The following is a 72089-nucleotide window of genomic DNA, read 5'->3' as shown; positions in this document are numbered from 1 at the left end:
ATATATATTGTTTTATTTTATCCAAATGTAATATGACTACCAAGAAAATGTGAATATATAGCTCTTAAGACTGATCAAACCCTCCTACTCCTAAAGAAACCCACACATGAGACTAATGATTTTGTCAACTACTGATGCATCACTCTTTCACTCTTCATTGGCGAGATCAGTGACAAAAAAACTCTATTCTCAGATGCCTGATTAAATCATTGCCTACCACATCCTACACAACCATAAATCAATTACAGGCCATGCAACACTCAAAGAGCTACCTTGGAAATCATAGGCAATGCCTTCCTGTCCATAAATAAAGGGGGCATTTGTGCTGGACTCTGCACCTGCTTGCGGGTCCTGTCATCTTTAACTTCTAAATGGTGTCCCTTTGGAATATATTCACTACTAACAGCATCACAATAAACTGACGAGAAGATGTGTATGTGTAAACGCACATTCAACCATTGGGGCATCTATGTACGGAATATTAAATGTCAACTTAACCAGCACACTGATGAAACAAGACTTCCTTGCTCTAGACATCAAACACTACCTGCACCTCATCCATACCTTGATGTCCAGCAGCCACAGAATCCCAGTGCCAACAGAACATCATCCTTATGTTTGCTAAGGTATGAGGTTTCACTGGAATCTGATAATTCTGCTTTGAATTCAGGTGTGAAAGTTCTAAATTAAAGAAGCAAAAACCCTCACTCACTCATGTAGCATGCATGATCATTGGCTGTTGTTTCTCATTGGGTGGTTAATGGAATCCATTACACAAATAGACTTTAGGAACAGGAGCTCTTAAACAAGATCTTTTCAAAGACTGTTCAATATTTTGTTAAAAGACATGATACAAAAGCAGGGACATCTCTGCATTACCAAGCTTCCATGCCTATTGGAATTCATATCACTCGTTTTCCAGCAAAATAATCTTTAAATTATCTTCTAAGGATGAACCTATGCAAGTTGACTTCCTTCTCCATCACCAATCTCTAATGTGTTCCCCAGCATCTCTCTCTACGGGAAGCAAAATAATGTGGTTTCTTTTACCTATTTCAGTCAAAACAAAAGGGCATTCTACTGTATGGGCAACAGTGGACAATGGAAGATATAGATAGGGCATCAATCACTGCATCAATCCCATTTGACACCTTCCTATCCACCCTATATAGAAAAGTGCACTTTATCAAACACACATTTTATTTTCAACTCAGCAATATTTTCGTGTTGTGAATAACTGAGATTGTTCCCATGGTATGAAACATTTTTGTTTTTAGATGTGTTTGAATATTTTCAGCAAGAATTGAAGTAATAAATGTAATACATTTTTAGCAGGAGAAAGGTGATCTGCAGAAGATACTAAAAACTATTATACCCTTCCAGTACAAAATAATATGCCTAGACAAACTTTAAAACCTTGCCCACTTTGGATGTGTGCTGTACAGTGCAACCCACATTCAAATTGAGAAAGGTTAGGCAAAATAGAAGGATTCCTCCTTTGCTGTGCCTCATTTCATGTGGCACAATACCCTGTCCACTCTTGTTAGTGGAAAGATTTTTAAATCAAAAACCAATTGTGGTTACATGAGAATGTCCATTTACCACCCATGGAACGTCCCTTTGAAGAAGAGTAGCACAAAGCAGCACTTCGTTACTTTTGCGTTACTTTTGGTAACAAACCAATGCAAATCTAAATTTACTTTGCTTTGTAAATCCAGAAAAGGATTTTTTCATCTGGTCTCATTATAAAAGTAACGCAAACCGTGATGTAAATACTTTCATAAATGTTGCCCCTAGTCAATGCGAAATGATCCTCAAATCAGAAGTTTTTTTAAAATACATGTTTTTTTTATCATCCTCAGAATCCGTGGCGGCTCCCCCATTGGCGCATGGGGGCATCGCCCCACTGCTTTCTCGCAGTGCAAGAAGGCTGAAACATAAATGGCAAAACTACCATTTATGTTTCTGCCTCTCGCACTGAGAGAAAGCAGAAGTGCCTGGAGTGCCTGGTTGGGGGCAGGCGGATGGGTGGTCCTGCTCTAGGGCAGGGGGGAGTGGCTTATCCACTGTTGTGGGTACTGACTGCCCTGGGGTCGAACAAAGCAGTCATGCGCACTCCCCCATTTTCTCTATGTAGGGTGCTGCATGTAGCCTACATAGAGAAAATGGCTCGGCTGGGGTACTCTCCGTCGTGCCTCACCAATCACAACGCTGCCATTGCAGCATTGTTATTGTCTTAGGGGAGCAGGAGGAGGGAGGCTGCCTATAACGCACCAGGAGGAGCAGCATGAGCTCAGGGGGTGACGCGGGATGCGGTCGCGGAGGAAGGTAGGTTTTTTATTTTACATATATTACCGTGACCATCCCACTTCCCTCCCCCCATCCCCCGGATGAACCCACCCGCCTATTTTGCCGGCCACGACTGAAAACAACCTTGAAAAGAAAAAAGGAAACACTTTAGCAATGTTGGGATACACAAAACAGTGTTTATATTCTATTCTTCATTAGATTCCATGGGAAAAAATTCTATATAGCAATCTGCTCTGTGTGCATAAGGGTGTGGGGTGGCACTTCTGCAATTGACCGTTTGCCCAGGTCGCGTTATATTTTCCCGTTGTCTGCACTGTGAGCTGATCAGTTCTTCGTACTCCGCCAGATGTGTCAATACACCCCAGTGAGAAGAGTAATCAATCCTAGGGGCTGATAAATTGTGCCTTATTAATATACTTGAAACTTAAGGGCTGATTTCTTCTGCGCTGGCAGTGAATGGCACGTCACGGAAGGTACCTAGGGAAAGGGCTGGCAGCAGGCCTTGGGGGGGCTGCATTCCCCTCCCCTGCCCACAGCGGTCATCAACAAAGCGGATGTTGTCATGCATGAAGCGAATCTGACAGCTTCAGGCAAATCGATTAGCATTGAGTAGTGAACTCCCGGTGTTTCCACAGGTGAAAAGCGCTGAATTCCCTGAGCCACGTGCGCTTCAGAGGTCTCCTTCACGGCTTGTGCAGCATTAACAACCAGGGGCCGATCAAAGAGTGAAAGCGATCAAGCTGACATTTTACATGGCATGTTTGGAGGGTAGGGTGACTTGTTTGTGATCAGCTGGGAACTGTTACAATAGTGCTGCTGTCGGAACTTTGGACCAGATATAGGTAACTTCAATTTAGTGAGTCCTTAATAGCAATTTTTACCGAATCGCTATTAAGGACTCCCTAAATTGAATGTAAGTAGGAATCACTAAAATATTAGCGATTCCTTAACATTCCTTAATAACGAATCGGTAATTGAGATTTGTTATTAAGCCTTAAGGAATTAGCGATTCCTTAAGGCTGAAGTGCACTATTTTTAGTGCTACGTACATTGCATTTAAGGAATCGGTATTTCCGATTCCTTAAATGCAAGAGCAAAATAAGGAATCGCTATATTTTGCAAGCACGTTTGAACTCACCTACATTGCACATGGCTAAATACCAATCGGTAACGCAGTAATTTAACGAATTTCGGCGTTACCGACCGGTATTTAGCAACCTACATCTGGCTACATCTGGCCCAAAGTGGTGTATTCACGTTGGGGCAGGAGTATGACGGTGAAAAAGGTCTGCTCAGGTCCCCTTCGGGTGCTAAGCAACGGTGCAGCCCAGCAGATACTCCAGCACTACCACATCAGCATTCTCTGTGCTGCTTTTTTGGGGTTCTTAGCATCCAGGAGTCAGAAGCATTAATGTGGAGGAGGGCACATATGGAACCAGAACATCAGTAGGTAGCACTTTTTATGAATGCTTCTGCCCCAAAAGTGTAAATTCTCATTACGTGCTGCTAAGTAAGCCACCTGGACAGTTTTCTACTAGCACCGCTGGTATTTTAATGTCTTGGCTGGTACACACTTTCGCAAAATCATTTGAAGCTATATTTTTAGGTCTTGCCTTTACGTACTGCAAACAGCAAATATAAATAAAAAACTCTTTTAAATATGTTCTGAGAGGCGCTAATGAAACATGATTAATAATTAAAGTAAACAAACACAGAAAAGTAATGTTTAAAATTAATGGATTCGATTTTTTTAAAAGTCTTATCTAGTATCATGCTTGAGCCTTTACAGAATCTTAGCAACAAATGCCAGTATTATTCTCTTAGAAAGGTGGTGACCATAATTGCTCCTGAAGAGTGTGGCTTTGCAGAGGGAGAGAGAACTTCTGTCCTACTTCACCAAAGTAAGTAAGCAGTGGTAGCTCCACCTCAGACCCAGTCGTTTTATTTAGCTGTTGATCACAGCCAACCATTTTGGTTTCTTGAGAAAGCAGCCAGAGATCATTAAGACTTAGAGCCTCAAATGGTTATGGCCTTCTTAGGCTTAGCCTTTCTTGACTACCCAGAAGTTATATTTACAAGTAAACAAGTTTTTCAAGTTGGAAACATTTAACTTGCAATAAAACACTACAATTCCCTTTTGGAACACCCCCAATTTTCTGCGATGTATTAATTGTTCTGTGGTACCTGCAGGTCAAATTCCAAAAACAAAATGGTAGGACAGTTAGGGCTTGATTTAGATCTTGGCGGGACTCCTGTCATCTCTGTGTGGCAGAGTATACAATTACTCCACCAAGCTGATGGTATCCGACCCACTGTATTAATATGTGGGCTGGCTGAATTACCGTCCGCATCAACAGACTGTTTTCCGGAGTGTAAGTGGTGCAGCTCCATCAAATCAATGGACTCCTCTTCTGGCGAATAGTACTTTGTCGCCATCAGGTCAGTGATTTTCCACAGAGCCTTTTTAGATTACCCCATTGTGCTGACATTGGCCTGGCGGCGGTTTGCTGCTGAAGTGATTCCCTGGTGGGATGGGGATAGGTAAGTTTGCTCCGAAAATATATTTAGTAAATGTGTTTTGTCCATTTTTTTAAATATTGCATCGCACACAATCAACACACACACACACACACACACACATACCCACAGGCACCACAACAACCTAACTATTTTGTAGGTGTCAATACAGGTGTGTTCTAATTACCTTGATGAGTTGCAAAATGAACACGAAAGCATTACACATTAGAAAAAAATTGCATGTAAGAGCAATGTAAAAATTTACGAGGCTAAAGCAACAGTCAACACACAATTAGTAATACAAGTAAAAAAGAAGCTTAACTTGGATCCCAGCGACAAAGGAGGGGATTTGTGTCATGGTCAAGTAGTAGCAGCACAGGAGGGACCTGGACAATTTGTTTAAGAACGAAACGGAAGTGGGAAGGTTCCATCTAATCTGCCTACTCAAAGTAAGAGTGACCCCTGCCACAGTTTCCTCATCAGAAAAGCCCATTGTGATTGGGTCAGTTGTAATCTTGGCTTGACTCCCACTGACAGCCGCTTATGCCTATGATGCCGCCAACACAGGCAGACTCAGTGGCACTTGAAAGGTCTTTCATCCATGGATCTGCTGGCATCTAAGTAGAGCAGGTGGACCGCTAAGTAGATGGACGGGGAATCCAACGGAAAAGCGACTATGGAACAACTACAGTTAAGATCTAAATCAGACCCATAGCATTCTGTGAATATATTCTAAAAAATGCCTACCCAGACAATATCTCTAAATAGTTTGGCTTTTGCAACTAGCCGACTTTATGAATTTAGACCCATATTTATCATAGCGTTGTGTCACCCTTGACCCAAGCAAGGGGGTGCAAGGGTGAAGCAATACTAAAGTCAGATTTAGAAAGTCAAGTGAGGCCATCTTTCATGGCCCTGCATGGCGGATAAATCTAAGGAAGGCAATGCATCACAAATTGATTCCTTGTGTTACTCTACCCCAGAGAGGCTTTCCATGGGTGGAGCGTGGGTGTTCCCAAGCTTCCACCTATGGATTTTGGTGCATTCCCAGATGTTCCATTAATGGTACACCTGGGAATGCGTCTAAATGCTATGCTTCACCAGTGAAGTCATAACAAGGAGAAATATCTTTATTTCTCCTTGTTGTTACCTGTTTCTATGTGTACTGCATTCTGCAGCATAGATAGAAAGAGGAAAATGCCCAGCGTTGTTGTTTTTGCGTTGGAAGATGTCCTTACCTGCACAAAAACAATCCTGCTTGCTGTAGTGCAAGTTGGAACCAGGGAGCCAAAAATGCGCCAGCACAAGGAAAGGACAAGAATGTGCCATATGGTGTTAAATACAGCACATTCCTGCCCTTACACGCAGCACAGCAAGGTGACTTGTTGCATTGCACTGTGTGAAAGTATGATAGATATGCCCCTTAGTTTACATTCTTCCTTTATCTTAGGGCTGTACATTAAAATACAAAAGTGAATGCATTCTATTTAGCTATGTATTTATAAGCACCTGTGACATAATTATATTTGGGAGAGAAGGATCTCATATAAAAAAAGGTTTTGTGCTGCATTGCATGACATGGAAAGAGCAGGAAAGTAACATACCTATGATACTATTCTGCTCTCTTCCTATTGCTAGTGCACAATCAGTCTGCAGAGCATCACGCACCCACCTTTGCAGCATAGTGCTAGGATGTGTGATGACATCTAGTATAGGATTTGCACTGGAATGGTACTATTCCACTAAAAAAACGATGTCTATACAAACCTACAAACATTTCCCACTTTTGCAGCACACATTGAAATTGCGAAAGGTTAGAAATAATAGAAGTGTTTCTCCTTTTTAATGCCTGCTTTCAAGTGGCGTTAATTTTGGTGCAAAACCCTTTCTACCCCTGTTAGAAGAAAGAGTTTTGCATTAAACACCATGGGTAGTTACATGGGAACGACCATGTACCACCCGTGGAATGACCCTTGATTCAGAGTAACGTTAAGCAGTGCTTTGCGCTAGTGTTGGTTGGCTAAGGCATGCACCTAAGCCAGGCAAAGCCCACCACTCTAGTCAGGACAAGGGAGTAACACAGTGAAGATAACCCCTGCTCACCCCCTTGGTAGCTTGGCAGAGCAGTAAGTCTTATCCCGGAGGCAATGTGTAAAGCATTTGCGCAACACACTTACACAACAGTGACAAACTAGGCCAACCACAAAAGAGACTGTTAGCGATGTAGCCAGATTCCACGGGAACAAAGAAAAATCCTACTACCTCCAGGACACAGGAGCAAGAATGTGAGAGAAAACACACTCCTGTCTACTGTCCCCTAAAAGTATGAGGGAAAAACCCAAGGAGTGTCCACCACTCTCCTCATGCGAGGGGGTCAGGAAGAAGTACGTTGAGTGGAGGTCCAGGCTAGGAAAAAGAACAGGAGACACTACATATATCATATACTCTAGGTACACAGTAATACTCTAGGTACACAGTAATACTCAAAACATTGACATGCGTGATTGTTACCAGGAAATCTTACCCCAAGTGAAGGTCGTAAATGCTGCAAAGATGAGTTCTGTAGCTCAAGGGGAATTCCTGGGGGCGTAATGAATAGGCCAGGAAGGGAAGAACTCATAAAAGACTCACTCACTCAATCATACAAAACAAACAGGAAGGAATGAGGTGTACCGACCGGCTGTGCAGGAGCAAGAATAGCGGAGCAGTCACACACTCAGGAGGTGAGACACCCGGCACCAGCAGGAGAAAGGGCGGAGCGCTCACTCTCAGAAGGAGTACACCAAAGGAAAGAAAACAGGGTACCTTCCGTGTTGCCACAGAGATTGGAAATAAAGACACGGGCTAGCAAGACGCCCGCAAAATGCGGGGGATATGGCAGGGAGAATAGCAATGCCTGCACGGGAGCTGCGAAGGAGAAATGCCGTCACCGGACAAGAACCTCGCCAGCAAGGAACACAACGAGGACAGAGATGCGAGGTTACCGGCAACAGAAGGCAGGCAGTAAGGAACACCAAACACCAAGAGGGAGCTGCAAGACGCCACGGCCGGCGTGTTCAGGAAATCAGGAATCAGGAAGTAGGAAGGGGGCGTGGTACTGGAACAGTAAGCCAAGCAACGGCTACGTTCCGACGCGCCTCTTTACGAGCGCTAGGGATCGTCTAAAAACTCCTATTTTCTGGTGGTTAGGGATTCAGGACAAATAATAGAATGGGGAATCTGGCACAAAACACACATGTTAACGTTCTCTCGTTACCCTCACCTATTCGTAACAGAGACTCCACACAGGGTTATGTAAAAATAGCCTTTGTTCTATCTAGGCCTGGGCATTGAAGTCCGCTCCATTTGCGGAGTTTTCTGCACTCCGCGGAGCTCGCAAAGTGCAAAAAACTCTGCTTTGCATACTACAGCTGAGTGTTTTCCCTGCTCAGGATTGAGAATGGTAAGTTTGCACGAGCTGCTGCTCCGGTAGAATTTCTACCAGAGCAGCAGCAAAACCAGCACGAACAACAGTTCTCACTACACTCCGCCTATTGTGGAACTTCATGGAGGTTTTTTTGTAACTTCACAGAGTTCCGCATAGCAAAACTCTGCGAACTGCGCCCAGGCTTAGTACTATTCATAAAAACACATTAGATCACAATCACGTATATTACTGTGCCACAAGGCACTTGTCATGACTTCACAGGGATTATATAAATCACTAGGCCAACCAGGCCACTGTCATAAACATTACATTTAGGGAGAACAGTAACTACTGATAGGATACCTTTAGCATAACACATTATGCATACACATCTTCAGTAGTGCACTGTAGTAGATACTAGCAGCGTGCACACATTATGGTAAGAGAACATCCCTTTTACTGTACAGATGGTGCCAAACTGTGGTAATGTAACCTCACCTGTATTGTCTCATCAGGGCACACACTGCCACATGTGAACCACAGTCAGTGCAGTACCTGCTCTTTTGTGAGGGTTCCTGGTGTCCTTTCGAAGGCTTCTGGGCCACGTGCCTGCCTAAATCAGGGAATATGGTAATTATCCCTCCCAACTGGAAAGTCCAAACCTCCTCCTAGTTCCAAGTTGAAGAGTGGGGACCTCAGTCGAGGTTTACCTTGAGATGCCCAAAACAACAATGCCCAATGGTAAGTGAACATAAAGATGGGGGGAGGCACCCGATCTTCTGACGTTGACCAGGGACCTCCCTTCACCCCAAGGGCTGTCCCCACATGTGCACAGATCAACAGCTTAACTCAGAGAAGCTCAATCCACTCATCACTCTCTCTGGGGGCTGAGCGAGTTAGGTTGCAGCTGTCCGCTGCAACTGACGAACAATGCCCTGGTACTCCTGGTGGGAGGTGGCCAATGGCGGTGCTCTGATCTGGCCCAGGTAGATCAGGGCACCATCTTCATCCTCCTCTCCTCTGCTCTCTGTTGGGAATGCAGTCCTGCTTGGTTCCGACTTTGGATCTGCGGCATCTCCTGCTGCACATTTTGAGAGTAAGCCCACATCTATGGCTCTGTCAACACACTAAACCCCCACCACCCGCCTCTGTTGGGTCCTCACTTCACGGGGACACTTCAGCAGAGCCTGCTGCTGTATTTTAATAGGTACGCAACACAGTGCTGGAAAGGCAACCAGCACTGCACCTCTTTAAAACCCACAACAACAGTGCTCCTAACACGCGCTGATCAGGGAGCAGAGCCAAAAGCGCTCATCCCAGGTTTTAGAAGTGAATCGTTCACCATGCGCTTGTTGTAAAAATAAAGCACTAACCTGGCACTAATTTCAGAATACTGGGTCACCCAGCAAAGTGGCAGTCCCTTAAACCACCCAGCAGGCAGCAGGTCAGTCTCACAAGCAGATAGTCCCAAATTGCGGTTCCTCCTGGCACACAGCAGTCCTCTGGGTACAGTCCACACAGTGTATTTTTCTCTCTGATGGGGTCACAGCCCTTGTAGTTCTCGCGTTTTTGCTCTGGGGGGGCACTTCAACCACCAGTGAAGTGAACACCCCCATTCACATTTTCAGCCCAGGCCACAGACACACCCCATGGGGGTGGAGCCAGCATAGTGGAAGGCAGGCACATCCCTATTCTGGTGCAGGTACTACTCCTCCCACCACTCCAAATGCAGCCCAGGTCTATTCAGGTGCAAGAGAAAACTCCTTCAGCTACTCTAAATTCAGCCAAGGTCTATTCAACCTAGCACTGAGTCACCCAGGCAGGCAGGACACACCTCAACCCCCGCCCCCCTCTTCACCAGGGACTGGCTAGAGTGAATGCACATCCCTTCTCCCCTGTCTGTCAGAACCAGATGCTCAATACATATCCAGCCAGGTACAAGGATACATAGCACACAGAAACGTCCACTTCTAAAAGTGGCATTTCTAAACTAGAAATAATACATTTGCTTTCACCAATAAGCAGTATGTGTGTGTAAATGATATACCAACAATGGAGGTGGACTCAAAGAGTGAACGAAAATCACACATGCCTTCATTCATCACAAATCAACCATTTCACAATCATACCTCACACATACATTCTACAGAGTACATTTGTGATGAATGAAGGCATGTGTGATTTTCGTTCACTCTTTGTGTCCACCTCCATTGTTGGTATATAATTTTGTTGGAATTTTTGTCTGATTCTCAAATGATTTTCTAAATAAGGATCTTCTAAATAAACAGCTAATAAATAGCACTTGGCTGCATTGCACAGTGGTCCTTGCATTCCTGATAAACATTAGTCTAAACGAAGGTATCAGTATTGGCATTTCTTCTTGTTGTTTAACTTCTAAACACATGTTGGCATCTCCAGGGATATTTGACTATGAATCGATGCATGACTTAATAACAATTGAGAAAGATTTTTTTGAATGAAAAAACTAACCTCCAGATTCATCATTGTCCCGATTTGCGAGTCCTTAATAGCGATTATTAAGGAATCGCTATTAAGGACTCGCAAATCGGGATTCATGTAGAAATTGCAAAATAAATTGCGATTCCTACAGCCTCCTTGTTTGCGATTAGCAAATTGCTAATCGCAAATAAGGAATAACTCCCCATTCATTCCTATGGGCCTAAAAGCCTATAGGAATGAATGGGGAGTCAATCCTTATTTGCGATTCGCAATTTGCTAATCGCAAATAAGACTGCGATTTCAAGGGTGCCAGGGGTGTCCAAAAGGACACCCTGTAGCACCCCTGAAATGTAAATATAGCCTGATGTTGCGCACACACATGTCCAAAGGACATGTGTGTGTGTAACATACCACTTAGAAAAATGCACTAAAGTGCATTTTTCTAAGTTTTCGCTATTTACCACGAAGTCAGACTTCGCGGTAAATAGCGGCCGGAAATTGCGAATTCGCAAATTTTAAAAAGTTCATGAATAGCATTTAAGGAATATCAAATTGAGATTCCTTAAATGCGATCGCAATTTGAGAAATCGCAATTATTTGCGATTTTTCAAAGTTCGAGTTCATGACCCATTGATGAATTCCAAATGCCATTTTTGCGGGCTCAAACGGCCGAATTTTGCAATTCGCACCATTTGCGCTTGCAAAAATGTTTGATGAATCTACCTGTAAGTGAATTGTTCTTTATAATACGCAACTGAACACATACTGATAGAATGCATTTAATTGATGGAAAAACTTTAAGTTAAATACTGTTCTGAAGTGCCACTTTTGAATTCCACTGTTTACTGAGCATAGGTGCCAGGATTTCGATTCTATTGTTCAAGAAAAGTACACTTTATTCCAGGGTCGTCTTTAGGAAGGTGCAAACGATGCAGCCACACTGGGCGAAGACCTGGTGGTGGAGGGAAGAGGGGGTATGACCTCAGAGGGGCGCTATGTTTAGCAATAACTTTCAATTTAAAAGCACCTGCTGAAGAGTTGTTTGTGAGTCCAACTTTCAGGCAGCAATACAAATGTCGAGATAATTCTTGTGATTAATGTTCCTGCTAGAGAGCTTGGAGTTTTGACAAGTGGCAGTTCTGACTCGCAATCAAGTAGGGCTGAAGGTTAATATGCCTGCTGCAAAAACCAGATCTGTATTTTATGTGATATCTGAGTGGATTAGTAAAGCCAGCCTTTACCAGCATTTTAAAACAAATTAAATGTATGTGAGAGAGGGCATATGGAGAGAGGAGGGGCACTATTGCCGGGTGGTAGTGAGGGAATCCAAGGAGGCGGGCATACGGCCGGGCGGGGGTGGCAAAACAGATTGTCGCACTGGAGGACACCAGCGCTAAAGCCGGCCCTACTTTACACTTTCAAGAGTGCCATAGCTAGACGACTTCCGACAGCACTCATTGATTTCCCCATTAAACAGAACCTTGGGCCATATTATCAAGCAAGGGCGATACATTATCGCCGCTTTTATCGGCAGGAAACTGCAGCTAAAGCGGCGATAATGGGCTTGATAATATGCCCTTGTGAATTCCCATAGAAGCCCAGGTTAACACCAGAACCTGGGCTTCTATGGGGATTCACAAGGGCCTATTATCAAGCCCATTATCGCCGCTTAAGCGGCAGTTTCCTGCCGATAAAAGCGTCGATAATGTATCGCCCTTGCTTGATAATATGGCCCCTTGTGTCTATGGAATGTAAGTAACTAGTGAATGGATAAGTTTAACAAAATTATCAAAGAGTTTATATTCCCAAGAAGAATACTGTGATACATTTTAATTTGTAATTTTAATATGCCAGAAGTAAAATGGTGTTACCTTTGAGAAATTATAAAATTTCAACTATAAGTATGTTCTTTTCCAATTATTCTGTGTGGTTCTAAACAAGGACAGGTGCTTGGAAAAAATGTGCTGCAAACGAAATCCACGTATTTGTAGTGTATAGAACAAATCACCAATCACGTTTACTATGGGGCACAAGGGTGTAGTGCGGCGTGGCCTGATGACTAGAAGGCCACAGCAGCGCTGAAAAAAAGGTACACAGAGGCAGTTTACTAGTTATTGTCCGGAAGACCCAGAGCGGTCTCCTGACGTTTATTTATCCCCTCGGGTCGTGCCCGCTCCAAGGGGTGTATGCATACATATGTGTGTGTTACAATGTAGAGGAGAGATCGAGTGGCTCTCTACATCCCTCCTTTCCTTTAGTGATCAAGTCCCAGGTTCTTCAGGTTCAGGGATAGGTGCACACTAAGACTCTCAGTTTTTTACTTGGCCCAGGGTTCGGCCGGACACCATATTTCTGGTTCCGGGAGCAGGAACTAACAACTGCATCCGATGGTGCATTCGGGGGTAAACCAGTCACCGCGTCCTGGCAGAGCCGACCTGACTCAGGGACAATCTCTTTCCTTGCAACTAGCGAGCTCCTCAGTGGAGAAGTCATCTGCCCTGGCTAACCAGATGGAGTAAGACTCGGGGTATCATCTGGACATTCGGACTTTTCGCGGTCAAAGTTCTGATCGTAAATCTTCTTGAAACTGGACACATTCCTTGTGACGACCTGCGGCCCTCTCTACTGCCCTCTTGAACGTCCACCACAGTCCACTATTCTAGCTCATAGGGTGTCCTAAACTTCCAGCCAGGGTGTCTGTCCTTGAGCACAATACGATCTTCTACTTTCAGCTGTGGCTCTTGTGCCCGACAGGCTTTACTCGCCTTCTGGTTGGTCATTGTTCGTCTCGCTTGTACAGCTTTGTTGTCCCATTCTGGGGGTTCCCATGTTGGATCTGTCGGGATGCTGTACCGTGCAGGCCTCTTGAAGAGCAAATGGGAGGGAGCACACTTGTTGGTACTGTGTGGCGTCTGCTGGTAGGCACAAGGTTCTGATCAAGTGCCTCTTCTGCATCTTCCTCTCGGTCCACAGTAATGCGCAGGGCCTGGTTGAGTGTCTGCATGAGACGGTCCACTTCCATATTTGCTCTAGGCCACAGAGGGGTGATCTTCCGATGCTGAATTGCTGTTCCTTCCAGGTACTCTTGGAATTCTCAGCCTTAGAATGGGGGTCCGTTATCACTTCTAATTTCCTCCGGCAGACCCATGAGTGCAAATGTCTTGTTTAGGACTCTTAGGACATGCGTAAACGCCGTTGATGCCACCACCTCCACAACTGGGAACTATGAGAACGAGTCAACCATCACCAACATGGTGCTCCCATCCGGAAAACTCCCGAAATCAAGGCTGATCTTGGCCCATGGGGTTTTGTTGGGCTCTTCAGTGATCACCGGCGCTGGCACCGGATCTCCCCCCTGTGAATGTGCAGGGATGAAATTGCCTCACCATTTCCTCTACCATGGAGTCCATAGCTGGGAACCTGACCTCGTTTCGTAGCCTGGCTATTGTCTTCGCCATCCCTTGGTGTCTGACTAGCGCCAGCTTGAATGATCCTCCGTCATATCCTCTTTGGGACAATGATCACGTGTCCTCTGAGGATGACTCCCTGCTCTCCCTCGCTTTGCTCATGGCATACTTGACAGATTTGATGCCCGGCGTGACTGTCCTCTGCTCTGAGTGCCAAAGCCCCATCCATGAAGTGGGCCCACAACCGTAGACTTCACCCTGGATTGTGTCTCGTCTTCATCCGTTGCATGGCAAATTTCCTCACAAACGCCTCAGAGTATGCGACATCCCCGAGTGATCCTCGAGGTGGCATGGCTTCCAGGTGTCGCAATAGGTAGTCTGCCGGGTTGTGTGTCCGAGGGCGGAAGACAACTTTGAAGTTGTATGCCTGCAGCTGAACGGCCCATCTCTCTATTCTTGGGGGTGCCAGTCTGGACAATCCTGCAAAGAGCGGGAGTGACCACCTGGAATTCCTGGCCATATAAAAAACCAGTGAAAACGTTGACACGCCCATTTTATCAAAAGGGCCTCCCTCTCAATTTGGGCATAGCTTGCTTCCGTGTTCGTGAGTGCCCTGCTAGCGTACGCCACAGGTCTCCAAGTTTCTTCACCATGTTCTTGATGGAGGACGGCTCCAAGGCCTACCAGACCGGGGTCAACAATCAGTTCTGTGCACAGCCCCGAGCGAAAGTAGGCCATAACCATCTTGTCCAGGAGTGCTGCATTGATGCTGGTGAATGCTGTGTTGGCAGCCACAGTCCATTCACATTTGTGATCATTGCTTGTGAGAGTGCGGTACGGACAGGGCGGCCATATGTGGAATGAATCTTCCACAGTCATGACCATGCCAAGAACACTTTGTACCTCTGTTGGGTTCTTAGGGGTGCTGGCCACTGGATTCAAGATAGCCTGGCTATGAGGGTTATGAACCCCAAACCAATCCCAGGATGATTGTTTCCAGTCCAGCAAAGACATGGCTTGGCAGTTCAGCGCTGGACTGTTCCCATGAGGCACAGGGTCAGACTGATTTGCATATGGCCATGTTGAACTGGGGTGGTGTAGTGAGCTAAAGAATGATGATGGCTTAAACCCAGATCAGTTGACTGGGTGTGAGTGTTTAATTGGTTCAGATGTTCCGTCCATCACCACCCCGTTTTGTACCACTTTGTTCGCAATAAGTTGGCAGGGTATGCTCAGACGTGAGTCCCTTGCTCACTTTGCCACTGGATTCAAGCAAGCCGGGCTGAAGACGGCGGAAATGCCAGAAACCGGTCCTCGGAAGCTTGTTTCTGGCCCAGGGAAGGCATGGCTTAGCAGTTCGGGCTGGACTGTTCCCATGAGGCACAGGGTCAGACGGATTTGCATATGACCATGTCTGAACTGGGGTGGCAGAGTGGGCTAAAGAACGGTGATGGATTAAACCCAGATCTATTGACTGGGTGTGAGTGTTTGATTTGCTCAAATGATTCGTCGATCATCCCCTTTGGTAGCACTTTGTTCGCCGTAAGTTGGCAGGGTATGCCCAGACGTGGGTCCCTTGCTCACTATGCCACTGGATTCAAGATAGCCTGACTGATGAGGGTTATGAACCAGAAACCGGTCCCAGGATGCTTGTTTCTGGTCCAGGGAAGACATGGCTTGGCAGTTCAGCTCTGGACTGTTCCCATGAGGCACAGGGTCAGACTGATTTGCATATGGCCATGTCTGAAATGGGGTGGTGGAGTGAGCTAAAGAATGATGATGGATTAAACCCAGATCAGTTGAATGGGGTGAGTGTTTGATTTGCTCAACCGCTTCCTCCATCATACCCTTTGGTATCGCTATGTTCACCCTAAGTTTGCAGGGTATACCCAGACGTGGGTCCCTTGCTCACTTTGCCACTGAATTCAAGACAGCCTGGCTGATGAGGGTTATGAACCCGAAACCGGTCCCAGGATGCTTGTTTCTAGTATAGGTAAAGACCTGGCTTGGCATTTCGGCGCTGGACTGTTCCCATGAGGTACAGGGCAGACTGATTTACATATGGCCATGTCTGAACTGGGGTGGTGGAGTGAGCTAAAGAATGATGATGGATTAAACCCCGATCAGTTGACTGAGGGTGAGTGTTTGATTTGCTCAAACGTTTTGTCCATCATCCCCTTTGGTATTGCTTTGTTCGCACTAAGTTGGCAGTGTATGCCCAGACCTGGGTCCCTTGCTCACTTTGTCACAGGATTCAAGAAAGCCTGGCTGATGAGGGTTATGAACCTGAAACCGGTCCCAGGATGCTTGTTTCTGGTCCAGGGAAGATATGGCTTGGCAGTACGGCGCTGGATAGTTTCCATAAGGCACAGGGTCAGACTGATTTGTATATGGCCATGTCTGAACTGGGGTGGTGGAGTGAGCTAAAGAATGATGATGGATTAAACCCAGATCAGTTGAGTGGGTGTGAGTGTTTCATTTGCTCAAACGCTTCGTCCATCATCCCCTCTAGTATCGCTTTGTTCACCCTAAATTGGCAGGGTATACCCAGACGTGGGTCCCTTGCTCACTTTGCCACTGAATTCAAGACAGCCTGGCTGATGAGGGTTATGAACCTGAAACCGGTACCAGGACGCTTGTTTTTGGTCCAGGTAAAGACATGGCTTGACATTTCGGCGCTGGACTGTTCCCATGAGGTACAGGGCAGACTGATTTGCATATGGCCATGTCTGAACTGGGGTGGTGGAGTGAGGTAATGAATGATGATGGATTAAACCCACATCAGTTGACTGGGGTGAGTGTTTGATTTGCTCAAACGTTTTGTCCATCATCCCCTTTGGTGTCGCTTTGTTTGCCCTAAGTTGGCAGTGTATGCCCAGATGTGGGTCCCTTGCTCACTTTGTCACAGGATTCAAGATAGCCTGGCTAATGAGGGTTATGAATCCGAAACTGGTCCCAGGATGCTTGTTTCCGGTCCAGGGAAGATATGGCTTGGCAGTTCGTGTTGGATAGTTTCCATAAGGCACAGGGTCAGACTGATTTGCATATGGCCATGTCTGAACTGGGGTGGTGGAGTGAGCAAAAGAATGATGATGGATTTAACCCAGATCAGTTGAGTGGGGGTGAGTGTTTCATTTGCTCAAACGCTTCGTCCATCATCCCCTCTAGTATCGCTTTGCTCACCCTAAATTGGCAGGGTATACCCAGACGTGGGTCCCTTGCTCACTTTGCCACTGGATTCAAGACAGCCTGGCTGATGAGGGTTATGAACCCGAAACCGGTCCCAGGATGCTTGTTTCTGGTCCAGGTAAAGACATGGCTTGGCATTTCGGCGCTGGACTGTTCCCATGAGGTACAGGGCAGCCTGATTTGCATATGGCCATGTCTGAACTGGGGTGCTGGAGTGAGCTAAAGAATGATGATGGATTAAACACAGATCAGTTGACTGGGGGTGAGTGTTTGATTTGCTCAAACATTTTGTCCATCATCCCCTTTGGTGTCGCTTTGTTCACCCTAAGTTGGCAGTGTATGCCCAGATGTGGGTCCCTTGCTCACTTTGTCACAGGATTCAAGATAGCCTGGCTAATGAGGGTTTTGAACCCGAAACCGGTCCCAGGATGCTTGTTTCCGGTCCAGGGAAGTAATGGCTTGGCAGTTCGGCGTTGGATAGTTTCCATAAGGCACAGGGTCAGACTGATTTGCATATGGCCATGTCTTAACTGGGGTGGTGGAGTGAGCTAAAGAATGATGATGGATTAAACCCAGATCAGTTGAGTGGGGATGAGTGTTTCATTTGCTCAAACGCTTCGTCCATCATCCCCTCTAGTATCGCTTTGTTTGCCCTAAGTTGGCAGGGTATGCCCAGACGTGGGTCTATTGCTCACTTTGCCACTGGATTCAAAATAGCCTGGCTGATGAGGGTTATGAACCCGAAACCAGTCCCATGATGCTAGTTTCCGGTCCAGGGAAGACATGGCTTGGCACTTTGGCGCTGGACTGTTCCTATGAGGTACAGGGCAGACTGATTTGCATATGGCCATGTCTGAGCTGGGGTGGTGGAGTGAGCTAAAGAATGATGATGGATTAAACCCAGTTCAGTTGACTGGGGGTGAGTGTTTGATTTGCTCAAACGTTTTGTCCATCATCCCCTTTGGTGTCGCTTTGTTCGCCCTAAGTTGGCAGTGTATGCCCAGATGTGGGTCCCTTGCTCACTTTGTCTCAGGATTCAAGATAGCCTGGCTAATGAGGGTTATGAACCAGAAACCGGTCCCAGGATGCTTGTTTCCGGTCCAGGGAAGATATGGCTTGGCAGTTCGGCGTTGGATAGTTTCCTTAAGGCACAGGGTCAGACTCATTTGCATATGGCAATATCTGAACTGGGGTGGTGGAGTGAGCTAAAGAATGATGATGGATTAAACCCAGATCAGTTGAGTGGGGGTGAGTGTTTCATTTGCTCAAACGCTTCTTCCATCATCCCCTCTAGTATTGCTTTGTTTGCCCTAAGTTGGCAGGGTATGCCCAGACGTGGGTCCATTGCTCACTTTGCTACTGGATTCAAAATAGCCTGGCTGATGAGGGTTATGAACCCGAAACGGGTCCCAGGATGATAGTTTCCGGTCCAGGGAAGATATGGCTTATCAGTTTGGCGCTGAACTGTTCCTATGAGGTACAGGGCAGACTGATTTGCATATGGCCATGTCTGAACTGGGGTGGTGGAGTGAGCTAAAGAATGATGATGGATTATACCCATATCAGTTGACTGGGGGTGAGTGTTTGATTTGCTCAACCGCTTCCTCCATCATACCCTTTGGTATCGCTTTGTTCACTCTAAATTGGCAGGGAATACCCAGACGAGGGTCCCTTGCTCACTTTGAATCTGGATTCAAGACAGCCTGGCTGATGAGGGTTATGAACCCGAAACCGGTACCAGGATGCCTGTTTCCAGTCCCGGGAAAACATTGCTTGGCAGTTCGGCGCTGTATTGTTTCCATAGGGCACAGGGTCAGACTGATTTGCATATGGCCATGTCTGAACTGGGGTGGTGGAGTGAGCTAAAGAATGATGATGGATTATACCCAGATCAGTTGACTGGGGATGAGTGTTTGATTTGCTCAAACTCTTCGTCCAGCGTCCCCTTTGGTATCGCTTTATTCACCCTAAGTTGGTAGGGTATGCCCAGGCGTGGGTCCCTTGCTCACCTTGCCACTGGATTCAAGATAGCCTGGCTGACGAGGGTTATTAACCCGAAACCCATCCCAGGATGCTTGTTTCTGGTCCAGCTAAAGACATGGCTTGGCAGTTCGGCGCTGGACTGTTCCCATGAGGTACAGGGCAGACTGATTTGCATATGGCCATGTCTGAACTGGGGTGGTGGAGTGAGCTAAAGAATGATGATGGATTAAACCCAGATCAGTTGACTGGGGGTGAGTGTTTGATTTGCTCAAACGCTTTGTCCATCATCCCCTTTGGTATCGCTTTGTTTGCCCTAAGTTGGCAGGGTATGCCCAGACGTGGGTCCATTGCTCACTTTGCCACTGGATTCAAGATAGCCTGGCTGATGAGGGTTATGAACCCGAAACCGGTCCCAGGATGCTTGTTTCCGGTCCAGGCAAGACATGGCTTGGCAGTTTGGCGCTGGACTGTTCCCATGAGGTACAGGGCAGACTGATTTGCATATGGCCATGTCTGAACTGGGGTGGTGGAGTGAGCTAAAGAATGATGATGGATTAAACCCAGATCAGTTGACTGGGGGTGAGTGTTTGATTTGCTCAAACGTTTTGTCCATCATCCCCTTTGGTGTCACTTTGTTCGCCCTAAGTTGGCAGTGTATGCCCAGATGTGGGTCCCTTGCTCACTTTGTCAAAGGATTCAAGATAGCCTGGCTAATGAGGGTTATGAACCAGAAACCGGTCCCCGGATGCTTTTTTCCGGTCCAGGGAAGATATGGCTTGGCAGTTCGGCGTTGGATAGTTTCCATAAGGCACAGGGTCAGACTGATTTGCATATGGCCATGTCTGAACTGGGGTGGTGGAGTGAGCTAAAGAATGATGATGGATTAAACCCAGATCAGTTGAGTGGGGGTGAGTGTTTCATTTGCTCAAACGCTTCGTCCATCATCCCCTCTAGTATCGCTTTGTTTGCCCTAAGTTGGCAGGGTATGACCAGACGTGGGTCCATTGCTCACTTTGCCACTGGATTCAAAATAGCCTGGCTGATGAGGGTTATGAACCCGAAACCAGTCCCAGGATGCTAGTTTCCGGTCCAGGGAAGACATGGCTTGGCAGTTTGGCGCTGAACTGTTCCTATGAGGTACAGGGCAGCCTGATTTGCATATGGCCATGTCTGAACTGGGGTGGTGGAGTGAGCTAAAGAATGATGATGGATTATACCCAGATCAGTTGACTGGGGGTGAGTGTTTGATTTGCTCAACCGCTTCCTCCATCATACACTTTGGTATCGCTTTGTTCACCCTAAATTCGCAGGGAATACCCAGACGAGGGTCCCTTGCTCACTTTGCCTCTGGATTCAAGACAGCCTGGCTGATGAGGGTTATGAACCCGAAACCGGTACCAGGATGCCTGTTTCCAGTCCCGGGAAAACATTGCTTGGCAGTTCGGCGCTGGATTGTTTCCATAAGGCACAGGGTCAGACTGATTTGCATATAGCCATGTCTGAACTGGGGTGGTGGAGTGAGCTAAAGAATGATGATGGATTATACCTAGATCAGGTGACTGGGGATGAGTGTTTGATTTGCTCAAACTCTTCGTCCATCGTCCCCTTTGGTATCGCTTTGTTCACCCTAAGTTGGCAGGGTATGCCCAGGCGTGGGTCCCTTGCTCACTTTGCCACTGGATTCAAGATAGACTAGCTGATATGGCATATTAACCCGAAACCAGTCCCAGGATGCTTGTTTCCGGTCCAGGAAAGACATGGCTTGGCAGTTCAGCACTGGACTGCTCTCATGAGGCACAGGGTAAGACTGATTTGCATATGGCCATGTTGAACTGGGGTGGTGGAGTGAGCTAAAGAATGATGAAGGATTAAACCCAGATCAGTTGACTGGGGGTGAGTGTTTGATTTGCTCAAACGCTTTGTCTATCATCCCCTTTGATAGCGCTTTGTTCGCCCTAAGTTGGCAGGGTATGCCCAGAAGTGGGTCCCTTGCTCACTTTGCCACTGGATTCAAGATAGCCTGACTGATGAGGGTTATGAACAAGAAATCGGTCCCAGGATGCTTTTTTCTGGTCCAGGGAAGTCATGGCTTAGCAGTTGGGTGCTGGACTGTTCCCATGAGGCACAGGGTCAGACTGATTTGCATAGGGCCATGTCTGAACTGAGGTGGTGGAGTGAGCTAAAGGATGATGATGGATTAAACCCAGATCAGTTGACTGGGGGTGAGTGTTTTATTTGCTCAACCGCTTTGTCCATCATTCCCTTTGGTATCGCTTTGTGTGCCCTAAGTTGGCCGGGTATGCACAGACATGGGTCCATCGCTCACTTTGCCACTGGATTCAAGATAGCCTGGCTGATGAGGGTTATTAACCCGAAACCCATCCCAGGATGCTTGTTTCTGGTCCAGGTAAAGGCATGCCTTGGCAGTTCGGCGCTGGACTGGTCCCATGAGGTACAGGGCAGACTGATTTGCATATGGCCATGTCTGAACTGGGGTGGTGGAGTGAGCTAAAGAATGATGATGGATTAAACCCAGATCAGTTGACTGGGGGTGAGTGTTTGATTTGCTCAAACGCTTTGTCCAGCATCCCCTTTGGTATCGCTTTGTTTGCCCTAAGTTGGCAGGGTATGCCCAGACCTGGGTCCATTGCTCACTTTGCCACTGGATTCAAGATAGCCTGGCTGATGAGGGTTATGAACCCGAAACCGGTCCCAGGATGCTTGTTTCCGGTCCAGGCAAGACATGGCTTGGCAGTTTGGCGCTGGACTGTTCCAATGAGGTACAGGGCAGACTGATTTGCATATGGCCATGTCTGAACTGGGGTGGTGGAGTGAGCTGAAGAATGATGATGGATTAAACCCAGATCAGTTGACTGGGGGTGAGTGTTTGATTTGCTCAAACATTTTGTCCATCATCCCCTTTGGGGTCGCTTTGTTCGCCCAAAGTGGCAGTGTATGCCCAGATGTGGGTCCCTTGCTCACTTTGTCACAGGATTCAAGATAGCCTGGCTAATGAGGGTTATGAACCAGAAACCGGTCCCAGGATGCTTGTTTCCGGTCCAGGGAAGATATGGCTTGGCAGTTCGGCGTTGGATAGTTTCCATAAGGCACAGGGTCAGACTGATTTGCATATGGCCATGTCTGAACTGGGGTGGTGGAGTGAGCTAAAGAATGATGATGGATTAAACCCAGATCAGTTGAGTGGGGGTGAGTGTTTCATTTGCTGAAACGCTTCGTCCATCATCCCCTCTAGTATCGCTTTGTTTGCCCTAAGTTGGCAGGGTATGCCCAGACGTGGGTCCATTGCTCACTTTACCACTGGATTCAAAATAGCCTGGCTGTTGAGGGTTATGAACCCGAAACCGGTCCCAGGATGCTAGTTTCCGGTCCAGGGAAGACATGGCTTGGCAGTTTGGCACTGGACTGTTCCTATGAGGTACAGGGCAGACTGATTTGCATATGGCCATGTCTGAACTGGGGTGGTGGAGTGAGCTAAAGAATGATGATGGATTATACCCAGATCAGTTGACTGGGGGTGAGTGTTTGATTTGCTCAACCGCTTCCTCCATCACACCCTTTGGTATCGCTTTGTTCACCCTAAATTGGCAGGAATACCCAGACGAGGGTCCCTTGCTCACTTTGCCTCTGGATTCAAGACAGCCTGGCTGATGAGGGTTATGAACCTGAAACCGGTCCCAGGATACCTGTTTCCAGTCCCGGGAAAACATTGCTTGGCAGTTCGGCGCTGGATTGTTTCCATAAGGCACCGGGTCAGACTGATTTGCATATGGCCATGTTTGAACTGGGGTGGTGGAGTGAGCTAAAAAATGATGATGAATTATACCCAGATCAGTTGACTGGGGGTGTGTGTTTGATTTGCTCAAACTCTTTGTCCATCGTCCCCTTTGGTATCTCTTTGTTCACCCTAAGTTGGCAGGGTATGCCCAGGCGTGGGTCCCTTGCTCACTTTGCCACTGGATTCAAGATAGCCTGGCTGATAAGGCTTATGAACCCAAAACTAGTCCCAGGATGCTTGTTTCCTGTCCAGGAAAGACATGGCTTGGCAGTTCAGCGCTAGCCTGCACTCATGAGGCACAGGGTCAGACTGATTTGCATATGGCCGTGTTGAACTGGGGTGATGGAGTGAGCTAAAGAATGATGAAGGATTAAACCCAGATCAGTTGACTGGGGGTGAGTGTTTGATTTGCTCAAACGCTTCGTCTATCATCCCCTTTGATATTGCTTTGTTCGCCGTAAGTTGGCAGGGTATGCCCAGAAGTGGGTCCCTTGCTCACTTTGCCACTGGATTCAAGATAGCCTGACTGATGAGGGTTATGAACCAGAAACCGGTCCCAGGATGCTTTTTTCCGGTCCAGGTAACTCATAGCTTAGCAGTTGGGCGCTGGACTGTTCCCATGAGGCACAGGGTCAGACTGATTTGCATAGGGCCATGTCTGAACTGAGGTGGTGGAGTGAGCTAAAGGATGATGATGGATTAAACCCAGATCAGTTGACTGGGGGCGAGTGTTTTATTTACTCAACCGCTTTGTCCATCATTCCCTTTGGTATCGCTTTGTGTGCCCTAAGTTGGCAGGGTATGCCCAGACATCGGTCCATCGCTCACTTTGCCACTGGATTCCAGATAGCCTGGCTGATGAGGGTTATTAACCCGAAACCCATCCCAGGATGCTTGTTTCTGGTCCAGGTAAAGACATGGCTTGGCAGTTTGGCGCTGGACTGTTCCCATGAGGTACAGGGCAGACTGATTTGCATATGGCAATGTCTGAACTGAGGTGGTGGAGTGAACTAAAGAATGATGATGGATTAAACCCAGATCACTTGACTGGGGGTGAGTGTTTGATTTGCTCAAACGCTTTGTCCATCATCCCCTTTGGTATCGCTTTGTTTGCCCTAAGTTGGCAGGGTATGCCCAGACGTGGGTCCATTGCTCACTTTGCCACTGGATTCAAGATAGCCTGGCTGATGAGGGTTATGAACCCGAAACCGGTCCCAGGATGCTTGTTTCCGGTCCAGGCAAGACATGGCTTGGCAGTTGGCACTGGACTGTTCCCATGAGGTTATGTTATGTTATGTTATCCAAATATATTGAGCGCACAGATGCCTCAGCAAAGGGGCGTCCTGGCGCTAGCAGAACAGAAAACCGGATAAAACAGTATCAGAAAGAACAAACACAACAAAGTCTAGAGATCCAGAGGAAAGAGGAACGTTTTTACGGCTCTCCTAAAACCCAAAAGGTTGTCAATTGCACGAATATAGACAGGAAGGGAGTTCCACAACCTGGCAGCAAGCACACGGAAGGAGCGGCCGCCAGGTCTGGAACTCTTGAAGCGTGGGACAATCGCCAGATGCAGATTGGAGGACCTCAAAGAGCGAGTGGGAATGTACGGCAGGACGAGATTCTCCAAAATCTGGGGAGAGGAGAGTTTAAGAAGTTTAAACAAAAGACATAGGCACTTAAACTTAATACGCTGAGCCACAGGGAGCCAGTGGAGCTTTTGAATGGTTTTTTTGGCAGAGCAAAATCTAGGTAGGCCTACCAGAGCCCTGGCAGCAGCATTTTGAACACGTTGGAGTCTTAATATTTCAGCCTGATTAACTCCAAGTAGAAGGGAACTGGCGTAGTCCAACCTGGACAAAATCGTGGCTTGTACAATGAGCTGTCTGGTGGGAGCGTCAAAGAACCTAAAAGTAGGTCTGAGTTTACGAAGAGTGCCAAAGCAAGTGGCAGCCACTTTTTTAGTGTGAGTAACAAAATTCAGTTGGGAATCGAGCCAGACCCCTAGATTTTTAACCTCAATGGCAGGAATAGGGGTCGGGCCGAGTTCAGATGGCCACCATTTATCATCCCAAAGATGACTCTGCTTACCAACAATGAGCACCTTGGTTTTTTGGGCGTTCAATTGGAGGTAATTGTCTGTCATCCATCGGGCCACTGAAAGAAGACCCTCACGAAACTTGGCAGCCTCAAGATCAGAGGCCCCACTTATTGCAACCGCCAGCTGCGTATCGTCCGCGTAGGATACCAAGGTAAGTTTCCGACGCTTAGCGACAGCAGCCAGCGGCTGCACATAGAGGTTAAATAAGGTGGGGCTAAGAGCCGAGCCCTGCGGAACTCCCTGGTCAATAGGGTACGGTCGAGATTGGTATGGTGGAGTAGTGACCTTGAAGGTGCGACCAGATAGAAAAGATCGGAGCCATTCCAGTGCCACATTGTCGACACCTGCCTCAACCAAACGCTGTAGTAAGACAGTGTGGGAGACCATGTCGAACGCGGCACTGAGGTCAAGAAGCACCAGTGCCGCGGTGTGACCAGAGTCTATCAGAGTCCGAAGGTGTTCGACCATAGAAAGCAGCACAGTCTCGGTACTAAGACCGGGCCGAAACCCATTCTGCGACGGGTCTAATAAATTCGCAGAGTCAAGATGGTTGGATAAGATGGTATTAACGTGTGCCTCGGTCAGTTTGGCAGCCCAAGGAAGGAGAGAAATAGGGCGGTAGTTCTCCAATTTCAAAGGATCAAGGGCAGGTTTTTTTAGGATGGGAATAACCTGCGCCTGTTTCCAGATAGTCGGGACCATACCTGAAGATAGTGATAGGTTAACAAGATCACGCAGCGGAGGGAGACAGAGGGAAGCAGATTCTCTAAATAAAGAGGGTCGAAGGGGATCCAAAGGAGAGCCTGTTTTAACTTTAACTACAATTTTGTTAAATTCCTCCATCAAAAGTTCTGGAAGATGAGACAGGGACATAGTGGTTTTAGAAACAAGTTCCTGATTATCAGATGATGAAGTGGTGCCAGTAAAAGAGCAGTAAATGTCCTTCACCTTTTTCACAAAAAAGACAGCCAAATCTTCACAATGGGAAGGGGAGCAGATCTCAGTGGCTGGGGCTCTACTAGCTGTGAGATCATTAAGTACCTTGAATATAAGTTTAGTCGGGTTAGAGCTGGTGCTGAATTCAAGGGAAAAGTAAGCAGCGCGGGCCTTACATATCACTTTGTGATAAGTCTTAATCCTAGTAAGATATAAAGTTTCCTTTTCAGGCTGGTAAGACTTGCGCCAGGCTCTTTCAGCTTGTTTACAAGATATTTTTAAAAGCCGAAGTGAATCATCATACCAAGGGCTAGATTTAGTACGCCGATGTTTGCTCTTGGAGATAGGAATTAGCATATCTAAAGCTTTAGTAAGCCAATTGCAGAAGAGGGCATAACCAGATTGCACATCTGTAAAGGAGCCCAAAGGGTGAAGTTCAAGAAGCTGATGAAAATCAGCCAGTTTCAACTATTTCCAGGGACGTCTAAAGATAGCAGGAGTAGGGGCTCCAAGAGGAAAAGTGTTAAGCGCGAGGTGTATTTCAATGAGGTGGTGGTCAGTCCAGGCCATAGACTTAGGAGGCAAAACAGTAACCGCAGAAAGGTTAGTAAAAAAAGGGTCCAAAATATGGCCACCCACATGGGTGTGCTGTTTAACTAGTTGGAATAGCTGAAGAGCCTCCAAGTCGGCGAGAGTAGTACAAACCGCAGGAGAGGAGAGAGAGTCAAAATGAAGATTTAAATCACCCACCACACTAAAATTGGCAGCTTTTAAAGCCAGTGCGCCAACTGCATCAGGAAGGGCGGCCCTGAAAACAGCATCCGGACCGGGCGGCCGGTAAATGAGTAAGCCGGAAAAAGTAAAATGGTGATTAACAGTAACAGAAAAATGGGCAGATTCGCAGCCGGCTATGTCCATCGCCTTCCACGTACATGGGTAGCAAGTTTTAATCGCAGCCGCAATGCCACCACCTCTCGAGTTACGGTTGAGAGATTAAATCGAATACTCAGAGGGGAGCGCTAAATTCACTGCGGCCAGTGCGTCCTCATGAAGCCATGTTTCTGACATAAAAAGGATGTCAGGAGCATCCTCCACAAGCAGATTAAAGATATCTAGATGGTGCCTGACCAAAGATCTAACATTGAGGTGACATACCTTAAGGTCAGAGAGGCCCTGCGATAACACCTGGGATGCTGGCGTAATAGTAGGAGAATCTAGAGAAACCATCCGGTGGGCAAGAATAGGGGCGGGAGGTAAGAGATGGAAAGTACAATCAGAGCATTGAAAATTACCACAGAGAGGATGTAAAGAAGCATGAGTGCAGAACACGGTACTGTACCGAAAATGGAGTAAATCGGTTCTGGAATACATTCTGTCAAAGAGATGAAAAGGAAGAGTCACAGGAATAGGCTATAGAGCCCTAGCCTAGCGCCTCCCTAGCGCGGACGAGCGCAGACGAGCAAGACTCCAGCACGACTCAGGCGCAGTGAGGGCGCGGCCGCTGCACGTCACGGCTGCGCGTTGGAGAATACGTTTAAGTAGGGCGGGCGAGAGACAGCCGCACCACTAGAGCGCTTAGCAGGTGGCTCCAAAACGGCACAAACCATACCCAAGATGGCGGCGCTTGTAGAAACTGTAGAAGCCAAACAGACCCGGACCTGCTAAGCAGCGGTAAAAAACTATTAAGGTGCAGGTGAGGGGCAAGGTAACCCTAGTAAAATCAGGGATTAAAAAAAGTAAATAAACATAAATACGGAAATGGGCGTTTTTAAAATAGCGAAAAGCGCTAGCTGCAGAGAAGCTTTGCAGCGTATGAGTCCTTCAGCAAGCTGTAACTCAGAAGTCCAGTTCTTACTGACCCTCAGAGGAGCTATCCTTAAATAGGGCGGGCGAGAGACAGCCGCACCACTAGAGCGCTTGGCAGGTGGCTCCAAAACGGCACAAGCCACACCCAAGATGGCGGCGCTTGTAGAAACTGTAGAAGCCCAACAGACCCGGACCCGCTAAGCAGCGGTGAAAAACTATTAAGGTGCAGGTGAGGGGCGAGGTAACCCTAGTAAAATCAGGTATTAAAAAAAGTAAATAAACATAAATACGAAAACGGGCATTTTTAAAATAGCGAAAAGCGCTAGCCGCAGAGAAGCTTTGCAGCGTATGAGTCCTTCAGCAAGCAAGGTACAGGGCAGACTGATTTGCATATGGCCATGTCTGAACTGGGGTGGTGGAGTGAGCTAAAAAATGATGATGGATTAAACCCAGATCAGTTGACTGGGGGTGAGTGTTTGATTTTCTCAAACGCTTTGTCCATCATCCCCTTTGGTATCGCTTTGTTTGCCCTAAGTTGGCAGGGTATGCCCAAACGTGGGTCCATTGCTCACTTTGCCACTGGATTCAAGATAGCCTGGCTGATGACGGTTATGAACCCGAAACATGTTCCAGGATGCTTGTTTCCGGTCCAGCAAAGACATGGCTTGGCAGTTCAGCGCTGGATTGTTCTCATGAGGCACAGGGTGAGACTAATTTGCATATGGCCATGTCTGAACAGGGGTGGTGGAGTGAGCTAATGAATGATGATGGATTAAACCCAGATCAGTTGACTGGGGATGAGTGTTTCATTTGCTCAAACGCTTCGTCCATCATCCCCTTTGGTATCGCTTTGTTCGCCTTAAGTTGGCAGGGTATGCCCAGATGTGGGTTCCTTTCTCACTTTGCCACTGGATTCAAGGTAGCCTGGTTGATGAGGGTTATGAATTTGATTTGCTCACACGCTTCGTCCATCATCCCCTTAGGTATCGCTTTGGCCGCTCGGATGGCCTCGGCCTTCATGAGTCCACTTGTAGGCCTTCTCTTGTGAAGGTGTACCCGAAGAAATCAACCGACTCCTGGCAAAATGAACACTTTGCCTTATGAAGAGTCAGTCCGCAGTCTTTGAGTCTTTGGAGGGTGGCCCGGAGGTGAGTGTGGTGTTCTTCTAGGGTGTTTGAGAAAACCAGGATGTAATCGCTCACGTGATCACACCCTGCATACCCGACAGTGCTTCCCTGATAGTGTTCTGGAAGACTTCGGCTGCAGACGACACCCCAAATCTCAGTCTCTTGCATCTCCTGAGGCCAACATGTGTTGAGAATGTGGTGATGGATCTGTTCTCAGGTTCAAGTTCCAGCTGGTGGTACTCCGTGTTCAAGTCCAGCTTCGAGAACCATTTGGCCCCATTCAGATCGGCCACTATGTCAGTCATAATGGGCGTGATGCGATGTTCCCTCTTGACGGCCATGTTCGGTAATCTCATGGCCACAGAGAGCCGGATGGCTCCGGGCTGCTTTGGTTTGGGAGCAACGACCAGCAGGGACACCCACAGTGTTGGACCGGACACCTTCACGATCCCATTGAGGTCCTCCAGCTTCTTCATCTCTTCCTCCACTTGCGGGCAGAGAATGAACTGCACCCTCTGGGGTATCAAGGCAACTGTCCGCACAGTGTTGTCGATGTTGAGCCTGAGCCGTTTTCCTTTTAGCTTGCCCAGTCCAATAAACAGCGCTGGAAACTCTCCTAAAAATGGCTTCAGCGTGGGAGTTGTGGATCTGGTGGGCAAAGAACACTGGACCCAGGTCCCCAGCCGTATGACAGCTGGGCAGCGTGCCTTTCCTCCGTTCCATGATGTGGAATCGGGCCTCTGTGACAAGCTTTCCGCTGGTGATTTTGGCCTTGATGACTCCTCGGAGGGGAAGTGGATCTGTGCCTCCGTAAGTGTATATCCGGGCTTTGGTGGAATTGGGGGTCATGGAGACAGACGGTCATACTGCTCTGAGTCCATCACGTTGACAGATGCACCCATGTCGATGAGTGCCCGTACGGCCGTACGACCAGCTGACAAAATACACAATGAACACTTCATCATAACCATCTTTGAGGGGGAGGCAGCGGTCCTGTGGTGGGTCATTCCCTGTCGACCGTGTATCATTGATTTAGACCTGGCGCAGGAGTTGCGATAAACCCCGGGACCTGTCTGGTTCGGCCACTGTGACACACTTTTGCGAAGTGGTTTATCTTCCTGCAGCAGGAGCACGTCTTTCCTCTCACTCCTCATACGGCCGTCGCCGAGTGGTCTTCCCCACAGAAGCCACATGGCCCTCCGGTCATCATCCTTGGTGCCTGGCTGGCCATGTTGGGGCGCCGTTGGATTGCCTCCACCCTTTCCTCTTTGAAGGGCACATATCTGGCTGCGTTGCATGCTGCACCAGGCTTGTGCAGAGCAGCCTTCATTTCACCAGCCCGGGCATCCGAAAACTCATGAGACCTTGCCAGGATGAGCATCTCATCCAGAGTGATCCCCGTCAGTCGAAGGATCAGCTTCCACAGCAGTTTTGAGCGGCACCCCTGGATGATTCCTCCCTCTGATCTGGGAAGGCGCACATGCCTGCCAGCCTTCACAGTTGCTCATAAAAGATGCCCACTGACTTGGTGGCCAACTGTGACGCTTGTCTAAACTTGAATCGCTCGTAGTCGGGGTTAAGTTGAGGGTCAAAGTGCCTTTTGAGTGCGGCGACCGCCGCCTCATAGTCAGCATCATTGCCTCTGTTAGGGAGCCTTTCGAACAGATCGTAGATCTCCGAGCCTCCGTAATAGATTAGTAGCAACCTCTTCAGTATCATCCGTCTCTCTGGTGCCCTTGAAATAATGGTTCAGCCGTCCGACCCACGCCTTCCGTCGTGGGTCTGCCGTGGTGGGGTCCGCTGGTTCGCTGAAGGGCGGTAGTAGGGCGACAGCCGTGTGACTCTTTCCCATAGGTGGTGCATTAGTACCCCTGTCTGGATTGTCCCCTCCGGCCTACGGACCGACAGCACCGTCTGGATCCGGGTTGCTCATGGCATGTGTGTGCAAGGGTGCAGGTGCGGTGGTGCAGTCCTGATGCTAGGGTCCTGTGAGTAGGATTGACCACGGCACCGGACCACGTATGGCTTATTGTTCTCTTGGCCCAGTCCTCCTGCTCCTCTGGTAGCGAGTGACTCCCTTCTTGCCCACGTGGGGATGTTCCAAGGTGATGTGCTAGCTCTATTGCTGGTGGTATGCCTGGCTGATTCTCCTCCTGGGTCGTGTAGACAAACTCTGTGGCTGCTTTGTGTGTTGGAGGCCTGCTGGCCTGGGCAGACATACGCTAGGGCTGCTCAGTGTGCTGGAGGCCTGCTGGCCTTCGTGGGTATCTGGGCCCCTCAGAGAGAAGTTGTGCTTCTGGCTCCCTTGACTGCCGGCAGGTGGGGAAGGCAGAGTCCTCGTGGGGAACACCCTTGCTCACTGGTGCTGTGTCCTAATGCTGGCAGCCCGCAATAACGCTACACGTCAATGCGAGGGAAATCCTTTTGGGCCCGCCACTCACAGGTGACGTCTTTGGCCTCCTCATGCACGTCCGGCTTGAGCACGCTCTCGCTCCTCCGGCGAGGCCTGCGGGCGGGTGCAGGGAAGCTTGTGGTGCTGATGCAGGTGTGGGCCAAAGCAGCGGCAGCAGGGTAAGACAGACGACACGTCCCTGGGCTACTAATGAAGTCGCACTTGAGCGCTGGCCGAGCTCCTCACCGCGCACCAGAATCGAGCGGCGCGGGTGGGCTCCACAAGCTCACATCAGCACAGTGACCTGGTGGCAGTGCACGCGCCGATCTCGACCGCCCTCATCGCCAATGTAGCGCAGAAGGCCAAAGCAGCGCTGAAAAAAGTACACGGAGGCAGTTTACTAGTTACTGGCCGAATGATCCCGAGCGGTCATTTGCCGTTTATTTATCCCCTTGTGTCGTGCCTGCCTGAGGGGTGTATGCATGCGTATGTGTGTGTTAAAATGTAGAAGAGAGCCTGAGTGGCTCTCTGCAATGGGCTTGCGAACAGTGTCTGATTTAGCCCTTGTTTAGCTATCACAGTTCAAGCTTTGCAGCCACACCTGACATTACTATATTTTGAACAATGTGTAGTGTTGTTGTGTGCTTTGCATGATCTGTAACAACTGCATATTATTTATCTGCAGACCCTATCTCAGTGCTGTATACATTATCATGTTCCAGGATGGTGCAAAGGATATTTCCGATAATACGACCAAGTAATTCCCTGAGAGATTGAGCTGAACATTGAAATACAAATCAAGCCAGATGAACTGCCAGTAGATGCAACTAATGTGGATATTATGGAAGCACCAATCAAAACATTACGGGAAGCTGATATGTCAAAAAAGCATCAAATCAGGTGCCTCTAATGCTCTTACGGATGTGAAAGAGGTATGCAATTTTCGCAATTAGTACAACTTCATCAGCGTCCTCCACCTTGTGCTTAATTTGAGCAAGTGGTTTCTGATTCACCTAATCATCAACACAAGCACTTTTCAGGAGCACCATTTATTCATTTTTGGGGAGATTCAATGATTTGCCCAGAATCACAGGATGCAGAGCCGATAAAAACCTATCTCTTTCGTAATTAACTTCCTTGCCTAGTTCTGTGGTCCTCTATTTAACTGTCTGCCTTGGGATAAGCGCTAGGACGACCCATTGCTGGGGCAGCCATGAAATCTACAAATCCAATAACATAACATAACATAACATAACATAACATAACATAACATAACATAACATAACATAACATGTCCCTAAATATTACTGCTGCATCATCGTTCTCACTATTCTATACAATAACCACTGGACAGCTGATATGAGAGATTTTGCTAGTAACACAAAGGTACAGTGAATATTTGATGCAAGATGGGTATTCCTCTATCCTATTAAAATGTCCCTAGACGCAATATGTCCTCTAACTCATTATATGTTTGGATGAGGAGGCCTCACCCAGTAATGTAGTACGCTTCATCATCGACTACCTCATCCTACCCTGGTCAGGTAATTCTACCAGGGTAGAATCGACCCACCAAATGAGGGAGTTATTATAGCATCATAGCCTTACTGCCAGCGTTCAGCTTGGGCCTTTAACAAGGGAGGGGGAATTTAATGGCAGCGATAGCCCAGCTACGAAGGACTATATGGCTATTAAAACATTCTGCCACTAGAGAGCAACATGTTCTAACAAATACAACAAAGGCATCTCAGAGTCAAAGGTGGTTTGAATCCCCTCGGGCTCCGGGAGGCCTTTGTAAAACAACATTGGAATGTTGCTTTGCAGGCTTTTACCAGCCTGCAGAAGCTCGGAGCACTCCATTATATCCAATGGAGAGCTTCACATTACAATGGTCTAAGATAACACAGGGATTCAGTTAATGTTAAGAATATATTATGGTATACCACAATATTGTGCTTGAACAGGTGATACCTTATGTACTTAAAAAAAATATAAAAAGGTCAATCTGTAGCTGCTTAGGGGTGCAATAATTCTACCATCCTAGAGATCTACCAACATGTTTCTGAAACTCACAAGTTTCATATAGTTGGTCATTAGCATTCCTCATGGCTATCAGGGATCCCTATCTCTACTTTAAATCAATAAATTGCAGAAGCCAAGATAGGAATTTCCTACCTTTCCTGATGCTATCAGTCAACCCTGGTCAGTGGTGTCATTCATTTCGTGGTCTGGTGGGGGTAGGCGACTCCTGCAGTTGCACAGTCACCAAGAAGGTACGCCAGATCCAATACCTATGACTCCCCTTTCAACAGCCGATCTCCCACAAAATGGGAATTATAGGTATTGGAAATTGTGTACCTCCTTAATGACTGAGTGAATATAGTACTATAGGGTATGGAGGAGTGAAGGCCAAACATTTGAAGGAAGGCCACACCAAGGGCATAAAGTCTAACATTCATCCCAACTAGCCGACAGTACGGAGAACTATTCACCCTCGTGGAAGTTGTCATCACTAAGGCAGATTGACCTAGAGACACTATCAGCATTGGGGTGGTCAACCCCAGGACAGTGTTCCACCATGAAGTCCATTTCCTGTAGAAAGATGGACCACCTCTACAGTTTGGAATTCTCACCCCTCGTCTGCACGAGCCATCTGAGGGGCCTGTGGCTTGTCTGAACCAACACAGGTATGGTCTCAACTTCTTCAATGCCTAGGCCACAGAAAAAGCTTCTCTCTCAATAGCACTCCTACTGTGTTCCACTGGGATTAGCCTCCTGATGGAGACTACAGGTTGGTCTAGGTCCTCTTCACTCAGCTGTGATAGCACCGCCCGATGCCAAACAATTTGGAATCTGTCTATACTATAAACTACAGGGACCTTGAGTACTGGTGCTATACACATGGCCTCCTTGAGAGTGTTTAAGGCTTTCTGGAAGGCCTCCATCCAGATCATATTTTTTAGGCTGCTCCCTAGAAGTTGAGTCAGTCAAAGGGGCAACAATGGTGCCATATCCCTTGACAAACCTCATAACGTATCGAGTGATACCCAAGATGGGTCATGGGAGGCTCTTAGTGATGGTTAGTCTCAATCTTAGCTTGAAGGGGTGCACCTTTCCCCCGCCCACTAGGTATCCCAGATAGACCACAGATCCCTGCCCTATCTCACACTTGCTGGTCTTGATTGCCAGGGGTTGCTTCTACAGGGCCTGAAGCACTGCCTGGAGGTGGAACAGCTGATATTCTCAGCTTGAACTGAAAACTGCAATGTTGTGTAGGTAGGTGGCACTGAAAGCCTTCACCCCTGCCAGGATCATATTAACCAACCTCTGGAAGGTGGCTAACCTGTAAAGTTTTTTCTACACAGTCATGATTTCCCCAGTTTCAATATCACAGGTACACAATTGAGTGAGCTCAGGGGTCAGTGAGAACGAATAGACAAACTGCCCCAGCAATTGGCGACAGTCCCTCTGTTGCTATCGGGTCAGGGTAGTGGAGAGGTTGACACATTCCACTGACCCATCCTGCTACTTACTCTCCTCTCCTCTCCCACCCCACTTTCTGTTATCAAGAGCATGTTGACTTTGGACCTCTCACAGTAGGACATATGGCAGTTCACATGGAGGAGTGTAAAAGAGTTTCTTGTGGTCTTACTGCGCACCAGGTAGAGAACATCCTACTTTCTTTCCTACGCCTCATCCAGCCCGGACAAGTAGTTTTGTAGGGCCCTGGGCACCACTGGCTCTATTACCTACATTTTCGTGCCAGGCTGAAACTCGGCCCAAGTAGCCTTTTGCTCACGTTTGAACATCATCACCTGCTGGTTGGCTTCCAAGTTATCAGCAGTCTTCTTCCGTGGAGAAGCATGGCTCAGTGGTTAGAGGCGGCAGACCCGGAAGCTGAGATCGGCCGTGGACCAGGGTTCGATTCCCTGCCTCGGCGGGTCTCGGGCTCAAAAATTCCACGGGGTGTACAGTCATAATATCGAGTCAATTATTTCGACTGGACAGAATATCGAGTAAAAAATATAGAATGGACATAATATCGACTAGACATAATATAGACAACAAAAATATCGACTAGAGAAAATTAATATCGAATAGAATGGACATAATATCGAATCAAAAATATAGAATGGACATAATATCGACTAGACATAATATAGACAACAAAAATATCGAATTTAAGGTAAGTTAATAATAATTTTTATTTTTTGTGTAATATAAGTCTGTAGCGGGTTGTGGGTTTATAGGGGAATAGGGTGGGAAGTAATTTAATTCTAATTAATTAAATATGTTAATTTATTTATTGATAATAATTTAGAATTAATTGTTAATTAATTATTAATTGGTAATTAATTAAAATATAATTGGTAATTAATTATAATTGATTAATTGATAAATATTTTAATTTTAGTAATTTATTTTCTGTAGCGGGTTGTGGGTTTATAGGGGAATAGGGTGGGAAGTAATTTAATTATAATTAATTAAATATGTTAATTTATTTATTGATATTTTTTAAAAATTAATTGTTAATTAATTATTAATTGGTAATTAATTAAAATATAATTGGTAATTAATTATAATTGATTAATTGATAAATATTTTAATTTTAGGGTTCAGGGTCAGTTTTCAGTTTTTGGGTAAAGGGGTATTTTTAGGGTTCAGGGTCAGTTTTCAGTTTTTGGGTAAAGGGGTATTTTAGGGTTCAGGGTCAGTTTTCAGTTTTTGGGGTAAAGGGGTATTTTTAGGGTTCAGGGTCAGTTTTCAGTTTGTAGGTAAAGGGGTATTTTTAGGGTTCAGGGTCAGTTTTCAGTTTTTGGGTAAAGGGGTATTTTTAGGGTTCAGGGTCAGTTTTCAGTTTTTGGGTAAAGGGGTATTTTTAGGGTTCAGGGTCAGTTTTCAGTTTTTGGGTAAAGGGGTATTTTTAGGGTTCAGGGTCAGTTTTCAGTTTTTGGGGTAAAGGGGTATTTTTAGGGTTCAGGGTCAGTTTTCAGTTTGTAGGTAAAGGGGTATTTTTAGGGTTCAGGGTCAGTTTTCAGTTTTTGGGTAAAGGGGTATTTTTAGGGTTCAGGGTCAGTTTTCAGTTTTTGGGGTAAAGGGGTATTTTTAGGGTTCAGGGTCAGTTTTCAGTTTGTAGGTAAAGGGGTATTTTTAGGGTTCAGGGTCAGTTTTCAGTTTTTGGGTAAAGGGGTATTTTTAGGGTTCAGGGTCAGTTTTCAGTTTTCGGGTAAAGGGGTATTTTTAGGGTTCAGGGTCAGTTTTCAGTTTATGGGTAAAGGGGTATTTTTAGGGTTCAGGGTCAGTTTTGGGTTTTTGGGGTACAGGGGTACTTTGTAAAAATAAAGTACAATTACATTTAAATTACATTTATTTAATAAAATTGAATTATATTAAATTATATTATAATATTTTTTATTAATTAAGTAGTAAATTTTACCTCTACGCTATCCAACACTTTTGCTAATGTTGAACTCACTATAGTTGTAACAATAAATTTTAAACATTTTCTAAAATGTTATATATGTTTATTTAATAATATGTTTAAATATATATATATATATATATATATATATATATATATATATATATATATGTGTGTGTGTGTAATTTTTGGTGATATAATTTTTTTAATTATATAAATTATTTATAAAAATTATATTTTTTTAATAATTATTTCTAAGTTTATATTAAATATATGTATTACTATATTAGTTTTAACTTAATTTTAAGACATTTTAAAAAATCGATATTTTGACAGTCTATATTTTTGTAAGTCGATATTTTGGAGTCGATATTTTGGTACTTACCTGTTTGAAGATAGGGAGTCGATATTTTGTCAATCGATATTTTTGACTCGATATTTGTGTATCTCGATATTTGTGTCGTCGATATTATGTCAGTGATCCATTCCACGGACTTGATAATTCTCGTTCCGGTGCCTACTCGACTCACGGGGTCACACTCTGCGACTCTGGGCAATAGATTGCTTAATCTCCACTACGGCCCCTCGCGGCGGGATGCCTGGCTTTCACCTTGTGGACACCCTGCTGGGGTATCTCACAGGGGAATACCAGGATGGGTTCCCTAAGCAAGCGCTTAGATACCGTGTCGGTGATTTGCGCTATATAAATACATGTACATGTACATGTACAAGCACTGCATCTGTGTCCTGAATACTAACATGCAACCCCACATGGGCAAAAATCCCAATTAAGGCCCTGGCCAGTGCAGGTGCTGTCATAGCATGCCCCTTAGTGCCTATTGGCATAGTCCACCACGACCAGTATGAACTTGTTGCCTAAGGCAGTCTTGGGGTTTAGGGATCCATTGATGTCAATGCCCAACCCAATAGGGATGCTAACAACAGAGGGAACCAGTGGAGCTTTTAGCCTTTTCCCTTACTTCCCTGGCAAGTAATACAAGACCTGCAGATTGTGTCTGATGTCACGCTCATCTGGGGTTAATAAAAGTGGGTGGTAAGTCTGGCAAAGGTCTTGTCCTGTCCTAGATGTTCTGCCAGGAGCACGTCATGAGCCAAACCCAGTAGTAAGGCCCTGTAGCACCAGGGGTCCACCAACACAATTGCTGCCCCAAGCATAATATCCTTGAGCTCACTGTATACCAGGTGATTTCCAGAGGTGTCACCAACTGACTGGTCCTCAGCTTCCTGCCTCAAGCTCTCAAGAGTTGGACACTTGTTAGAAATGGGGGTCTCTAGCAAGCAGAGGTATGCACCTTTCTCCAAGTAGGGACTCTTGCTTCTAGTCAGGGTAAGCTTGGCCCGAGCAAACAAGCTTATGCCCAAGGCTATGTGTAAAGTAGTTGCACTCAAAACACACAGTAATACGGTGATAACATCACAAATGTACATCACACAAGTTTAGAAAAATAAAGTATCTTTATCTAAATTCAACAAGACCAAAACGACCAAAATCCAACATACAGGTAGTAAAGTAGCACTTAAAAACAGTTAGTTCCAAAATAAAGCTTGTAGAAAACAAATAGCTCCACCTGGGGCTATTGCAACACTCTGACTGCAATAAATCCAAATTACGGCACTTAACGCAATGTGCATGGCATCGGGCATGGAGTTACACGGACCCCAAACAAACAGTACCTTTGGAAGACGAAGTATATGACGATGCCTAGCATCGTGGAGGTGAGGCATCAGTGGCGAGTTTGAGGCTGTCTCCCTAGCTGTCATAAGGAAGGCGAGGCGTTGTGTCCACGAAGAGGCGACGTATCGAATCCAGGACAGGGGGAGTCAGCTGCGTCGGCGGTGAGGCATCGGTTCTGGTAAGGCATCGAAGGATGTCAGAGCTACGGTGCTGGCCGGAGGGTGCATTGTGCACTACACAAGTGGTCCCCCTAGCCTTGGTGCAGGTTGCGGCATCATAGTGGCATTGCTGATGGTACCGGAGAGGGGTTTTCTTGCTTTTTTCAATTTGCTTCCAGCTCCCAGCAGCAGGATTAACCTCCAGAGGTCCAAAACTGGAATGGGCACTTCCTGGCAGATCGGAACTCTCAGCAATAGAGTTCAGGGGTGCTGGTGGTGAAGTCTTTGTGTCTCTTAGGTTTCAGAAAAGTCCCTTGGAGATTCTTCTTCAAGCAGTTTCAGTCTGTGTCCTTTCATTTGGCACAAGCAGCAACTTTAGGACAATCCCACGTAGCACACAAGCAAAAGGGGCAGTACTCTTCCTCACAGCTCTCCAGCTCTTCTCCTTAGCAAAGCTTCCTCTTAAGGTCCACTACTTATACCCCATTTTGCCTCTGGGCCCAGTTCAAACCAGTTTTGACCTCACTGGTGCAGTATGACCACAGAGGGTGGAGACAGCACTGTGCAAGGGAGAAAGGCCCTAATCAGGTGAAAGGAAAACTCTTCCCACAACTCTAAATGCAGCCAAGCTCCATTCAGCTCAGCTCTGACTCATCCAGACAGGGCCAGGCACACCTCAACACCCCAGTGGCTGTCTACAGTGAATGCACATCCTCACCTCTTGTCATTCCAAACCCAGACAGTCAATCCACAAACAGGCAGAGGCAAACCAAATGTTTAAACAAGAAATATTCTACTTTCTAAAAGTGGCATTTTCAAACAAATATTTTAAAAACCATCTGTACTAAAATATGCTATTATATTCTAATTTCAGGGACCCTAAACTTTATTTCCCCATCTTGTCCCAAAGGAAAGTTATATTTGTAAAGTAGCTGTGAAGGGGGCGCACTTGCCAGGTCAGCATGGTAGTTAAGCACTGCGCACAGACACTTAATTGGCAGGTCTGATATACCTATTCAGGGCTACTTATATGGGTGGCACAATCAGTGCTATAGGCCCTCAAGTAGCATTTGATGTAAAGGCCCTGGCACACTCAGTGCACTTTACCAGGGACTTATAGTATTTCAAATAGCCAATCATAGAAACACCAATCCATAAACACAATTTACCCAGAGAGCATATGCACTTTAGCACTGAACAGCAGTGCTAAAGTGCCCAGAGTCCTATAGCCAACAAAACCAGGGTCAAAAACTGGAGGCCAAAAAGCAAAATGATTGGGGGTGAACCCGCTGAAAAAGTCAAGCACAAGTTCTTCAGAGATCTGCAGAACTCTTCACTGTATGGGATACCCTCAGCTTGCAAACCAGCCAACTCAGGCATGTCTCCCGGCACAGCAATGTACTCCTTTGCAGGTTCTGAGGCATCACCCTCAGGCTCTCCCCCCTCCCAGACCATGGACGTTTCAGGGGGTGTTTTTCCAAGTGCCTGCCCTTCCTCTTCTCTGCAGCTACTCTGCAGCTACCTAGGCTATTTTACCAGACCTGCTTGACTACCCTCTCAGACTACCATCTACGTTATGGTCAGGCACACTCACTCAGGCAACTCTAACATCTCCAGGTGAGATTGGTAATCCACCTCCTTCTTGATTAAATTCTTGATTTACATTGTTCATTGTGATGTATTTTGATGAAGTTTTCTCAGAACATACACTTGTAGTGCACGCAGTTTTTCAAGTGAGGGTTCGCTTGATTTAGTTGCATGTAGTTATATGTGGAACAGGCAGCCCACAAATACTGCGTAGCACACTAAAAACTTTTTGATAAGATCAGACAAACATTCCAAATAACTCTTAACTCTTTGATTTGAACTACGCAAAACATTGGTGTGCACCGCATATTCAATCTTTCTGAAGAGGTTTATCTTGCCAGTTCAATATGGCAGTATAACTGCACATCCCGGCTCTGCAATGGCAGGTGTGAGACATGGTCAGAGGGCTACTTAAGTGGGATGCACATGCAGTGCTGCAGGCCCAGTAGTAGCATTTAATTTATGGCCCCTCGGTCCATTTATTGAACTTCACTAGTGACTAATAGGTACGTTAAAATGCCAATTGCGTATGTGTCAATGATACCATGTCTAGAGGAGAGAGCACATGCACTTTAGCACTGGTTAGCAGTGGTAAAGTGCTCAGCGTTCTAATGCCGGAAACAATTAAGTCAGATAAAGTGGAGGAGGAAGGCAAAATGTTTTTCCAGCACTGGCCCACTGCCTATATGTAGAAGAATTGGAAAACATGTGGGTTTTTGGTATTTTCTCCTTATAACCCTGGGGCACTAAGGTAACCTTTGCTCTACTGCCATTCCAACTTGGACAAACTCCTCCCCAAGCGCTACACTCGCAACCTGGGAGTCTCCCCACCAGTGTAGGACTGCAACCTCTTGAGGTATTTTGTTTATCCCTTGCTGTGCACTAGTACTCGTAACATTTGGGGTTGAACTTTCAAGATGTATTTTTAGGGAACTAACTCCTCCTCTGATTAGGTTTGGATTTGGTATCCTTCCCCATAGAAAGGTTTTTGCGGGCATTCAGAGAATTCCTTAGTTTTATTTTTCTCTCCTTCTTCTTTTTTCTATTGGGACCCTGTCCACTCTTTTGGAGATCCCTCCCATCTTCTTGGTTCTGACCGAGACATCCACTTCTAGGCAACTTTCTTAGGTCAAATAAGCTTGGTGTCATTTAGGTGTTGGCACAATTTTCTATAGCAAGTACTGAGCACATGCTCACTTAGAACCAGGTCATTCAGTCCATTGAAATCACTCACCTTACTGCCTCTCAACCAACCACTAGGGGCCCGATGTAGGTAAAATAGATTTACCGATTTTTAATTACCGAATCATACCGATTCGGTAATTAAAAATCGGTAAATCTAAGGGGTTGAGATGTAGGAACATCCAGATGTTCCTTCTACCGAATCGGTAAATATCTGTATTTACCGATTCGGTAAATACCGACCGGTAATGGCCCATTCATTCCTATGGGCTTTGAAGCCCATAGGAATGAATGGGGCATTACCGGTCGGTATTTACCGAATCGGTAAATACAGATTTTGACAAGGGTGCAGGGGGTGTCACTTTGACACCCTCTAGCACCCCCAAAAAAGATTCGGGGGCAATGTGGCAGGCATACTTGCCCTAAGGGCAGGTCTGCCTGTCATATGGCACAGGTGTGCATGCTCACATGTGCATGCACACCTGAATCGGTATTTTACCATCAAATATATTTGATGGTAAAATACAGAATCGGTAAGGGTTGTGGGACTCAGAAGAGTCCCACCTACATATCAAAAATACCGAGTCGGTATAAATACCGATTCGGTATTTTACAGATTGGGTAAATTTACCGATCGGTAAATTTACCGAATCTGTAAAATTCTGAGCCCTACATACCAATTCTGATTTTCCGGTCGGTAACGGCCGAAAATATCGATTTTCGGCCGTTACCGACCGACCTACATCTGGCCCTGAGTGCCTTACTGGAGTAATCCAAGACATCTGCCCAAGACTTATTGGGCCACTTTTGGCTATCCCTGAATTGTACACTCTATTTCTCTGGAGTGAGCACAAACATAGAGATAAGAATGTCTTTCATGGGGGCATGCTTCCTCTGGTCCTCTACCTTTAATGTAAGTTGTGTATCCTACTTACTGTATGCATTTGATTCCAGAGACTTCTCCTCAAATCCTCCTCAGGCACCCCTGTGCATCCTAAAGGCTCCCTTGGTCTGAAAATCATTTATCAATGTCATCTCTTACCTATAGGTAGGCACCAAATCTTGGGGAATGCGGGCCCCCAGGTCTCCATGGGACACAGAATGCACTTTGCTTTTAGGCTCTGAGAGCTTCTTAACTTTTAGATTCAGGTCCTGTTTACTCATATCATAAACCAACAGAATATTCTTCTCCCCCAGCACCAGTTTTTTCTCCTCCAGGGCCCTCTGTGTATTTGCCTCTTCCTATAGTGCTTATGACTTTCTCAAAGGCTCAGAGGGCTATCTGCAGGTCCTCCTTGTTGGTCTTCCGCCTTGTATTCAGCTCCCTCTCCTTGAAAAGCTGCGCAGTTCTGCCTTGCTGAGGTTATCATCAATACTAACCTTAATGTCCATTGTAGCAAACAAGGAAAATATTACCTGCATCAACTAAGGAGAATTTGAAAAAGGAAAAAAAACATATATTGATGATTATTTTAGGGACTTTATTGTTACACAAAATCACTGTCTGGCACTGCAGAAACATAATACTGGATCCTACTATTGTATACCAGTGTAAGATTTTGGGTTAATGTTTGGAGGTGTGCAACCTTTGTTAAGCAACTACCACAATCCTTCTCAGGTTGAACTACAAAAGTCACTAAATTAACCTGTGTTTAACCATCTGGTAGCTTGGTACAAAAGCAGTTAGACTTAACGCAATTCAATGTGTTTATGCAGCACACAAATATGATAGTTATATATGGTAGTTTCTTTGTATTTTACCTGGAGAAAGCACTTAAACGTTCAAAGCCCCAACCACAAATATAAGGTCGTGTACGACTGAAGCAAAGTCGAATGTCAAGGGCGACAACGATGGAGCGTGGTTCGGTTATACACAGTGGATTGTGCTGGGTATCGGCTTACCTTTGGACTTTCAAAGAAAAGTTCCTGAGAAGGTAAACTTCAGTGTGGCAAGGCAGCAACATTGTCCAAGGAGTAGGGTCACCAGGGAGCTGTTGGACAGAGTCACAGTAAACATTTCTGCCTCGGTCTCTTTTTGTAAGTTGGAAATCTCCAGTCGACAATAATGCAGACTGCAGCCAACAAGGCCTTCATGAGCTCAGATACCTTTGCTGAGACATGCCATTGAACAAGATTTGCTGTTTCATGAGAAGAATGTAGTGGGAGCTGCTGCAAAATTAAGCCGGCCAGTGATGTACCTTTGGCAGATGGTCTGACAGGTAGGTCCCGGTCATTATTATTCGGTGGAAAAAATTACCATCAACACCACAACCAAGGGTCCAGGATGTGGGGTGCACAGCTTAGGCCAGGCAACTACACATGGAGTAACGTCTGGTGGTCCTGGGTTCAAGTTGATGCTCTAGTTCTCTTTTAAGCATCAATGTAGACCTTCAAGCAGCACGGCAGTCCTCTGGTAGTCTTCTGGGCTCCAAGTTAATCCTTCTGATTAGGTCAAGTAGTATACTGAATAAGTAATTTGAGTGTACCATATTTATATCTGGTGTCAGTCTTTCAAATGGGGGAATCATCAAGGCTACTCCCACATCTCATTCTGGAGATATCTTCCCTTCCTCTTTTACGACTCCAAGAAGTCTGAGGTGAAAAAAGACGAGTGTCAGGCTCCTTAGTGTGTGTGTGGGGGGGAAGGGGGTGTGCGTGTATGTGTGTGTGTGTGTGTGTGTGTGTGTGTGTGCGTGTGCATGTGTGTGCGCGCACTGGAGGATGCCCTTTGAAATGTAAGTAGGGCAGGGACTAGCTCTGACCCCAGCAACCCAGGTAGGGATCTTCACCCTGCTTGCACCCAGTTGCATTTGTCTCAGTGACTGGAAGAAGTCCACAAAACCCAACCGCTAGGCTATTCATAGTCATGTCACTCAGAACACTGGCACCAGCACAAAAACGCTTTGGCAGAAAACTGCCAACTTTTCTAAAAGCAGCATTTTAAAGAATGTGACTTAAAATCTGATTTTAGACTTGTAGAGGATTTTGTATTGCAATCTATTTGAGGATAATTATAATATTTCTACCTGCTCCCAATCAGACCATACCATTTATTAAACGTAATACAATACCTGATGTTATCCTCTGGGAGAGGTAGGCCTCAGAGTAGTAAAAAAACAAAATAAGGATGCTTACCAGGACATGTAAAATTTTAAAACACAAGTCCTACATTCGAATATAATACACCCTGCCCCAGGGCTGTTTAGGGACTACCTAAGGGGGTGACATACATGTTTCAAAAAGGAAGGTTTACAGCGTGCAAAGAGTTTATTTTTCCATGTTTAATTGGCAGTTTAAAACTGTAGTACAGACTTCAATTGCAGGCCTGAGAAATTGTTTAATGTGCTACTTTTGTGGGTGGCACAATTAATGCTGTAGACCATTAGTAGCATTTAATTTACAGGCCCTGGGTACCATGTATTACCATATGTGAGGGAATTACAAGTAAATTAAATGTGCCATTAAGGGGTAGGCCAATTGTATCATGATTTAGTGAGTGAGCAGAAGTACTGTAGGACTTGTTAGTAGTCCTAAAGCCAACAAAAAATGAAAGTCAGACAACAGGAAGTGTGAAGGCAGAAAGTTTGGAGGAAGACCACACCAAGGAAGTCAGGTCTAAAGGAAAGTTTAAAGAAGATGTGTCAATAGGCACCAAAGTTATTAGCAAACCAAAATATACACCTCTCCTATTTAAACCTGGTCCTAACTATTACTACCCAGTGGCGACCACCAATGCTCTCCTTGTTTCCTTGCTTACTGCTTTGAAGTAACAGTCTAGCAGCATTTACTGTAAACTATAAAGCTATAAACAGATGTTGCCATTCATGTAACATAATCTTGGGATCTTATCCATTTTGTCCAAGCTATCACTTGGTTCAACTATTTTAGTGTGTATTTCAGGATGTATGGGCCATATCATAAAGAATCACTACACTATCGCCGCTAACCTGGGCTTCTATGGGAATTTATAAGGGCATATTATCAAGCCCATTATCGCCGCTTTAGCGTCAGTTTCCTGCCGATAAAAGCGGCGATAACGTATCGCCCTTTCTTGATAATATGGCCCTATGTTTTTTATTAGATAATCTATCCTATTACCACTCAGGATTCATACTATAAGGTAACTATCACAGAACAGTCAATTGTTGTTTTTTCAATATGACCTAATTCTGACAGAACCCATAGCTGTCTTCAGTCATTTTATTAGCCTGAAATCATGAATGGGTATATTACTTCAAGTAGGCCACACTATTAGCTACATTGATAGCTTAGCTGAGAGTTGATACTACAACTAGTGGGTGTCAATACTTTACAATCAACATTGTTAATAAATATCCCAGGGGCTTCAAGATAACAAGGCTAGATCGTAACTCGGGCAAAGGGGGAGGTTTAGCTGTAATTTATAGGGATAAATGGTCTCTAATAAAGGAATGTTCAGGTGTCATTGAGAATGGGGAAGCACTGGAATTTTCGATTGCTCTCTCCTCACAGTTCACCTTAGGCGGGCTGCTGATTTACCGCCCCCGGGTCTTCTGGGCTCCATTATCAAATCTTTGGAGGAGTTAGTCGCCCAGAGAGCTTTGAGTTTCCCCAGGTTCCTGCTCTTGGGAGATTTTAACATACATATGGATGTACCCACAGCCCCAGGGGTCAGGGATCTGGGTGAAATATGCGCCTTAGCTCACCTTACGACTCAGGGTCAGGATATTACTCACCTTGGAGGACATTGTCTTGATCTTGTTTATACTAATTTTAATATTACATTTGATACTCCTCGACCAGTCACGTGGTCGGACCATTTTACGATAGGCTTCTCCTGGGAGATGGACAGGGCTCGTGCCTTAGCAAAAGAGCACCAGGTTCCCTTTCCCTAAAAAATTTGTATCCCAGCTCTAGCAGTATCTCTAACCCATACTCTGCCAGCCCAGTCTAATAATCTCGAGGAAGCGGTTGAGAACTTCTCGACATGGATCAGATCCTCGGTTAGCCTGCTACCACAGCCCAAAGGAACTAAGCGGCCTAGAGTTTCCCCTTCTTCTCCCTGGTACACGGAACGTCTCGAAATCTTAAAAATAGGCTGTAAGGAGCGGGAAAGAATCTGGAGGCGAGAGTACTGTCCAACAGCTAAGGCGGAACTCTGAGCAATGCAAAAAGACTACTATGCTGCAATTAAGAAGGCTAAGGGAGATTATTTTGCACAGAGGATTCACAAGGCTAAACATAACAGTAGAGAATGTTTCTCTATTGTTAAAAGTTTTACGTCTCCTGTGGCAGAAACTCTGTCGGCCCCTATATCTGAGGGCCGGTGTGAGAAACTGTCCACTTATTTTATAGAAAAAATTAAAAAAATTCAAGAGAGCCTTAAATCTGCCAATTCTGGATACCCCATATCTGTCCAGGGGGCCCATGACCAAGCTGACTCTCTCCAACTTTCTATCTCATCCATCGGCATAAAATCTAAGGATGTGATGGTCTCTTTTAGAAAAGTTGAGGAGATGGATGTTTTGGCTATTCTAAAATCTCTGAAGTCGGGATCTCCTGCTGACCCCTGCCCTGCTAGAGTTTTGAGCGGTGTGGCGGAGGTTATTGCTCCCATAGTAACCGATTTGGTTAATGAGTCCTTACAAACAGGGACTGTCCCTCCCCAGTGCAAACAAGCAAAACTCCTCCCACTGATTAAAAAACCCTCAGCAGACCCTATGATTACTTCCAACTACAGGCCCATCTCCTTACTCCCGGCCCTAGCCAAGGTCTGAGAGAAGTCTGCTTTTCGGCAGCTGGAGAAGTTTGTGGAATCTTCGGGGGCTCTTCATCCCGCCCAGTCAGGGTTCCGCACTTCTTTTAGCACAGAGACCACGCTCGTGGAGGTCACCGAAGCCATTAGGGAATGTCTGGACGGGGGCGGCAGAGCGGCGCTAATTTTATTGGACCTCTCTGCCGCGTTTGACACGGTTCCCCACGTCCAGCTTCTCTCTAGGCTGGAGGATATTGGCATCACGGGCACGGTCCTCAGTTGGATAAAATCTTTTCTCACAGACAGGTTCCAACAAGTATGGCTTCCCCCCTACCACTCTTCAAACAGCAGGGTAGACACAGGAGTTCCACAAGGGTCGACTTTGAGTCCCCTGCTTTTTAATGTCTATTTGACCCCTCTTGTCTGCTTGGCTGAGAGTTTGGGTGCGAAAATTATGGCTTACGCCGACGACACCCAACTTCTATTCACTGGGGACAAGAACGACCTCTGTACAGAAGGTGTCCGACGGTGCTTGTCCTCAGTATTTACCTGGCTTGCCCGGGCATGCCTTAAATGTAATGAGGACAAGTCTGAGATACTGCTGAACGGACACTTCCTGATGGACTTTAAGAAATCCATTTGGCCGAATGGATTGCCTTGCCCCATCGGGGACTGCGGGGCTGCTAAGAACCTAGGGATCTGGTTCGGAGCTGACCTATGCTTCCGAGAACAAATCACGCGCCTGGCGGGAACGTGCTTTGGGACTTTAACCACTCTCGGAAGTTTTTTCCTCTTCTCCCCCAAGAGGCAAAAGAAATGGTAGCCAGAGCACTTATTCTCTCTCGTCTGGACTACGCCAACGCCCTCTATATAGGTGCACCGGACTTTTTGCTTCGTAAATTGCAGGTGGTCCAGAACACGGCAGTACGGCTCCTTTTTAACATTCCTAGGAGACTCAGCGTACGCAAGCAGCTCTTAGAGTTACATTGGCTTCCTGTTGCTCTTAGAGTACGCTTTAAGATTTTGACTCTGGCTTTTAAAGCCCTACATGGCCCATGTCAAGCCTACCTAAGGGTTAGATTTGCCTTCTACCATCCTCCTCGCCAACTGCGATCTGCCACCCTGAGACATTTGGTCATCCCCAGATTTAAGAGAGTTCATCTAGGGGGACAATCCTTGATGGTCAGAGCTGCTCAGCTGTGGAACAACCTTCCCGATGCTCTCAAGCATACGACAAATCTCACATATTTCAAAAAACATTTGAAAACTCATCTATTTAGGCAAGCCTTGTAGACCATCGGCTTTTTATCTTTCAACTGACACCGGAATCCTCTCTCGCGCCAGGACAGTCTTGACTAACAGTGCGCGCTACAAGTAATCATATAACATATAACATAAAATAACATATTCTCAACCATACACACCATCGTGCGAGGGTATGCATTTAACTATAAGTTCACCAATGGACTGCCATGTGATGTGACAGTATCAACTGATGAGCTGGTATTGTTAAAAGGAGAGTTAGCACAGAGTACTGGAATCCAGAGCAATGCTGACGCTTATTTGTGTCTTCCACATAAAATGGCGTAAAACTGTGTCCCATTGATGCGTAATTTAATGTGGGAAGGTGTGTACTCTCCAGCCTCTTTGTGAAAGCAGAAAATGTATTTATAATAACATCATCATAATCTCTTTACTACCCAGGGGTATACAAGGACAATATGGGACTGTCAGCTCATAGTTTCAATTTTTTTTTCCAATCCCAATCTCTAGAGGTAGGTTATGGAAAAAGTAGAGCTGAACAGACCACATAGGTGGCACTCTGCGAGCAACACTGTTAATCTATGTTAAGGAATTTGGACTAAATATCTCTGTCAAGTTGTAAATTGAATTGATATTGAAATTCCCATGCCAATTTGGTTAAAATAAGGCATGACCAGAAAAGGTGAGGGTTGAGTCTGCGGCCTGGGTGCAAAACCTCAGTTCTTTGGGGAGTCCTGCGGTTCTCGGGCTAAGAAGACACTTTATGAAGCCTGCAACTATCAGCTGGAAGAATATTTTTACTAGGCCAAATCCTCTTGTGCTTCTGGGCTCCTGGCTGCTGCTCCTTCTCTTTCCAATTCATAAATGACAATCACATACTTGAGAGTTTGCACTTGTATTTAAGTCAGCTAATCAACATCGGGTTTTAGTTTTCTTTCTATTTCCCTTTCCATTGTCACTGCTCCTCCCTTTGGTTTCTTTTTCTCTTTCCTAATGCATTATGTTTCCTGCCATATGGTGTTTGTCTTTTCCTGTTCCTTTACTATGTAAAGGCATGAGTCTGTTTGGAGTGTGCATTGCAAAAATGGTGTGTTTGTTCGCTTGTTTTCCTCATTCACTCCACTTGACTTCTGAATCCTGGTATTCTCCAACCCCGTGAAGACTTCATCAGCCAGGAAGGTTTTTATAACTCTGGCTTTTTCCTCCTGAGAAGGTGGCAGTTTCTTGAGGGCACTTGCTACCACATATTTAGACGCTTTCTGATACCTTGGCTTCCGGAAACAGTCACCATCACCTGAGACGGCAGAAGACCCTTATCCGGATTACAGGTAAGTGTCAAAGCATGAACCAGGGGATATTCTTGAATCTTTCTTTGACAGGCATTCAGCAACTCCTGTCTCCCTGTAGCGATATAATTTATAAAGGTAATGTCTTTCATTACTGTAGCAGCAGAAGTCTGCTTGATCTAAAGTGTTTGAATGTATAATATGGTGTTCCCTTCATGAAAGGTATATAACCATTTATTATGAGCCTGCAATGGTCTTCGACGTGATGGCTCTATTTTAGGACTATAAGGTGTTTACTATGGTTAACTAATTTGGTATGAAGTTTTGGACTTGGCCCTCTCTGCAGGGTCATCCTTAAACAGTGAGCCTTCTCGCCTCCAGATTTCAGAATTTTGTTAATGGTGGCATTACGACCCTGAGCACTTTACCACTGCTAAACAGTGCTACCGTGTTCTTTCCTTTAAACATAGTGAAGATGGGCCACACCCATTGGCCACATTAAATGCTTCTAAAAAGGTCTGCAACACATTTTGTGCCACCCATTTGAGTTGCCTTTTAAAACGTGCCTCAGCCCTTCCATTGCAGCCTGTCGTGAAGTTCTAAATTACCACTACAACCTGGCAAAATACACTTTTTACCAGGAACAAACCAACTTTTAAAATATATTTAATTCACTTCTCTTGTAGGCAATAAACAGTTCATGGGACAGGGTGCATTGCATTTAAAAGTTAGAACATATGCTTTTACGTTTTATATGTCCTGGTAGTCAAAACTCTCAAATGCGTTTTGTACTACTCTGAGGGCTACTTCTCCCATAGGGTTACATGGGCTTACATTATTCCATTGAATAAGTGCTAAGGTTTGATTAGGAACAAGTAAAATGTTATCTATGATCTCCAGACTCAAACTTACTTGAACTGGGCTAGACCAATCCCCTTGTATCAATGCTGAAACCTTTGTGGTCAATCCAAGGCCTCATGTCACAACTAAAGCCTGTCTGAACACCAATGTATCATACCTTCCTGCTCCCTCTCCCCACATGACATTGAAATACAATGCTCACCCCACTATAGCTTTCAACAACAACAGGTTGAGGAACTGTAGATCCACTAGCCACCCTTCATCTACACCACTTTCACCCCTATTTTAGCCCCGTACTTACAACACGCTAAGCAACCCATGGGCTTCAACTGACCTACAATACAATATGCCTAGCAAGGGAAATAATCAGATACTTTCTCCTACCCCTCTTCCACTCTCCACCTCCATTACACCATCCACTAGCCTTCAACTGCCCATCAACTCCTCTCTTACCTACCTCCTGACCTATTAGGAATCTACACTGCCTACCTGAGCCCCCCCTCCAAAATCCAATGGAACCAGATCCATAGAATACTTGCTCCCACTTTTATCTGCTACCACAACTTGGTGAAATTAATTGGGGGTTACCTGCTCTGAATACTCCAGATGACACCTGACAGTAGTTATGCAGGCTCATGTGTCCCACAGAGCTTCCACCCTCTGACCACTGATAGTGGCTGTTAGAAATTGGGGTTTTAGTTGGCAGAGGTATGCACCTCTCCAAGAAGGAGCCACAATCCTAGTCAGGGTAGGTCGGAACACTACCTAAATAATCCTGTGCTCACCCTCTGGTAGCTTTGGACAGAGCAGTCGGGCTTAACTTAAGGGGTAAAGTATGTGTGCAATACTTCAAATAGTAACACAGTGAAAACACCACAAAAAGACTCCATACCAGATTTGCAAAATAGATTATGAGTTTATAAATAAAACAAGACCACAACAACAGAAATCCCATGTGTTGAGGTTGGGATAGGATCTTTAAAGATTAAAAATAGCGCTTAGTAGCGAATAGCGCTCAAAGAGTGAATTTGACCAGGGCAAAGCCAAGCATTCAGGCCACCCCCGATAGCAGGCAGGCTGGCTACAGTACCTGCTAAGCAGACGTACCTGAAACCTTGTCACGGTACAAGGTGCGTCCATGAAACCCAAGCCATTGGGGTGTTGTGCCAGGGTTCTACTGTGCCGATGCATCCCTTCTGTTGAGCTAAGTGCTAGTTTCAAGTGTGGTGGTTCCAAAGGTGATGCGCTGGAATAATCAGTGCTGGAGAAGCAATGCACTGATCTTCTCCATGCAGTGGTGGCATTTCCATGTGCGATGCGCTGGTCCAATTCCTGCAAAAGCTGTGATATCTTGATTCTGCTCTCAGAGCAGAGGATGTGTCGTTAACATTGGAACAACACCCTAGGTCACTTCCAAGGGTCCAGGACTGGGGTGGTACCACTTGGCAGAACAGACTCACAGGTGCATGAGCCAATGGATTGGAACAGGAGGGTTCTAAGTGATTTGAATCCCTGCAACTTAGGGAACAGGAGGCAAGCCAGCAAGCCCTTCGATTCACTCAAGATTCAAGTGATACATCTCCAGTCTTTCTCACCCAGGCAGGGGAACAGTGGGCAACAGGACAGCTTAGCAAGGCAAGAGCACAGCAGGGCAGAGTCCAGCAAAGCAGCAGTCCAGCAGAGTGGCATTCCTTTCAGCAGCACAGCAGTTGTTCTTCATGGCAGAGTATTCACAGGTCCAGAAGTGTACTGATTTGGTAGTGCTAAAGGTCCTTAACTTATACCCAGTGGTGCCTTGGAAGTGGGGGAAGCTTCAAAGAAAGCTTTAAAGTGTGCAGACGTTTTTTCTTCCTGCCCTGGCTCCAGACACACTACAGGGGTAATAAATATGTGTGTGGGGACAGGACACAGAGCTTTCAGGTATCAGTGTCAACTCCTCCCTCCCATGGGCTCATGATGGCCCATTTGCATGCAGATGATCACCCAGGCACATATATCCTTCCTTTGTATGTGACTGTCTAGTGGGAATGCAGGAAGCCAGCTGTCACACACCACAGACGTGTATTCCAGAGACAGGCATAAGGCACAAGGCACCAAATAGCTAAAGTAAGTAAATGCCAACTTTCTAAAACCGGGAATTGCTAAACTGGGATTTATCCAACTTCATCATAAATTGTGTGTTTAAACTGTGAGTTCAGGTACACCATACTTGGAAATTCTAGCTCTTCATAATTAAGAACTACACTTAAAAGATATAATACGGTAATCCCAATGTTATCATATTAGAAAGATAAGCATTGCAGCAGTGAAAAATAGATTTGGGAGTTTATCACTACCATGACATGTAAAGCATGAATGTACAGGCCCTACCTTTTAAATACATAACACCCTTCCCAGTGGGGTAGACAGGGCCTGCTAAGAGGTGACTTAGATGCAGAAAAAGGGAAAGTTTAGGCCTGGCAAGAGGTTTATCTTGCCAATTCGAAATGGCAGTATAACTGCACACCCAGGCTCTGCAATGGCAGGTGTGAGACATGGTCAGAGGGCTACTTTAGCACAGGCAGTGCTGCAGGCCACTAGTAGCATTTAATTTATCGGCCCTTGGTCCATTTACTGCACTTCACTAATGACTTATAAGTACGTTAAAATGCCAATTGTGTATGTGTCAATGTTACCATGTCTAGAGGAGAGGGAACATGCACTTTAGCTCTGGTTAGCAGTTGTAACATGCTCAGAGTTCTAAGGCCCAAACAATTGAAGTCAGAAAAAGTGGAGGAGAAAGGCAAAATGTTTTTCCAGCAGTGGCCCATTGCCTATATGTAGAAGAATTGGAAGACAAGTGAGTTTTTGGTATTATCTTCTCATAACCCACAGGCACTAAGGTAACCTCTGCTCTACTACCATTCTAACTTGGACAAACTTCTCCCCAAGCACTACACTAGCAACCTGGGAGTCTCCCCACCCAGTGGAGGGCGGCACCCTCTTGAGGTATTTTGTGTATCCCTTGCTGTGCTCTGTAGGAGAGTAGGATTTCCTACTATGGTTACCCCCACTTTTTGCTGGTGTTTCACTGTTTTTCGACTTTAGTCTGGCTGGGACCCTGCTATCCAGGACCCCAGCCTTGATACTTTCTCTCTAAATTGACTGCATGTACATTAGGTACACTCCAGATTGGTTAATGGGTTATTCTTGTGAGTCTCTAGCATATGGTACACCAGGTACTCAGGGCATAGGTACCCCAGGAGCCAACCAGGGGCTGAAGCATGTATTATGCCACCCCTGAGAAGCCTTGAAAAATGGCACCAAAGGACTGCTACTGCAGCCTGGGTAAGGTGGTGCATGCAGCCCTTACTAAAATAGAGGTTACCTATATCTACCTTTAATCATTGACACATATAAGCCTATCAGTCACTCCTATGGCAGGCCTTATCAATCATGAAGGCAGAATGCTTGCTTTTGTGTGAGAGGGTGCCCATGCATGAGCAGGACCCCTCTGCAGCTTTCGGAGCCTATTCTCTGAGGCTGTTCTGTGATGCAGCCAGACCATATACTCTTAGGTGCATTATAACCTTGCGGTAAATGCTAACTTTTCAATGGCTGCATGGAAACATGTCATGTTGGGTGTCAAACACTTTGGAATACTACTCCCCCGCCAGTCCTGGCGGCGGGGGTAGAATTTTACCCTTCTAGAGGGAGCGACATGTACACACTGGTCTGACCGGTAATAGTTTAAAAGAGCCCTGGCATCACTAAATGGATGCTGCAGCCTCAGACACGAGTCTGGCTTCCTGCTGCTGACAGAAACTCCAGCAGTGGATGCCTGGATAATAGATTTCCTGTCACAGGGAGGTGTAACCACCTCCCAGACAGGCTTTAGTGTGTATTGAGTGGGTGCACTCTGAGAGTGCTTTGATGTCTGCACTGTGGGCACATTTGGTGTCCATGTGCATAGTCCCGTTCAAACCAGTTGCAGGGGCTACCAGCCCCTACTCTGGCACGAAACTGGACAAAGGAAATGGGTGTAGCCACCCCTCTTTCCAGACCCTTTCATGGGTGGGTCCCCAGAGTTTGTCCAACCCATTTTCTTAGTATAAGTAAGGGAACACTGGCAACAGGACTTTAGATTACACCTGGTTGAAACTCTGAAACTGAATCCTGGAACTTCGATGCTCTACTAAAGACTAGAGGATGGAAGAATCTCCCTTGGGGTCAAGGAGTGACTCCCCTGTTTAAACAGGCACCAACAAAGCATTTGCCGGTCTGCATCTCCGAAGTCCCAGCCGGACTCTGAAGTACTTACAGCCCAGGAAGAGGATTTCCAGACTTCACAAAGGTCTTCCCGAGTCCCCAGCAAAGCTGAGACCCACAGCCCTCCTCAGTGACGTGGAACTGGAACTCCTGGACACCATGCAGATTTGCTAGTGCATCAACTTCCTGAGATTTTCAGAAGTTGTGCATTGGCTTCCTTGTAGCCCAAGCCCCGAGAACAATCTGCACTAAATATTGTGGGCCTACACTCCATGAGTTTTCCGTGAGCCCCCTTCTTGCATTTCAGCTTGAGGCTCCTTTGTGATCCCTGGTCTGTTGACTGGTGGGTCACATTGAAGGTAACTTTACTTTCCTTGGGCTTTTCTGGTTGCTGCAGACGTTCCCTGACTAACTACCAAGTGATCAGCCCCTCAGACCTTGCTGGTCTGCAGAGAAGCCTATCTCTGCTTTCTGCGTGGGTTGCTGTTGCCAAGGCTTGTTGGGTCCAATCCGGAAACCGACACTGCAGCACTCAACATCCTTTGTGGGACAGCTCGATTCAAGAACTTGGTTATCGTCGACACCTCCTGGTCCTCGTGACTGAAGAGTCAAGCTTCACAAACTTCACCTGAAATTACCCGACATCGGTGTGCATCCGCCTATTGTCTCCCTGGTCACTGGCAAGTGACTAAGACTCTGTCCCCTCTGCTTTCAGTTTCTTCTCATCTTCGATCCATGCTTGGACCACACCAGACACTTTCCACTTGGACGGCAGCAGCACTTTGACAATTGACAATTGCGGATATCGAAGGCGAGGAGCTGAGAGGGGCGCAGGGAGGCCGACATCAAAAGAAAAGGTCTAAATTGAAAAAGACGTGATACACGACAAGCCAGCGCTGATCGAGAACTAAAAGAACCCAGTCACGCTGCAGTAAGGGTCGTTGAACCCTCCGTTATAAGCAGTCACGCCTTCCAAAAAAAAGCGGTGGCACCCCTCCAGCATCATCCTCACCACTGGGTCCCTGAATAAAACAGAAAGGAATGGGACATCCAATCGAACTATATCAGAGCTTTCTTTCCATTGAGATACATCGAGTAAACCACCTCCAATTAAAAAGAGAGGCCTAACCAAACCTTACAGAACTGTTTTGTCCTGATGAAGGTGATATCATAATACACCGAAACGCTGCGTCGACAACTTTTGTTAACTGGACATCCATGCCTACTGTGAATTTTTGTACTTTTTGAATAATACCATCTTGTATGATTTTTTATGTGTATAAGGATTAACCTTTTCCTTAAACAAAAAAGATTAGGAAATTGTTTTTAACATATGTTTTTTAATTATCGTGTATCATTTATGATCTTATGAATTTGTAATAAACTGTTTACATTTTTTTAATAAGACCATATGATGATGTTTTTTTACATTTGTGTTTTCACCTCTCCTTGTACTGTGCAATTATATAAATTGTTTTGTCAGAGTTGGCATTTTTTGAGTGATAAGGGCAACATTGGAAAGGGTCCCAAGAGTTGGTCTTATTGGACCTTTTGATTTCCTTAACTTTCTCTCTCCTGGTCCCTTATTCAATTCTTAAGGAGTCCTCCCTTTCTTTTATTACTTTCCCCTGTGTAACTACCTTTGGTGGTTCCTGGTGGCCCCAGCAGTTCTAAAGGCTCTAGGCCTTGTATCTATATAAGTTGTGGTTCTTATACCACTTTCTTAATATATGGTTTGGTACGCCCCTAGGGCTCAACGTATATTGTGCTAATATACTGTGTGTTATTGAGTCTACTGAATCTACTTTTGCCTCTAGTCTCATAAAGAGACTAGAGGGATGTGTTTACAATAAACGCATATATTTTATATATATACCTGGTGTGGTTCTCCTTTCATTTGATCATTCACGAGATTATAGACTGGTAAAACAAGCTGCTTTACATTCCTCCAAGACTTAGCCTGAAGGCGGCTCTCCATAGCTACCCCTTGGATAGCTTTCTATAAAGGTTGTCTTTAACCTACCATCAATAAAGCTTGTTTGGACTGGTGCAAGGTGCCTACTAGAATAGTGGACAGCATATGCCAGGCCAACTTCTCACATTGGTATGCGGTGTGTGGGATTCCAGCTTGCCATTGTTTTACCAGATAATCTCAAGTGTTTGATTAATTTAAAACCACTAAAGGTACCAGAGGTACATATAATACAAGCTTAAATACAGTAAGTTCTAATGAACTTAGAGTTGAGTGTTGAGAGCTTAGCACACCCTCTCTACAACTCAAGAGAGTTTAGTAGGTAAACAACTAGAGTAGGTAAGTGCATACACCACACCTCACTACTAATGTCTTCACAGCCAGGAACCAGCCAGATGTCAGTCGGTTACAGGCATCCAAGTAAGACACATTCCCTTTTTTTAAATTAAGGGCTCTGTGTACTATGTGGAAATTGAAGATAGGCAAAAGTGCCAATATCCAACACCTAAGACAGGTACTACTGTTAGATGACCTGAGAAAGGCTTCAGTGCTTTAGGGGTCAGGCAGTGGGGAGGGGTCAGCAGCAGAGGGAGAGCCCAGTGGTACAAACCAACAGGACTCAGACTCGGATGCTGACCAGGCAGGTGACAATGACCTGGACCTGGACAATCCAGCTCCTACTGGAGATGAAGAAGAAGGCCAAGGTGGCCCTCTCTTTCTTGTCCCAGGAAGAGTGGGAGGTATGACTAGAAGACCCAGATCTCCTTCTGTGGGGTCTGACCATTCTGGTGTATCTGTTGGGACCTCTGTCTCTTCTCTTAGGGGTTAAACCTCTGAGGAGAAGACAGATAGGCAGATGAGAATTCAGGAACATCAGCTGAGAATAAGGAGACAACTGGTAGCCTTAGAAAGGGAGTCCCTAGAGCTTGAAAGAGCTAGAAAAAAGATGGAACTACAGTCCCATGGTGGCAGCATCTTCCCTAGTGGTAGGGAAAGGTCTTATGACCAGAGAAACTTAATCAAGAATGTCCCTCCCTACCAGAGTGGGTATGACATCCGCAAATGGAGAACTGCACTGGAAAGGACCTGCAAAGTTCAGAAGGTCCCCCAGGAGCAATGGGCAGCTATCGTGTGGCTCTCCTTTGCAGACAAAGGTAGAGACAAGCTCCTCACTGTCAGAGAAGAGGATGCTGATGATTATACAGTCCTGAAGAGTGCTCTCATTGAAGAGTTTGGCCTAACCACTGAGAAATATAGAATAAAGTTCAGAGATACCAAAAAGGCTCAGACTCAGGACTGGGTTGACTTTGTTGATTGTGCTACTAATGCTCTGGAGGGCTGGTTACTGGGTAGTAAGGTGTGTGATTCTACAGGATTGTACAACTTGATTATGAGGGAGCAGATCCTTAATAACTGTCAGAATAATCTGTTGCATCGGCACCTGGTAGACTCTGATCTGACCTCTCCCCAAGAATTGGGAAAGAAGGCAGACACATGGGTTGGAACCAGGGTGAAGCAGAAGGTACAGAACCAAGGAGGTGATAAGAAGAAGCAAGATCCTAATAAGGGTGGGGAGAAGGGTAAAGACCAGAAGTCTTCACAAGGCCCCCACAAATCTTTTAATGGTGGGGATTCCCAATCATCCAAAAAGAAAGGCCAAAAGAAACCATTGTGTAAAATCTGTAGGCAGAATACCCACTGGACTAGGGATTGCACTAGACCTAAAAACTCAACTCCAACCACCATTGCCCTGAGGTAACTGTTGAGTGAGTGAGTGAGTACTGGTATTTGTAAAACGCACTAATGCCGAGGCGTCTTGGCGCTGTGTAGGGTAACATGCTGAAAAACTTGCCAACATCCTATTTAGTAAAGAGCCATGTTTTAATTTCCTTCCTGAACCGCAAATGATTGGGGATTTGCCTCAGCTGTTGAGGTAATGCATTCCAAAGCTTCGAGGCCAGATGGGAGAAGCTCTTCCCTCCCCAACGTTGTCTGTTAATGTTAGACACCACAACCAGCCCGCGAGAGGCAGACCTCAGCGGACGGGTCGCCGTCTACCTTGAAAACAGATGTTGGAGATCGGAGGCCCCCCCTCCCGCCAATGCTTTGTGCACCAAACACAGCGCTTTGAAGTCAATCCTACTCTGGACTGGAAGCCAGTGTAGCTGCCTGATGGCCTGTGAAGTAGAATGGTATTTGGGTAGACCGAGTAGCAGTCTGGCAGAGGCATTCTGAATAGATTGGAGTTTGGCCAGTTGTGCACACCCTGCTCCCAGATAAAGGGCATTGCCATAATCTATTCTTAAGAAGATAGTGGCGATTAAAACCGTTTTCCTAAGAAGGTAAGGGATAAACGGCAAGATCTTTCTCAGCCCTTTAAGCACAAAGAAACATGCAGACACTACCTGGTTCACCTGGGACTTCCAAGCCAGATCTTTGTCAAAAATGAACCCAAGGTTCCTTGCTTTCACCACTGGTACCGGACAGGCTCCGGCCGTCGTAGGCCACCAGTTGTGGTTCCAGATGGCGGCTTTCTGTCCAAATTCCAGGACTTCTGTCTTCCCTGTATTCAGTTTCAAAAAATTTGAGTTCATCCACTGCATAACAGCCGACATACAGCAGGCGAAATCAGCGGGCTTGACGTCTACAGAGTGGGACATGGAGACAATCAGCTGAGTGTCATCAGCGTATGACACCAGCTTGAAGCCCAGGTTCTTTATTATCTTGGCCAAAGGGGAGACATAAATATTAAACAAGGTAGGAGATAACGCAGAGCCCTGAGGAACTCCTCCCGGTAGAGTAAAGATGTCTGACTGATGGCCATTCCAGGAAACAACTTGCTCCCTGTCCGACAGAAAAGAGGAGAGGAGATCCAACGCTAGTCCTTTGACACCGATATCCTGCAGCCGTTGGATAAGTACCTCATGATTTACGGTGTCAAAGGCCGCCGTTAGATCCAATAGAATCAACGTGACCCTGACTCCCTCATCCATTCCCATCCGGATTTCTTCCGCTGCCCTCAGCAGGGCAGTTTCCGTGGAATGATTTGCCCTGAAGCCATGTTGGGTGCTATCAAGAATATGCCATGTCTCTAGAAATGAGGATAATTCAACGTTCATGGCTTTTTCCACTAGCTTGGCTGGCAGCGGCAGGCAGGAAATGGGATGGTAGCTCTTCTCATCTGAGGAGTCTAACTGCTCCCCCTAGGTCAGCTCTAAGTGATGGTACCCAGCAGAAGGGTGTAGGAGGGTTAACCCTGGGTTCTGAGATGGACTCTTGCCTAGGCAGAGTTCCAACTCAGGATGTACTGATCTGTGATGGAGGCATGGATATGTCCTCCTTTGTGAGTCCTAGTAACTTGGGCAAATACAGACAGCAGCCTTTAATAAATGGAAAAGAGGCTATGGCCTACAGGGGCACAGGTGCAAGTGTCACAATGGTGACACAAGACCTTGTGGCTCCTGAACAACTCATACTTGGTGAAACTTACCAAGTGACCAATGCTAGCAATTTCAGGACCAACCATGCCCTGGCAGTTGTTAATTTCTCCTGGGGAAGGATAACTGGCCTCAAGAAGGATGTGGTAAGTGCAGACCTCCCTGAAGAATGCTTGCTTGGCAATGATTGAGAGACTTCAGCTTGGGCTGAAGAGGAGCTCAGACCCATGCAGAAATTTTAGGTATCTCTGCACATGTGTTTGCTGTGATTAGGTCACAGGCCAAAATGTCTAAAAATGAACAGGCCCTGGATTCTGGAATAATGGACCAGGTGTCTTCATAGAAAAGGAGCAGAAGGGTAAAGGCAGTGCCTTACCCCCTGACTCAGAATGCAGATCAGTCTCTTGAAGGAGATGATTGTAGTCCTGAAGAAGAAACTGTCCCACCTGAGCTTGAGCCTGATCAGGTTGAGTTTTTGGGGACAGGGGGCCCTTCCAGGGCAGATCTGAGTCGGTAGCAGCTGAGCTGCCCTTCTCCTGATCCCCCCTGACAGCAGGCTGCTGTTGAGGCTGCTGGGAATGCCAGTGGCACCCATAAGATTTATTAGGATGAAGGACTTCTGTACTCAAAGAGTAGAGACCCCAAGCCTGGTACAGCCAGGAGGTTGGTTATGCCTTTGATATTCAGGGGCTTCCTATTGACACTAGCCCATGATATTACTCTAACAGGTCGCCTGGGCCAAAACAAGACTTGGGACAGAATTGTCCTTCACTTTAATTGGCCCCACATGTCTGAAGACACAAAGGAGTTTTGTCACTCCTATGTCACCTGTCAAGCCAGTGGCAAGGCAGGTGGTACAACAAAGGCCCCCCTGATACCACTTCCTGTGGTGGGGGTCCCTTTGAGAGGGTAGGGTTTGACATTGTTGGTCTCATGGATCCTCAGACAGCATCTGGGCACAGATTTATCCTAGTGGTGGTGGACCATGCCACTAGGTACCCAGAGGCACCACTCCCCTTAGGACCACTACAGCACCTGTGGTGGCAAGAGCCCTCTTGGGAGTGTTATCAAGAGTGGGTTTCCTTAAGGAGGTAGTTTCTGGCAGATATGCAAACGTTATGTCCAGTTACTTGACTGCAATGTGGAAGGAGTGTGGAGTGAATTATAAATTCACCACACCCTATCACCCACAATGCAATGGTTTAGTTGAAAGGTTCAACAAAACCTTCAAGGGTATGATCAAGGGTCTCCCAGACAGGCATAGGCGGAGATGGAACATCCTACTACCCTGCCTTTTATTTGCATACAGGGAGGTTCCTGAGAAGGGGGTTGTTTACAGCCATTTTGAACTTCTGTTTGGGCATCCTGTTAGAGGCCCATTGTGTCTGGTGAAGGAGGGATGGGAGCTACCTCTCAAACCCCCTAAACAGGACATAGTGGACTATGTACTTGGTCTCTGCTCTCGGATGGCTGAATACATGAAAAAGGCAACGAAAAACCTTGATGCTAGCCAGGAATTACAGAAAGCCTGGCATGACCAAAAGGCTGTACTGACTGTTTACCAGCCAGGACAGAAAGTGTAGGTGTTGGAGCCTGTGGCCCCAGCAGCTCTCCAAGACAAGTGGAGTGGACCCCACACTATTGTTGAACAGAAGGGAGATGTTACCTATCTGGTAGACCTTGGAACTCCCAGAAGCCCCCATGTCAACAGATTGAAACCTTATGTTGACAGGGCAGACATGGGCTTGCTCATGGCTACTGATGAGGGACAGGAGGCAGAGAGTGATCCACTCCATGACCTGCTCTCACAGAACCCTGATGATGTCTCAGTTGATGGTGCAGCCTTGGCAGGCAGTCTCACTACTCAGCAACAAGCTGATTGTAGGCAGGTGCTCAATCAGTATAGGAACATGTTATCACTGACTCCAAGTCAAACTACCTGGTGTACTCATGAAGGTGACATTGGGGACAATATGCCTGTTAAAAATAAGATTTGCAGGCAACCTGATCATGTCAAGGACTGTATCAGGACTGAAGTCTAGAACATTTTGAATGTGGGAGTTATTTAACCCTCAGATAACCCTTGGGCTAGTCCAGTGGTCTTAGTACCTACACCTCACACCCAGGGTTATAAGAGAGAGATGAGGTTATGTATATACTACAGGGGTCTCAATGCAGTCACTAGGACTGATGCCCATCCAATCCCAAGAGCCGATGAGCTCATAGATACTTTGGCCTCAGCCAAGTTTCTGAGCACATTTGATCTTACAGCTGGCTACTGGCAGATCAGATTAGCAGATGATGCATAGCCAAAGACAGCATTTTAAACCCCTAGTGGGCACTATCAATTTGTGGTAATGCCCTTTGGCCTGAAGAACGCACCTGCCACTTTTCAAAGGTTCGTGAATCAAGTCCTAACAGGCCTTGAAGACTATAGTGCAGCATATCTTGATGATATTGCTGTCTTTAGCGCCACCTGGGAGGATCACCTGGATCACCTGGTCCACCTGAGAAATGTTTTGGAGGCCCTACAGAAGGCAGGCCTAACTATCAAGGCTACTAAGTGCCAGTTAGAGCAGAGTCAGGTTGTGTGCCTGGGCCACATTGTAGGTGGAGGTCAGGTTCAACCATTACAGAGCAAAATCCAGACCATCATGGACTGGGTTGCTCCAACCACCCAGACTCAGGTCAGAGCTTTCTTGGACCTGACTGGGTATTACAGAAGATTTGTCAAGGGGTATGGTTCCATTGTGACACCCCTGAATGACTGAACTTCAAAAAGAATGCCTAAGAAAGTTCAGTGGACAGTCAGCTGTCAAAAGGCATTTGATGACCTGAAGCAGGCCATTTGCACTGCACTAATTATGCAAAGCCCTGACTACTCCAGAGAATTCATTGTCCAAACAGATGTATCTGAGTTGGGTGTAGGGGCTGTGCAGTCACAATTGAATGATGAAGGTCTGAACCAGCCAGAAGCTTTAATTAGCATAAAGCTGACCCCTAGAGAGAAACGTTGGTTAGCTATTGAGAGGGAGGCCTCTGCTGTGGTTTGTGCTCTGAAGAAGCTGAGGCCATACTTGTTTGGCACTCACTTCACTGTTCAAACTAACCATAAGCTAAAACAGATGAAGGGTGCACCCCCGATACTTTTGAGTTGGTCCATTTCCCTACAAGGGATGGACTATACAGTGGAACATAGACCTGGGAGTAACCATGCCAATGCAGATGGACTCTCCAGATATTTCCACTTAGAACATGAAGACTCAACTGGTCAAGTGTGGTGTTGTGTGTCATGCCTGGAATCAGGAACACTGCTGTGCTCCGGATTCCATGGGATGACAGTTACGACCCAGGTTGATAGATGAGATGTGATTTACTCTGCTCTTCAATAAATCACCTTACTACAGCTTTCCTGGCTCCAGATCTGACATTATTTCACTGGCGACGATTGGGCAACAACCCTAATTCAACCTGGAGTCCCTACCTGCATCGTCACACCTCGTCTGATGCGGAGGATCACGAACTGGCGAATAAAGTCGACGGCGGTGTCTGCGCTGTGTCACGGTCTGTGTGCGCTTCAGGAAAGTGAAATCGCCGCTGTTTTAAGTCTTTGTGGGAGGAAGCTGAGAAATTTTGAACAAATTTATATTTCCCGGTGAGTCGCGCTGCTCGAGCCGGCGCGCATGCGCGTGACGTAACAGCGTCTACGCGAGCCTGCGCGAGACCAGCTGCTCAAGCTAATGCGCATGCGTATGATGTCACAACGTCGTTTCACGCATTTTGACGCACGGCGGCCATCTTTTGGGAAGAAAACCCATACAAAGCAATGAGGATCTTCTGACTTCGCGTAATTAATTAATTTTCTCGATCTAGACTGAATTTATGCACCTATCTTCGCAAGAATCCTGCAAAGAAAGCTTATTATTCCACAATTATCCTGCAAAAAGTTTATAAACATCATTTAATCTCTCCATTTAATTTTGATCAAAAAAAAAAAACAAAAAAAAAACGAACACTATATTTACCCATCATACTGTTTTAAGACTTTAATTACATTATTATGGAAGTTTTTCTGCACCACCACCATTTCTACCTAATCCAGGCGAACCTATACTAGAATGGAAAAGGTGGAAAGAAGGCTTTCATGCTTACATTGAAGCTATTGGAGGAGATGACTATACTGACAAACGTAAACTAGCCATCTTAAAACATTGTTTGGGCGCTGAAGGAAGACATGTCTTGAGTCATTTACCTTTGTCTGCAGATGGTGTATCTACTTCTGAGAATACAATTGATGTTTTTGAGGAAGCAATCAAACAGTTAGATAAACAGTATATTAAGAAAGTCAATATTGTAGTTGCCCGTCACAAGTTTTTGAGTAGGGGTCAATTACCAAGTGAATCTGTTGACTCATTCATGAATGACTTAAGAGTTTTGGCATCCAAATGCAAGTATTCAACCTTTCATGATCAGATGTTGCGTGATCAAATGGTTCACAAAATTGCTGATGTCAAGCTTCAAGGAAAACTGTTAGATACTGAGGATCTGACTTTAGACAAAGCGTTAGATATCGCACATCGTTTTGAAAATATGAAACTTGGGGTGAAGGAACTCACAGAAAAAAGCATTGCCGAAGTCAACCTTGTAAAGAAATCTAGCTTTGAAGAAAGACCTTTCAGAAACAGAAACCAACGGTTCCAAGAGGGGAGAGAATTTGCATGTTTTAAATGTGGTAGTCCGGATCACTTAGCAAATGACAGAAAGTGTCCGGCAATTGGTCAAATGTGCAGATATTGCAGAATGAAGGGTCATTTTAGCAAAATGTGTAAGAATAAGAATAAGTTTAAGGGTAAGGGTTTTAGTCAAAAAAGGAGTTCAGATGAGCATGTAAATGAAATTGAAGATGATTATTTAGAAGAAGAATTTCTTTTTGCAGTATATGAAGTCAATGCTGGTGAAAAAGATTCTCCTTACTGCACTGTGAATGTTGGAGGGAAGGAAATTAATGTCATGGCCGATTCAGGGGCGAAACGCACCCTCATTGGTGAAGAATGGGTGAAAGAATTTCCTGGTTTAAAATTATCTCCTCCAGACATAAAGTTACTTGGATATGGCAAGAAACCCATCGATATTCTTGGTTTCTTTACAACGTCCCTTAGTTTCAAAGGTAAAACTATTAATTCAAAGGTTTATGTGGCTAAAGATGGTTCTTGTTTATTGGGTTGGCCTCAACAGAGGGACTTAATGATAAAATTAGATCCCAATCACCCTGAACAAGTACTAGGGTATTCTGATCTGGTCATGAATGTAGAGTCTGATCTCGGCTCTGAATGTGAAAAGAAATTTCCTTTGGTTTTTTCTACCTCCAAGTTAGGTCTTTTGAAAAACTTTGAACACAAAATCATTCTGAGGGAAGATGCCGTACCAAAAGTGCACAAGGTTAGGAATGTCCCTTTACATTTAAGAGATGCAGTAAAATCTGAACTTAAAAGGTTGTGTGATTTAGACGTCATTGAGGAGATAGAATCCTCTGTGTGGTTATCCCCAGTCGTTGTCGCTCACAAGCCCAACGGCAAAGTGAGACTCTGTGTGGATTTGAGGGATTTGAACGGGAATGTTTGGGTGGATAGACATCCACTCCCTAATATTAATGAAATGTTCACGAAATTGAAGGGGGCATCAATTTTCTCCACTTTGGACCTATCAAATGGTTATCATCAGATAGCATTACACAGGGATAGTAAGAATTTGACATCCTTCATCACTTCAGAGGGTGCTTTTAGGTACAAGAGGGTGCCTTTTGGGCTAATATCTGCATCTTCCGTCTTTCAAAGGGTCATGCACAATCTTTTTAAGGATTTTGTCAATGTCTTGTATTTCCAAGATGACATTTTGATTTTCGCATCCAATCCATCTGATCATTCCGAAATTTTGTACAAAGTTCTATGTGTGTTGCAAGATAGTGGTCTAACACTTACCAAAGAAAAATGTAAATTTGGTGTATCTTCTGTTGACTATTTGGGGCACACCATAAGTAAGGAGGGCATTTCCCCGAAAATGAATTTAGTCAAGGCCATAGAATTAGCTCCAGACCCTGTTAACAAAGATCAGCTCAGATCTTTCTTGGGGCTTGCAGAATATTATTCAAAATGTATCCCCCTGTTCTCCGATAAGACTGTAAGCATGAGGAACTTGATGAAAAAGAATGTCCAATTTCTTTGGGGTGATAACTGCAAAAAAGAATTTTTATTGCTAAAAAAAAATATTGCATCTGCACCTGCGTTAGCAACGTTTAATACTGCTAACTGTTCATTTATCATCACTGATGCTAGTAATGTAGGAGTTGGTGCAGTGTTAATGCAACGTCAAAAAGGTCAATTGGTGACTATTGGGTTCGCATCTCGACCCTTGAGGGATGCTAAATGTAAATATTCCACATTAGAAAAGGAGGCTCTGGCTTGCTGGTGGGGCATTGAATACTTCCGCAAGTATGTGTATGGCACTGTTTTTAAACTTTGGTCTGACCATCGTCCGTTGGTGGATTTATTTACTACCAAGGGCTGTGGCAAAGCGACTTCAAGAATTGCCAGATGGCAGTACAAGCTTCAGGACTTTCATTTTAATGTGGAATATATCCCTGGCATTAGAAATGTCTTAGCTGACTGTTTGTCTAGATTGCCCGTTCCCGATGACAATGTTGTGGAAGAGGATAAGGATGATGATAATGTTGTATCAATTTGTGAAATCTCCAAAGGTTGCATTGATGAAGATGCATGGAAGGTAGCATGTGAAAATGATTCTGTTCTTAGTGATATTTGCAATTTTGTAAAGACCCAGTGGCCTCGTAAAGAGTTGTTGTCTGATGAGTTTCTCCCTTTCTTTCATGTTGCACAGGAATTGTCCATTGTAGAAGGTGTTTTGTTTAGAGGTTTACAATTAGTGGTCCCTCATGACTTACAACCTAAGATTTTAGATATGGCTAACGAAGGTCATCCTGGGATGACATCCATGAAAAGAAGGGTTAGAAGTGAATTCTGGTGGCCAGCAATGGATAAGTGCATAGAACGTCAGGTTAGGGGCTGTCTGGATTGCTGTTTAAGTGATAAATCTCAAAAGCACGTTAAGTGTGATCTGTTTCCCATATCTAGACCTTCACGTGTTTGGGAAAGTGTATCATTGGATATTGCTGGTCCTTTATCGTTTAACAAGAGTGTGATGTATGCAATAATTTTGGTAGACCAGTTGTCTCAGTGGCCTGAGGTAAAGATGGTTTCTAGCGTAACATCTAGTGTTGTGATCAAGTTCTTAAACGAAGTGTTTGAAAGGGAGAGTTTTACAGAATCTATTACTACTGACAATGGTGTGCAATTTGTATCCTTGGAGATGAGAGAGTTTATGGAGCGTCATGGTATAAAGCATAGACGCGTGTCAGTGTATTATCCCAAAAGTAACGGCATTGTGGAAAGATGGATCAGAGTATTTAAGGAAGGTCTTCAACTTGCCTTGCAAAATGGAAGGGATTGCAAACAAACCATTAGTGAAGTTCTGTGGTGTTACAGAAACACACCCAGGAGCATGGGCGACCTGTCTCCTTTTGAAAAGATGAGAGGGAGGAGGTGTGGTTCCAACTTGTCTCAACCTTGGATGAGAATGCTTGGCTCCAGGAGTTCTGTGGACGTTGATCGTGCTCCTTGTGGTGGTCCTTCCCAGTTCAGTGTCAATGATTGGGTCCGTGTCAAGAGGTGTAGGAATGTCAAGTCTGGTGAGTCTCGGTATTCCAGTCCTTTGATGGTCGCGCGTGTTGGAAGGCAAGTTGTCGAGCTTTCAGATGGAAACGTGTGGAACTTGTCTAGGGTTGTTAAGGTTCCTAGGTGGTTGTGGCCCAAGGATGTGTCTCCAGGGTCTAAAGTTTCATCTGGCTTGAGGTCTTCCAATGGTGCAAATAATTGGAGGAAATTCTCGAGTCCTACAACCCTTCACTGTTCTCCTGAAGTTAGGTCTTCCTGTTTCTCTGATGACAATGTGCCAGTCCAACGTGTGCAGAGGAAATGTCATGTTCCAGTTTGGTCAAAGGACTATCATCTTTATAGATAATTCAATCTGTGTATTTTGTATGATGTTTTCCAGATATTTATATTTATGTCTTTTCTTTCCACAATTCTCAATGTGTAATATTTGCTAGTTCTCGTTATTTATCATTTCCTTGTGTTCCTGTAATTCTTCCTTTACGAAGGGGAATGTGTGGTGTTGTGTGTCATGCCTGGAATCAGGAACACTGCTGTGCTCCGGATTCCATGGGATGACAGTTACGACCCAGGTTGATAGATGAGATGTGATTTACTCTGCTCTTCAATAAATCACCTTACTACAGCTATCCTGGCTCCAGATCCGACATTATTTCATCAAGCTTAGTGTAGAGTCCCTGCATTTTTTTGGGGGGGGGTCGGGGGGGTTATGTAGGAGAGTAGGATCTGCTTACTGTGGTTATCCCCACTTTTTGCTGGTATTTCACTGTTTTTCAACTTTAGTCTGGCTGGGGCCCTGCTATCCAGGACCCCAGCCTAGCTGCTTCCTCTCTAAACTGATTGCATGTACATTAGGTACACTCCAGATTGGTTACTGGTTTATCGTTGTGAGTCTCTAGCATATGGTACACCAGGTACTCAGGGCATAGGTACCCCAGAGGCCTACCAGGGGCCGAAGCATGTATTATGCCACCCCAAGGAAGCCTTCCAAAATGGCACCACAGGACTGCTATTGCAGCCTGCCTAAGGTGGTGCGTGCACCCCTTACTAAGATATAGGTTATCTATATCTACCTTTAATCACTGACACATATTAGCCTATCAGTCACACCTATGGCAGGCATTATCAATCCTGAAGGCAGAGTGCTTGGTTTAGGGTGCCCATGCTTGAGCAGGACCCCTCTGCTGCTTTCGGAGCCTATTCTCTGAGGCTGTTCTGTGATGCAGCCAGACCATATACTCTTAAGTGCACTATAACCTCGGGGAAAATGCGAACATTGGAATAGCAGCATGGAAACATGTCATTTGGAATCCTACCCCCGCCCCTGCCAGTCCTGGTGGCAGGGGTAGAATTCCACCCTTCTAGAGGGAGAGACATGTACATACTGTTCTGACCGGTAATAGTTTAAAAGAGCCCTGGCATCACAAAATGGATTCTGCAGCCACAGACACAAGTCTGGCCTCCTGCAGCTGTCTGAAACTCTGGCAGAGGAGGCCTGGACAATAGGTTTCCTGTCACAGGGAGGTGTACCCCCTTCCAGACAGGCTTTAGCGTATTGGGGCTGGGTGGGTGCACTCTGAGAGTGCTTTAATGTCTGCACTGTGGGCACACTTGGTGTCCCTGTTCATAGTCCCGTTCAAACCGGTTGGAGGGGCTACCAGCCCTTGCTCTGGCACGAAACTGGACAAAGGAAATGGGTGTAGCCACCCCTCTTTCCAGACCCTCCCATAAGTGGGTCCCCAGAGTATGTCCAACCCCTTTTCTTAGAATAAGTAAGGGAAACCCGGCAACAGGACTTTAGATTACACCTGGACGAAACTCTGAAACTGAATCCTGGAACTTCGATGCTCTACTAAAGACTAGAGGACGGACAAATCTCTCTTGGGTTCAAGGAGTGACTCCTCTGTTCAAACAGGTACCAACAAAGCATTTGCCGGTCTGCATCTCCAAAGCTCCCGCCGGACTCCGAAGAACTTGCAGCCCAGGAAGAGGATTTCCAGACTTCCTGAAGGTAGATACGAGTCCCCAGCAAAGCTGAGACCTGCAGTTCTCCTGAGTGACGTGGACCCAGAACTCCTGGACACCGTGCACATTTGCCAGTGCATTGACTTCCGGAGCTTGTCCCAAGTTGTGCATTGAGTTACTTGTAGCCCAAGCCCGGAGCAACATCTGCACCAAAGATTATGGGCCTATACTCCGTGAGCCCGCTTCTTGCATTTCCACTCGAGGCTCCTTCCCGATCCCCGGTCCATCGACTGGTGGGTTCCCTCAAAGGTAACTCTACTTTTTCTTGGGCTTCCCTGATTGCATCAGATGTGCCCTGACTCCCTACCAAGTAGTGAGTCCCTCAGACCTTGCTGGTCTGCACAGAAGCCTATCTCTGCTTTCTGCATGGGTTGCTGTTGTCAAGGCTTGTTGGGTCCAATACGGAAACCGACAAAGTCGTACTCGACATCCTATGTGGGGCAGCTTGATTCCAGAACCTGGTTGTCATCAACACCTCTTGGTCCTTGTGGCTGAAGAATCAAGCTTTACCTCCTTCACCTGAAATCACCCGACATCGGTGGGCATCCGCCTATCGTCTCCCTGGTCACTGGCAAATGACCCAGACTCTTTCCCCTCTGCTTTCAGGTTCTTCTCATCTTTGATCCAGGCTTGGATCACACCTTAGACTCTCCACTTGGACGCCAGCAGCACTATGCAGCAGTTCGCCATTGAAAAAGATGACGAACCCCGACACAAAAAGAAACCCAGCTTCCCTGGGTGAGGTAACTCGACTACTCCGGTGCTCCCATGAGTGCTGACTCTATAACCTCCTAGTTCTAAAGGGGTTTGCTCCAAGTCCTCTTCTAAGTGTCCTTTATCTTTAAAATTCCAACCGCAACTTTGCCCATAGAAGTTAAAGGTGATTCGGGGCTATGTTTAGACACTGCACGCGTCCCGATGGGTCCCCTGTGTCACTACCTTGGGTGGTTACTGGTGGCCCCAGTGGTTCTAAAGGCTCTAGGCCTTGTATCTATGCAAGTCATGGTTCTTATACCACTTTCTTAATATATGGTTTGGTGCGCCCCTAGGGCTCAACGTATATTGTGCTAATTTACTGTGTGTTATTGAGTTTACTGAATGTACTTTTGCCTCTAGCCTCATAAAGAGACTAGAGGGAGGTGTTTAGAATAAACACATATATTTTATATATATACCTGGTGTGATTCTCCTTTCATTTGAGCATTCACGAGCTTATAAGCTCATAAAACAAGCTGCTTTACATTCCTCCAAGACTTATCCTGAAGTCTGCTCTCCACAGCTACCACTAGGATAGCTTTCTATAAAGGTTGGCTTTAACCTACCATCAATAAGGGTTGTTTGGACTGGTGCAAGATGCCCAGTAGAATAGAGGCAAGCAGATGCCAGGCCAACTTCTCACAAGCTCTAGCACTCATAACATTTGGGATAGAATTTTCAAGATTTTTAGGGTACCAAATCTTCCTCTGGTTAGGTTGGGATTTGGTATCCTTCCCCTTAGAAAGGTTTTTGGGGGCATTCAGAGAATTCCTTAGTTTTATTTTTGTCTCCTTCTTCTTTTTTCTATTGGGGCCCCTGTCCACTCTTTTGGAGATCCCTCCGACCTTCTTGGTTCTGACCTAGACGTCCACTTCCTAGGCAACCTTCTTAGGTGATGTAAGCTTGGTGTCATTTAGGTGTTAGCACAATTCTCTATAGCAAGTACTGAGCATGTGCTCACTAAGCGTGAGCGGTAAATCCGTTACGCCCACGGATTTTTCGGATTATTGGGAAATCCGCAATACGCGTATTTTACGGATTTCCCACAAAATCCGAAAAAAAAATCCGCGCGGCGTAACAGGTTCAAAAGTTGAACCCCCACTCATGTAACTAATTTACAATGGCGCCAGCAAGCTGCCAGCGCCGTTGTAAAATAGTTACAAAGTTAGCTTGCACAGGAACCACTAGATAAAATGAAGCAGGTGCTGCTTTATTTTATCTAAGTGCTTCCTGTGCAAGCTAACTTTGTAACTATTTTACAACGGCGCTGGCAGCTTGCTGGCGCCA

This window comes from Lissotriton helveticus, chromosome 1_1 (assembly GCF_964261635.1).
Source record: "Lissotriton helveticus chromosome 1_1, aLisHel1.1, whole genome shotgun sequence".
Lineage (NCBI taxonomy): Eukaryota > Metazoa > Chordata > Amphibia > Caudata > Salamandridae > Lissotriton > Lissotriton helveticus.
Note: the sequence above shows the minus strand (reverse complement) of the source record.